Consider the following 70,390-nt stretch of genomic DNA (forward strand, 5'->3'; position numbering starts at 1 on the left):
CCTCCTCTGGGCGGGCCACCACGCTGGGACCTCGGCCCACAGCCTGGCTCCTCACACGGCTCCTGTTTTATTAACCTGCCTGTCGCTCTTCTCGCCACTGAATAGGGCCTGTGGAGGGGGCGGGCAAGGGGGGCCTCGGGTTTTGCTGGGGATCACCATGGAAACAGCAGCCTCGGCCAATCAGTGGGCCAGCAGCACCAAGTGCAGCAGGCAGCCCGGTCTCCGAAGCCTCGTGCAGCCTGCAGGCTGACTCCTGCCTGACAGGCCCTTGTGGCAGCGGCTGAGGGAGAGGAGGAAAAAAGGGGGGGCACGACCCTGGGGGAAGGAGCATAGGCCAGGGAGTGGTGGGAGTGTGAAGCCAGAGGATGCTGAGGGGATAAGAAGAAGAGAGATGGAGCGAGGGGATCGGAGCCTCCTGGATCGGGATTTGGAGGTGGGACGTCAGAAGCCTGGGGCAGAGGCTGAGTTTCTCCCCAACTGCAGTTCTTGGTCTAAGCCCAGGTTCTCGGCCTCAGCACTGTTGACATTTGGGACCAGGTACCTCTTTGTCGTGGGCACCGTCCCGTGCATTCTAAGGTATTTAGCAGCGTCCCTGGCCTCTACCCACCAGAAGTTAGTAGCATCCCCTCACCACCCAGTTCCGACAACCAAAGATGCCTCCAGACATGACCACATGTCCTGGGGGCGGGAGGTGGGCTGCGTGTGGCCGCCCTTGGTTGAGAACCACTGGTCTAAGCCTTCACAGGGCAGTGGTCACCGTTTGTGCAACTTGCTCTCTCTGAGCTGACTTCCCAGAGGGGAAGAAGGAAGGAGGAGGAAGAGGGAAAGAGTGGGAATGAGAGTGAAAGGAAGAGGACGAGGGGCAGGAGGAGGGAGCCCCGGGGTAGGGTTCCTAGTGGGTGGGAGAGCCTCGGGGAAATAGGGATATAGGCGAAAGAGATGCCTCGCCTCAGGCTGCCCATTTACATTACAGGGATTAAATAAAGTAAGAGCTCTAAATGCCTTTCCTCATTGAAGTTCCTTCTGCTGGTACACCCTCTCTGTCCTTCCCCGGCCAGAAATCCTATCCTTCCTTCAGGCTCATATTAGGTACTACATCCAGGAAGCCCTCCCTGAGGAGGGCTCTCAGCAGATTGATTTTTCTTTTCTCCAAGACTCCTTGCCACATTGCTTCTACCTCCGTGTTACCGTTCCGCATGGTTCACCCTAATAACAAGAGTTACCTTTACTGAGGGTTTCCTACGTGCCAGACGCTGCGCTAAAGGCTGAAGCGCATTTTCTCCCCACAGCTCCACGGGCTGGGTACTGTTATCACCACTTTACAGACGCAGAAACTGAGGCTCAAGTGAAGTAACGTGCCTAAGGTCACCCAATTAGTAGAAGCACAGTGAGGACTCAAACCCAGGTTTCCATGACTCCAGTGCCGGCAGTTCCCGTCGCTGGATGCTGTGCAAGCATCTGTCTCTCCTGTTACATTCGGACCCGCTTGCGGTGCCCAGCACAGGGCTGGCGAAGGGTAGGTGCTTGAGAGCTGTTTAGATTGGTTGGTGGTCTCTGGAAAGGTCTGAGTAGGCAGCTGGGCATCAAGCCTGAGGAGGCTGGGACAGAACTGGCGGCTACGGGGTGCTGGGTGCTTCCTAAAGACCCTCAGGTCTCGCTGTGGCCTGAATTTGCTGGGTCATCCCCATGAAAGGCAAATGCCCTGAGGCCATATCCCAGCCACGCTGCCTCACTGGGCCACCTGACGTCTCAGAACTGACTTGTCCTGCAGTTCCCGGGGATGCTGCACCATGGCCCCCCCTAGCGGCCGGAGGGTCATGGTGGCAGGTGATGGGAGTGAGCGTGCAGTTGGAGGGCTCACACCCAGCCCAGGCTTCTGCCTGGGCCCCATTCCTAGCCTCCAAGGCCACTCCCTCGGGGAATTGGAGCCAGAGGCCTCAGGTGACCATGTCGTTGTGGAACCTGACCCCTGACTCCAGCCTGGAGGACAAAGCATATCCCCATTCCCCTCCCCTCCCTCCCCCGCGGAGGAAGAGCCCCTCTCCCTCCTGGCCCATTTGAAGCGAAGAGGGTAGTGTTGACAGAGGACTTCCATCCGAGCCTCCCCCACAGTGCAGACTCCACCCCCGTGCCTGCCTTACACTCAGCAAGGGAGGGTTTGAGGCTGAGAGGTGTCTGCCGGGAAGCATCGCGTGATGCTGCTTCACTCCCAGGTTAGGGTTTTGATCTGGGATCCAGGAGCTGCAGTCCCAGGGGACTCACATCAGAACTGCCCCCCCACACCCCAGACTTGCATCCGCCATCCGCCTGCCTCCCCCAGGAACCTGCAACACTCGCACCTCAGCTTTGAAGCCAGGGCTCCTGACAGGCTGCTGTTCCCATGGCAACCCCATCTCAGGCTGCCCTACCCAGTGCTTCTCTCCACCCGCCTCCCTCCACCCTGAACGCACATCACCTTCATTCACAGAATGAGAATTGCTTCCCATCGGCAGAGTGGACACTGTTCTGTCTCCCCCACTCCTCTCTTTCTCCTCTCATTCAACCGAGATCCATGAACCAGGGAGCTAAATGGCTGAATGAGGTGAGGGTGGGAGTGAGGCTGGACTCATGTGGGTGGAGGGGTAGGATAGGAATGGGAAGGAGCCATGGCTCAGCGCCCCACAACCTGTGGACCCCCAAGGCTTGGGCCTGTGCTCCTCCTGTTCCCAGCTCTGTCTCAGTTCATGGACCTGTGTCTGTCTCAGCTCCGGTTCCGTGAAGATCCAGGGCCCAGACAGGCTCCCTGACGGCCCCAGAGCAACACAGGGCCAGTTCTCAGCCTCCAAGTTCAGGTTTTCTCTCCAGGACCAGCCAAACTGTCGCTCAGAGGCCAGATGCTATGGCTCAGCCCTGGAACTCAGCCCAGGAGCACCAAGGCTGCTCCTGACGGCGGCCCTGGCGCCTCCTCCTGTGTAAGACATTGCCTTGCAGAGGCTGTTGGGGGGTGGAGAGGTTCCAGCTTACAGTGGGATTATAGGAAGGACTAGAGGGGAGCCTCAGAGCCCAGCCCCGGTTAAACAACACGACTCTTTGGCTTTTGAGCTTTGGCAGGTGCTACTGGAAAGTCAGGCAAGGCCTGCTCAGAGCAGGCAGCAGTCCCACCACTGCAGGAGGCCCTGAGCACGGTCAGCAGCTCAGCTTCAGAATCAACCAGCCTGGGTTTGAATTATAATGCCGTCATTTATTCACTGTGTGACACTTGCCTCTCTGAGCCTTGATTTCCTTATCTAAAAAAGAGATAGTAATTATATACAGGCATAGTCATCCCTCAGTATCCATAGGGGATTGGTTCCCGGAACCCCTGTGGATACCAAAATCTGAGGTTGCTCAAGTTCCTTATATAAAATGGCATAGTACAACGAATACATTTGGCTCTCCGTGGGTTTTACTATCCACGGATGTGAAACCCATGGTAGGGAGGGCTGTCTGTACATGGCAAACATCTATGAGCCCTACCTCCCTTTCAGACAGGGATGCCTTAGGTGCGTTGTCTCATTTAATTCTCATAAAAGCCCAGTGATGTAGATATCGTTATTGTCATGTGTCTTCTACAGAGGGGAAACCGAGGCTCAGAGAGGTGAAGGTGAATCAGCTAGCGAGAGAGCAGAGCTTTTCATCCAGGCAGCGTGAGATAATGTATGCAATAAAAGGGATAGTCTGATTAGTGAGGGTCTGGGACTGAAACTGGGGCTGCGTCTCTTCCTTCCTTCACTCTGAGGATGCACAGCCTCCTCCAGCAAACAAGATTGTGCACTGCTGGGCGAGACTCTGGGGATCAGGGAGGGGCCTAAGCTTTATGAGGCTGGGGATGTGATGGGTATAGGAGGGGACTAGCTTTGGTCCAAGGAACATCTGAACTGGCAGAGTTGTGAGACCATCTCTAGGCCAACCCCTCAACTGTGGAAACAGCAAGCATGTGAAGTCTCAAGGAGGAAGTGACTTGTCCAAGGTCACGTAGTAAATGAACGGCTCTACCACCCAACCTTGATCCTTTGGTTAACATATTAAGGTCGAGGTTAGAAGCCTTGGAGCCTTAGAATCCCTTGGGAAGGGTGGGAAGGAGTTGGAAGGGAGCAATTTGTTCTCCTTGGGGAACTGCTCTGTAACTCAAACCCACCCAGCCAGACTTGCAGCTTCCCCACATCCCGCCCACCCCTAGCTCCTCCAGCTTCCATCCTCCCCTGAAAGGGTCCCCCATTCCTGAGCAGCCGCCCGGCCAAGAACCTCCGAAGGCCAGGGCTTAACCATCCCCCCCCAGCGCCCCACCTTGAGTGAACGTGCTGAACAAACAGCATTGTTCCCCATACAATGGATACAAAGAACTTGGGAATTCACAGAATGGTCCTGAATTTCAGCTTCCTTCCCCTCCAAGCCCCAGAGAGATCCATTGTCTGTAAACTCCACTTAAAATATGCACCGTTGCTCCAGCTGGGGAGCCACTTAAGACGTTCGGAAGAGCCTCCCCCAGCCCCAGCCCCACCCCCTTCCCCTCCAAGGCAGGGAGGAGGGGAAGAGCAGCCACCAAGAAGGGAGCTGGAAAGGACCCTGCTTCCCCACAGTACCCCTGGGCGCCGGGGGCCCCCATTTCACAGCTGAAAGGACTGACTAGCAGCGGGGTTGAGGGACCTAACCCGCTGGTAGACCCCGATCACAGTACCTTGGCTTCGAGGGAGGCTTCAGGACCCCCTCTGTCTCTTCTCCTATCTGCTTACAATAAGCCTCCGAGGACAGGGAACTCGCTAGCTTATAAGGCACCTGTTCTACTCCTGAAATTTCTCATTATGATGAGACCTTCCCTAGAAGGAGCCTCACTTACCTCCTGGTTGCAGCCCAGTCCTCCCCTTTCTGGCTCCCATGTTAATGTGGCCTTCCTCTGGTGTGTGACAGGACTCCTGGAATTTGAAGGCTGTCATTGCAGCTCCCTAAGGTCTTCCTTCTCCTGGGCTGAACAACCCACTTTTCCCCCAGGCCCCATTAGTACACGGTTTTGAGTCTCTCCCCCAACCTATTCCCGTCTGTGCTGCCCAGTGTGTCATTGAGGACTCCTGGTGGTGGGGCCCAGAGCTGAACCCAGCATCCATAAGTATTTATTCAACAAGTATTTATTAAGTGCCCTCCAGTTACCAGGCACTGCGCTAACAGCTGGGGAGACAGACAGGATCCCAGCTCTCCTGAGGTTTGTAATTCTGGTGGGGAACTCAGATACTAATATCAGATAAGCACAAGAATTAATGCATAATTACTGAGATAAGGGATCTGACTAAAGGAACTTGATAATATGAAAGCATCTAACAAAGGAACCTGATTAATTGTGGAAGGAAAAAGGGTGGACCACCCTAGGCTTCCTGACATCCAAAGGAAATAGGCTTTAACTAGAGAAAGAGGTAGGGAAGAGTGTTCAAAGTGGTGGGGACAGATTGTGCAAAGGTCCTGTGGCAAGAGGGAGCTTCTCTTATTCAAGGAACTGAATAAGCTAGTGGGATTGGAGGGTGGGGGCAGGGGCGGGGGGCGGGGTGGTGGTGGCTGTAGGCCTCAGTGAGGAGTTGGACTTGATTCTAAGAGCAGTGGAGAGACACAAATGTGTACGTGCAATGAGGGCTGACTGAAATTTGCCTCAGAAAGACACAAATACTTAGAGGGGCTGGTCCCAAAGCAGTGCTTCTGAGCTTTTGCACTTACTGTTCCCTCTGCTCGGGATGCTCTGTTCCCAGATTTTTCTGAGGTTTCAGAACTTGCCCAGCCCACCCAGCCTAAAGGAGCTCCCTCCATATGACCGGTCACGCTCTATCCCTTTAGCTTGTCTTATTTTTTTATAGCACTTTCACAATCTGAAATTGAATTCTTTCCTTTTATGTTTACTCTTGCTCTCTCCTCTCACTAGAAAGTGAGCACTGTAGGGTCAGGAATTTTGCCTGTCTTGTCACTACCACATTATAGCATCTGACAGTGCTAGCACATAGTAGGCCCTCAGGAGATAATAAGTGAACAAATAAATGAATTACTGAATGTATTCCAAGATAAAAGGACCAGTGTTTACCCACAGATACACATATATAAATGTATAGGTATTTATGGGCAAACGCATATGGGCCTGCCTGGACCGCCTCTCAAGGGGCCTCTTAGACAGTCCAGAGCCATGGCCTGAACAGTTCATTGCCCTGGTTCAGCTGATCAACACCCATCCCCTCTGGCTGGACAAGGACCTGTACAAGCACACGTGCCTCAGGGCAGCTGTTAGGTAATCAAAGATGAGGGTGGAATTTTAAGTGCCTGTGGAAGGGTCTGGAAAGAGATGGATCCATGTGGCCTGGTTGCAGTAAAGCTCCTCACAGGCTCCATCTCTTTCCACCCCCACTTCGCATTGCTCCCCACGCCCTATTCTACCGGGAGGGACTGAACCAAGCATTGCATACGTGCTAGAACAGAGGAGTTAGAAGTTAGTGGGATTTATAGGATGTAGGACTCATTGGGCAACATTTTAAACAAGCATTTATTGACTTACTGAGTACCCACTAAGGGCCAAGCATGGCTAGGGACTGCCACAAGCATAGGTAAAGCTGATACAGGGCAGATTGTGAAAAATGATTTAGGTGGACATCTTAGAATTTGAAGCTTTGGGCTCCCAGAGTACAGATGGGCTGGGGGTGGGGTTAGAGGGGCAGGCACAGTTCATTCCTGGTTGGGGAGCTCTGGGATAGCTTATTGGAGTATTATTTAAAATAATGACCACGTTGATTGAGCACTTACCACATATCAGGCTCTCTTTACCCGGATTTTCTCACTTAATCCTCACTATAAGTCCATGTCTCTGCGTGTGCGCGCGCACGTGTACGCAATTGCTATTATTATCCCAATTACAGATGGAGAGACTAAGGCTCAGGGTTTTAAGCAACTTGTCTGACTTTTTAACAGCTATTAGGTGGCAGAGTGGATTTTCAAGCTCAAGAGGAAGGTCTAGAGCTCCTGCTGTGAACCATAATGGTGGTCTTAGCTATGCCTGAAACAAAGGTAGAACATGGGTGGGCAGATAGGAGAAGTCCATTTTAGGAAGGGGACACAGCTCGAGCAAAAGCTGGTAGGCAATGCTGCCAGGTATGTCTGTTTTCTAAAACCTCTGGTGGCCTGAGATCCCAGGAGATTGAAAAAGAAATGAGCTATTCTGACTTGTTCCTCTTCCTGGCCTTTAGCATGTTAGCCCCGGAATGGATTCCTATCATAAGGTGTGCTTTTCTCTAGTCCCCAAACAATTTTGTGCAAGAGTGGACACAGAAGTTGGGGGGGATGGTGCTACTGATGAACTGATGCTCTCCTACCCTGACTGGGGATGGGGGCCCCTTGGGGACACTCTCTGGGCCAGGCTGGTCCTCTGCTCATCTGCATCCCTGCCTCCTGACTCATTTCATTCCAACCAATAGATTCGTAGCATGCAAATTTAATGAATAGGCAAAGAAATGATTGGCTCATTTTTCCCCTGATGCAATAATGCCACTATTCAAGTCACTCCTATATGCCCCACCCCCACCTCAATTCAGGGCATTTGATCATGTTTCTGGCAAGAATCCCCAACTCCTCTATTTCCCCTTTTCCCACTCTGAGTTAGCAAGTCACTTTAAAATGCCCGACTCATCTCCCAAGGGATGGGATGTGTGGAGGACCAGGAAGCCAGCACCCTTAGGCCCAAACCACCGTGGTCCTCCTGGGAGGCCCCATATGCCTCTGCTGGCTGTGAGTAGCACCGAATCCAGGATAACAGAGCCCATTTACTAAGAGATTTTGTGAGAATCCATGTCCAAAGGCTTCCTGAAACCAAACCCCAGCATATCGGCTGTTCCTTTCAGCCCCTAATTTAGTAATTCTATTGAGAAAAAGAGATTGTGGGGTTTTTTATTTTGTGTGATTTATTCTTTATCATATAAATAATAATAATTTACACAAAGCTCTTCCCCAAACAGAAGAGAATCTGTACATAAAAATAAACAAAAATTAAACTGAGCTGGGCCTGGTGCCCAGAAAACCAGCCAATTCCAAACACAACCAGGGGGAAAAACTCGTCTAGGTCCTGGGAGCTCTGGGGCTTTGGCTGGAATTCTGGATGGAGACTCTGGTCCGGGAAGTCACTGCCCTCCCTTCCCTTGATGCTGGGTAGGACTATGGCACCCCTGGCAGCCAACGCTCATGGAGAGCCAACCAGCAGGCTCTTTGGGCTGGGAGGTGGGTGGAATTTGGACCCAAAGGAATAATCAATTTTTAAAACTCCTGGGCAGTGTTGCTCGCTGCTGGCATCCAGGGGCTGTAAGAGCTACTGTGGCTGGGAAGATGGGATATTGGCCAACGCCAAAAGTGGGTGGAAACTGCTGCCTGTGCTTCCGTCTTTCCCTTGTAGCTCATTAGAGGCACGGGTTGGGCAGAATATTTTCTGATCTTCTGTTCCCTTGGAGCTCTGACACCCCGCTCCCTGGAGGCTTGTTATTTCTATAGATATTGAAAGATGACAAGCAATCTCCTTGGCCATTGATTAATTTCCCTCAACAGAAACTCTGGCTGTTTGCAACTTCTCTCCCCCACCTCTTATTTCCAGAAAAGTCTCTAAGAGGGAGACTGCTTTTCCACATTCCGGCTTTGTATCTTTAGTTGAAGGAGTATATGTGGCTGGAGGAGACTGTAAGCTCTCTCCTCTTGTCCCATCTCATCTCAAGGCAGGAGTTAGATTCACATTGGTCTATAAGGACACAGTCCTTTGCAGTTATGGATTTTTACATGGCGAAGGTGTTGCTGATGCTAATGTGATAATGTTGAAGATGATGTTGGCAAAGACGACAGGGAAGATCGAGGGAAAGGGGAGTGCGTTAGCGATGGGGAACCTGCCCTGTGTCTAGGGCGATTATCTGGCTTAGACTGAAATGAGAAATGAGAAAATGAGAACTGGGAAGGCGGCAGTAATGGCAACAATGATGGTGAAAGGAGGGAACAGGAAAAAGGGAAAGTGAGGGCAAATGTATTGATATGAAGCTCCGGGTGAGGAATGGCAGCATAGGGAAGGGGTGAGGAGCCCAGATCCCAGGGCCAGACATTCTGGTTTTAAATTCCAGCTAACACTTATAACCCTATAACTAACACTTATAGCTTAGGTTAGTTATTCAACCTCACTGAGTCTCAGCTTCCTCGTCTGTCAAATGGGAATCGTTAATAGTACCTGTCTTGGGGCTTCCCTTGTGGCGCAGTGGTTGAGAGTCCAGCTGCCGATGTAGGGGATATGGGTTCGTGCCCCGGTCCGGGAGGATCCCACATGCCGCGGAGCGGCTGGGCCCGTGAGCCGCGGCCACTGGCCCTGAGCATCCGGAGCCTGTGCTCCGCAACAGGAGAGGCCACAGCAGTGAGAGGCCCGCGTACCGCAAAAAAAAAAAAATAATAATAATACCTGTCTTGGAGGGTTGCTGGTACTACATGTAAAGTGTCAGCTCGCCGTAAACACTGTGTAAGGGTGTGCGATGTAAGGGTAGAGAGGGGTTACAGCTACACCCGCAGTCAGCGGCGCAGAGCACATCAGGCAGCCTGGGAAAGTTCCAGAGACCTTGGTGAGGCTCTACCACTTAGTCCATGTGACTCTCCCTGTCTAGGCCTTGGTTGCCTTGTGAGTGAAAGGAGAATTGCAGTGAATAATATTCAGACCTCAAAAGTCCCCTGGAGCAGTAAGACTTTCCGTGTGTGACCCACACATGGGAACATCCAGGCCCAGACAAGACCCTACAGGCTTGCAGGTCCAGGTGTAGACTCAGCAGGCATGCCTATCCTTGAGGTCAAACAGAGGCAGATGCTGGGGCAGGTTGCACCAGCCTCCTTTCAGGGGGAAGTGAAAGGTGAGAGGTCAGGTCCTGCCTTGTGGAGGGGATGGCTCCAGCTGCCCCTCGCTCTAAGGCAGCTTCGAGGCTCCAAAGTGCTGCTCTGATGGGGCCGTGCTGCAGATTTCAGTTATCCTGTGATGGACGTGAGGTTTCCCTAACAGAAGCAGCCTTTCCCAGTTCTGCCCCTGTTCATATTCTCCATCAGTCTCTCCCTCCCCCCTAGGGCTGGAGGACAGAAATGGGAAGCAAAGGTCACTCATGCACAGCGCCTAATGAAATCTTTACAGACTCCTCTTGTTGGGCCCGCCCTCAGAAGGTCAGAGCCCTCTAACGTCTCCAGAACCAACAGGTGGCTCAGAGACTGCAGGGGAGAATCAGCCGCAGGAAGTCCTCCCTCACTCCTGCCCCAGAGGGAGCCCCTACTTCCGGCTCATGGGTCCCTGACAGTCAGGTCTAGGGGAGTGGGCTTGACCTTCCATGTCCAGGAGCCTTCGCCAGTCCCTCCCTCTCCCCACCATCAGCCACTCACCGTCCTGCAGGAGGGAGAAGAGCCCTGCCATGTCCTGAGTTCCAGTCCTGGCACCGTCACTCATATCATGGTCTATGGTCCTGGCATGCGTTGCATCCAGGAGCCAGGCCTGCGTGGTGGGGACTGCCCTCCAGCCTACCCCTTGGCTCAGTGGCCTTCGGGATGTGTGCATGTCTGCATTGGGTTGGTGCTTAGCAGACAAAGTACAAATACTAATACGAATCCACCTATTGAGCTCCGACTCTGCGTCGGGCTCTACACTAGATGTTCCTCATGCATCATCTCACTGACTCCTCACTTACAGATGAGAAAGCAGACTCAGAGAGGTTAGGTCACTTGCTCAAGGTCACACAGAAAGCATCAGAGTCTAGATTCACAGGACTCCTGATGCCAAAGTGTGCTCCTACCTGTAAGCTCTGCACCACCGCCTGCACGGACATGAGGTCCCCCTCCTGACACTGACTGAGCAGGGTGCACTGAGGACAGCGTGAAGAGCTGAGGGGTGGCCGCTCTTCGGCCTCAGATCCACCTGTCCACCCGTGATCATGTTGCACCTGAGACTGTCCAGGGAGCCTCCCAGGAAAGCTGGAGCAGAGCCCAGGACTGCCCAGACAGCTCACAGAGGCCACCAAGTCTCTGCTGAATCAGCAAACCCTCCTCAATAGACCCTCACCATGAGAACTCCCCCAGTACCTCTCCCCAACCCCTGCCCATCAAGGTGGCCCTCTGACCTGTCTTGTCCCTGTTCCTCCTCCTATCTCCAGAATGTTCCCTGCACTACCCCCAGGCTCCCCTCCTCCTGTAGCCACGGCCCTGCGTCTGGTTAGACCAGTCCAGCCTGCAAATCTGCCAGTTGGGCTTCTCTTCGGGGGTCACAGCTTCTGAGGCATCTCTGCATCTTGCCTGTCCTTCTATAAATCACACGAGGACCCGCGTCCCCTCGTTGCTTCCCACCCCCCAGCTCCTCCCTGCAACTTCTCCCCACTCCCCAGCTACACAATGCAGGCAGGGGAAGGGGGTGCACTGGCAGAAACCAGCTTGTTTCTGAGGCTGGAAAACAGAACTGTAGGAAATTAACAGGCTGAGCAATGTCTGCTGGGCTCGCATTTGTTTTGCACCCTCAGTCTTTCTGCAGCTCCCTCCTCCTGCCCCTGCCACCTCGATCTGGCTCCCCCACTCCCACCACTCAGTATGGGTGCCTGGGGCTTGGGGGTTATGCACCTGAGGCCCTGCAGGAAGGTACATCTTGGTGTGGGTGTGTGTGTTCCTGCATGTGTGTTTCTGTGTGTGTGTTTAGGGATGGCAGACCTGCCCCTCCTTCTCAGGCAGCTTAGCCAGAAACGCCCGCGGCAGAGACAATTGTGCGGGTAGGAATGCTGAGCGCAGACCGGCGGAGCCCGCGGGCAGGCAGAGAAGCACCACACAAGAAATTGATTCCATTAAAAAGTAATCTTAAATTTAATAAAAGTTATGATTTGATTATAGCCACAGAACCTACAGGCGAGAGGGAAGGGGGTTTGGATTCTAGTGATGGATAAACAGAAAGAAAAAAAAAAGGAGGGGGGATGGGGAGGAGAGAGAGATGTTTAGGTTTGGATGGATGAGAGGATGGAAAGACCTGGGGGTGGGAAATGAGACGATTTTCTCTCCCTCAGACGGAAGAAAAAAGCCTATGGCTGGTTTCCAAAGAGGAAGCAGAGTGAGGAGTGAATGAAGAGATTCGAGGAGCTCTCAGGAGATGCAGTGGTTGGAGGAGGTTGGGGGCAGGGAGGCCAGGCCTGGGACAGGTGGGTATGCAAGAGGGAGGGCCCTGAGCCCTGGGAAGTAGGCGAGGCACACAGAGCACCAATTTAGCAGTCAGAAAGGCAGTTCTGGGTTTAGATCCCTTGTCAGCCTCTTCCTTGCAGCGTGACTTAACCTTCAGACCCTCAGTTTCCTCCTCTGCTAAATGGGGCCGCAGAGGTAGCACCTACCTCTCAAGGTGGTCATGAGGATGAATAAAATTTTGCAGGTGCAGTATCTAGCATCTCTGAGGTGCCCAATGAAGGATAGCTCCCTTCCCATCCCTCCCGCACTGGGGGTCCTCACCCCAGCTCTGGCCCCTCCCATTTATTGACAAGCAGTGTGGTCAACCCTATTCCTCTCTTTTACTGTTCTTGCAGTGGTGGGGACTGAGTGGGCTTCATCTCCCATCTCAATGAGGAGAGTGGGTTTTCCTGGGTGGAGTCTCATACTTTGTCCTTTGCCCATCTCTCTAGAGCACAAATAGGATATGGGCACCGAGGAAAGCTACTCACTCTAGGATCCACTTCCGCACTGCCCTAAGGGATCATCTGGAGGACACATTTCCCTGCCTACCCTCACCCCCGACCCTGCCTTTCCACCTGCCCCAATTCAGCCCAGAATCGTGCTTAGAGCCAAAACCCTCCCAACCCCTGAGAAGTGCACCTTGGGTGAGACTGCTCAGGCGCAGCCCTCAGCGACCGTAATCAGTTCTTGTTATGCACAGCACTTGGCTCTCATGCAAGCCTCCTGTTAGTTCCTTCCAACAAGCTTGGGCCCTGTCTCTGGGCCAGGCGGAGGGAGCCAGGGACCTGCAGGGTCAGCACCAGCACTGGTGAGTGGGGCCTGGGCAGAAAGCCACATCATCACCGGGAGATGCTAAGTGAGGTGAGAGCCGGAGACCTCAGCTACCCGGGAATCCAGGAATTGGGAACCAGGAAATAGACGCACGATCACAGGAGTCTCCAGGGGACACAAGAAATCATTCTGGGGATAAAGGGACCAGTTCTGCTCAGTCGTCTCCTCCCCTTCCAGGCTTTTTTTAGCAAAGTAGCTCCACTTGAATTCACTCTCACCCTTTGGCATAAAGACACCTGCTGGTCAGAGACACCGGGGGAGATAGGACTGATGGTATTAGCGTCTCCATTTTACTGATGAAGAAATTGAGGTCAGAAAGGGTGAGGTATTTCCCCCAGACCACACAGCTTGCAACAGATGGATCTGGGACTGGAAACCAAGTGCTCAGACTCCAGTTACAGAGCACTTCCTTACCAGGTCCCCACAGCCTCCCGGACCAAGCCGTCACTCATTCTGGCTACAGCTATAGAGCCGTCATCACCATGGCTGCCACCACACTGCGCAGCTCTACCTCTTTTGGCTCAGTCACCACCGTGGTCCCCACCGCAGCAGCCTCTGGGCTCACACACTCATCCTCTTCCAGGAACGGCAGCCCAGTCTTGGATTCTCATGTCCCATGTGGTCTCCAGGAGGAAGAAACCATAGCCCTGAAAGTCAGGGGAGGGTGCACAGCAACCTGTAGCTGAGGGGCCATGAGCATTGCCAGGGATCCGACTGGGCCTACAGACACAGTCTGGCCATTACCCTCAAAGAATGGCCACACCCGCCATCTTTCCAGACCCCTTCCCAGGACCACCCTGCCCCTGAACCGTGGCGGACGGCCCAGCTCCTGGGCCGGGGTCTCCAGCAGGGCAGCCTGCCGCTTTCCTCACCCACCACACGTCAGCTCTCCAAGACAGAGATCTCACCCTGCTACCCAACCTTAGTCCTGTCTGCTGCACATGTTCTTGTTTCATTCTCTGTACCGAGAGCAATCCAGCCACTCCCTGTGATAAAATCCAGCCGTCCCACTCTTTTTTTTTTTTGCGGTACGCGGGCCTCTCACTGTTGTGGCCTCTCCCGTTGCGGAGCACAGGCTCCGGACGCGCAGGCTCAGCGGCCATGGCTCACGGGCCTAGCCGCTCCGCGGCATGTGGGATCCTCCCGGACCGGGGCACGAACCCGTGTCCCCTGCGTCGGCAGGCGGACCCTCAACCACTGCGCCACCAGGGAAGCCCCCGTCCCACTCTTCTCCTTCCATGAGAACATGGAGGGCAATGGGTGGGGTGAAGGGATCATTTACTGAAAGGTTCTCCAGGGGATGGGCCCCAGGCTGTGTTCTCCAAAGCAAATCCTTACGCTTTACTTGAAATCGTCCCTAGCTCCCAGAATTGCCTGGGTGATCTTTAGAAGGAGCCACTGTGGAGTCCTCACTCTGTCCTGACACTCCTAATAAATCACCTTCCCCAGCCTCTCCCCAGAGGTGGCCTCCCACGATGAATGCAGAAGGGGGTCCAGGCAGGAAAAAGGTACTAACCTCAGCCAACAGCCTACTCTGCGCCAGCCTCATGCTAGAGGCTTGGCCTATAGGAAGCCCGCTGATCCTTGCAACAGCCTGTGAGGCAGCACTTATGGTCCCCCACTTTGCAGTTAAGGAAGCAGAAGCTCAGATAGGTTAAGTGACTTATCCAGGGTCACACAGGAAGAAGATGGGAGAGCCAGGATTTGAACCTGAACACAACTGACTTGAAAGCTCATGCTCTTTCCACCCCAGGTGGCTTTCATCTCTGGTTCAGCCCCAGGGATGGCTCCTTCACAGGAAAAAGGTCTCTGCTCCAACTTGGCAGTATCTTTCAGAATGAAAAATTCATACACACTTTGAGCCAGCAATCTCTCTTCTAGGAATGAATCCTCAAGAAACGCTCATACGTGTGCCCAAAGTTTATTAGGTGTTCACTGCACAAAATGTATTAGATGTTCTTGTTTGCAACAGTAAAAAAAAAAAAAAAAAAAAAAATCAGATACAACCTCAATGTCGATCAGTAAGGGGGTGGATAAATAAACAGAATTACCATGCTGCTGTAAGAAAGGATGGGGCGGACCTTAACTGCAAAGCATGGAAAGTTCTCTAAAACACAGAGTTAACAGGGGGAATGACAACTTCTTGAATATTGTATGTATTTTTATATATTGACTTTTATAGGTACACATCTACTACATATATGTATTTTGTTTATGTCGTTTTTTTTTTAAAGCATTGATTGTTTCCCAGTGACGGGAAGTGGGAGAGGTGGGGAAGAGTAAAGAGAGAAATAACTCCCAGGCACCAGGCACCAGACCCTCCACCCTCTGTGTCTTTCTTTAGGGCCGTGTCCTCCCTCTCACCCCTGAGAGGCAGACATCGGTGTGTCTGGGACAAGGGAAGGGAGTTTCTTATCAGCGCGCCGCATGACTTCCTTCCACCATGCCCATCCCCACCTGGTACCTCCTGCAAGCAGCACAGAGGAGGCCCGAGGTTGGTGGTTCCCAGGAGGTCATCTCACTAGGTTATAATCAATGGGGTTCCAGCACATTGTGCCGCTACAGCAAGGAAAGTTGTGATCACCTTCCCCAGGTTGCTGCATGTGTGACGTGTCGAACTGAGCAACCTGGACTGTGGAGGAGTCAAGCTTGTGACTTAGTTCCTCCTTCAGTCTCTCTTGTTTATCACTAAGTTTAGTATCCTGTAAATCAGATAAAATCTGGGGACGTCTGATAAGGAATGGATTGGGGCGGTGGGTGGGTGGGGGGCAATGCTGAGCTCACGTGATAAGCAGGAATTGGTTGAATGTTTTCATTTGTCTTTAAAGATCTGTCTTGGAATGAGGCTTGCATCATAAGAGCTATTAGTAGGGACGTCCTGTCCATTGCAACCGGCTGTTGACTGTCAAGATAAACTCCAACTGACTATGCCTTCCTCCCCACCCTCTGCTGACCCACACCTTGTGCAGGCTGGGGGCTCGGGTGGACTTCGGTCAGTACACAGATAGACAGCTTATGTAGCAGGAAAAAATCTTTCACCCCACCTCAGATTAATCCACCCGCAGAATCATCTTTGGCTGTGTGTTCCCTCCAATAAATTCTGGTATTCTTGTTTCACTGTTGAATGTCAGTTCAGTGATCCTGATGGACCAGCCCTCCCACTCCCCCACTTTCCTATCAGACCTGGTCCTCATCCCTGCAATTGTCTCTGTCTCTGGGTGGTCCTTCTCTCCTTCTGTTTCTCTAAGCTGCTTTAGAGTCTCTTGGATGCAAATCCAATGCAAACTGGCTTAAGTCTTTTTTGCTCACATAACTGAAAAGTCTAAGGTTAGTCTTCAGGTATAGCTGGATCCAGGCACTCAGACAATGTCATCTGGCATCTGTCTCTCCTTCGTGTTGGCTTTACTCTCTGGTAGCCACTCCATATGTGTTTTAAGCAGCTCCAGGCTTAAACCTACCAACGTGACAAACCCAATGGAAAAAAAGCACTCCTTTTCCAGTTGTTCCACAAAAGATCCAGTGCTGACCTTATGGGATCAACTGTTATCGAGACTTGTGATCCAGGGTTGGAAGGCACAGATGGGCCAGCTCCAGTCATATGCCACCCTGAGACCTTGGGTATGGTCAGGTTTATTCAGCACTTTCTAAACCACATGAACAGAGGTGGGGAAGGGGTGGTTCCCTAGGGAAAATATGGGAGTGCTAGCAGCAGAAGGGAGATGGAAAGTGGGACGCAAAGCAGCGTGGCACTGACTTGGGGGAGGTCTTCACTTCTCTGGGTGTTAGTTTCCTTTTGTGAAAAACTGGGTATGATGTTGGATCTGATTCTCTGCTCTTGGACTCCTTCATAGCCTGGGTTGTCTTCAGAGCCTTGGGAGGTGATCTGCATGAAAGCAGCTCCCTGATCGTTCAGTGTCACCACTATCCTCACCACTCCCTTCCCCATTTCTGCTCCTGGTGGAGACTCTGTTGTACAGAGCAGTACAGGGAAGAAAAAAAGAGAAAGGAAAAGATAGGCTGGGAAAGGAAGAGAAGGGAAAAGCAACAGAGACAGGGAGGGAGGGAAGAAGTTCAACAGCAAACCTCTGAGGCTATGCTGATGCTGGGCACCTCAGCCCACCTCCCTGCCCCTCCACGGCCCACATTCCCCAGCCTGGAAGTGGTACGTCATGGCTTAGCTGTGCCAGCACCTTGGCCAGGCTAGGCTCCAAGCCCCCACTGCTTTGTCAGGGTACCATTATCTCCATTCTGCAGCTCTTGTCACCTGGAGGTTCTCTCTTCTCCTCTGGCTCACATACCAAACCTGCACAGGTGCCTGTGTGCTTGCCTCCTAATTGCCATCTTCTCCAGGGCCCTCTCCACCGTGGCATAGTCAGTGCCTTTGCTCCTATGGGAGCCATCCTTGCCTCAAGACCATTTCCCCCTCCTTTTGCCTCCCTCTGACTGCGTTCTCTACTCTTTGTCTAGAGAGAGCCAAGGCCTCTGCTCCAGGGAGCCTCCTTGTCCTCCCTGGGTGGGAGGCCAGAGTTCAGAGGAGGTACAGCCAGGGTACTGGGCATATCTGGTCAACTGATCACCTAGTGAGAACTGAGCACTCACCCAGTGTCTGGTCTACGATGCATCCACAGTCTTCTTCACAGCTTCAAGTTGCCTGCTCCTTTACTAGTTATTCCATACTGAGGACCCTCTTTCCCTGGGTCCCTTGTCTTTGGCTAGGACGTGTGTGCAACCTTCACTTGGGTTTTAGGAGACAGCAAGGGCCCTGAGATTTCCTCCAATGTATAAACCTTGGACAAGTCTCTTCCCCTCTGGGCTTCTCAGTTGCTCCAGAAAGAAGAGGTCGAAACTAGATCAGGGATGTAAATTCTGGCCCGCATGCTACCATGTCTAATTCAGTGCCCATGGCAGACATTGCTAATCAATAACGACACTTTCTTCTCAGGACACACTCCAGGCCGCTGCTATTCATCACTCAGCATTAGCTCATGACTTGAAACTCCTTTGCCACTCCTGGACTGGTTGATCTCTAAGGGCTTTTCCCACACTGACAGTCAAAGATTCTTTTGGCCTGGTTGAATCAATATCACTTCCCTCATTTCCCATTTCTCCCTCCAGCTCATTCTTTTGATCATCCCATCCCTCTCTCTCCCGTCTTGCCTCATGCCTAAGTTCCTGCTGCTGAGTCCATGTACACCCTAGATGATGTCTGGGTCTCCAAGGTTCTGTTTACTGTCATTCAACTTCAGGCTCTTTGAAAGTTACATTTTCCAGGCAGTCACACTTACACATGTTGGGCGGTTCAGTGCCATTGGCTCGGGGGAGGGAGGCAATGATAGGGACACCATAGACAGTCAGAGGAGGAGCAGGAATGATGTGACCAGAGAAGTATAAAGAAAGAGATAATAGGGTGGGCAAACGGAGGGGCTAGAGTTAAATGCATGTCTCAAGGCCATACCGGTGGTAGGAGTGGGGAGGGGGAGTTTGCATGGAATGTATCCTGGACCCCCAAGATCACAGTAGGAGGGAGGATCAGGTAGGACCTAAAAGCGAAGGACAAACAGAACGTATAAATTAGCAGCTCAGCTGACAAACAGGAGAAGGGAAAGGGGATTCTTTGGTGGGGAGGAGCTATCAAGAATTACAATAATGAGGTGGTGTTTTAGTGGGTGCTTTATGAGCATAAAAGCATCCCCTAGTTATTGATCAGAAGAGTTTGACACAGGAAGGTGAGTGCTGGCCAGCAGCCAACTAGAGGGTTAAAGCAAAGCCTGACCCAAGTCGCAGGACATTCCCGTTAGAACTGCTTGGAGCATTTTTGGAATTTCAGGAAACGCTGCCAACGTTACCCAAGGGGCCTGTGTGCTTGTGGGACATGCATAAGGGCCAATCAGCCAGGAGCAGAGTGACTACAAGAAAGCCACTTATCTGTAGGCCTGGGTTCAAATCCCACCTCAGGCACTTACTATGAGACTTTCACCGCAGTTTTCTCATCCGTAAGATAAGGAGGAGTAGCGTGTAACTTATAGGTCGTTGCAAATATTAAATGTCTGTGAAGTGCTCAGCACAGGGTCAGGCTTGTGACTGATAATAACTGGTAGCTGGTAATGCTAGCATTATTATTACCAAGGGTGATGCATCTCAGGGGTTCCATGAGTGACCCCCTAATCTACTCACTGTACATATGCCGGGTGCTGGCCTAAGTGTTTACCTGTGTCACCTACTTTAATGGTGGGATTCTCCCAGGCACAGGCACACCATCGAGTTTCCATGTGACAGATACATTTTGTCTAAACCCAAAAGGCTGCAATTCAAAATGCCTGCTCTCGGGTGGGGATCGTGTGCTGTATAGGAAGAGCTGGACAGCTCCCTCTGGGCCTGAGAGGAGGGGCTGATTCTTTTTAGGATGCAAAAGCCAGATGTGGGGAAGAGCACCAAGGCCAGGCAACAGGCTGGGAAAGGGCCCCAAGATGCTGAGCAGAGAGGGCAGCTTCTCTAGTCAGTCTTTGTCTCTTTCACTGTTGCGCTGTGGGCGGGCCCTGCTGAGGCTGCCAGCCCCGCCCAGCCTCCCGCTGAAGGAGATGGTAAGGCCAGCGGGGCTTGTGAGGCTGCTGCAGGAGTCTGCCAGGCTGGGGTTAGCGAGGGTCAGTCGGCTGTCGGGATGCCATTTACCAGTGTGACCTGGGGCTAGGGTCAGCTCTGTGAGCAGTCCGTGCCTCAGTTTCCTCACCAATAAGTTAGGGGTGGGGAGTTCCCTTGTGGTCCGGTGGTTAAGGATCCGCGCTTCGGGGCTTCCCTGGTGGCGCAGTGGTTGGGAGTCCGCCTGCCGATGCAGGGGACACGGGTTCGTGCCCCAGTCCGGGAAGATCCCACATGCCGCGGAGCGGCTGGGCCCGTGAGCCATGGCCGCTGAGCCTGCGCGTCCGGAGCCTGTGCTCCGTGCCGGGAGAGGCCACAGCAGTGAGAGGCCCGCGTGCCGGAAAAAAAAAAAAAAAAAAAAGAATCCGCACTTCTACTGCAGTGGACATGGGTTCCATCCTTGGTCTAAGATCCCACGCACCACGTGGTGAGGCCGAAAATTTTTTAAAATTTAAAAAAATTAAAGTTGCAAAAAAATAAAAACTAAGTAAATTAGGGATGATAAAAATGGGCTCCTGAGAGGACTGAGAATGAAGCACGTGTAGTATTTGGCCCAAGTCCGATAACACAGTAAGTGCTTAAAAAAATGTTAGCTATCACTCTTCCAATTACTACTATCGTTCGTGAGGTCCCCAAATGTACCAGGATTGGGCAGTTACACAAATTCCAGCCAGAAAGTCCATCAGGCCCAGTGCGGGAGTGAATCTTATCAAAGTCCAGCACGACTTGGCCCCAGTCCTTCTGCCACCCTGTGGAAGCAGCCTGGGTCAGCCACAGAGGGTCTGGAGTGTCCCTTCCGGCCAGTGAGGAGCCCCCTTTCCCACGGCCGTCTGATCACACAGCTGGGAAAGACAAGGGGATCTTAGATGGTGCCACTCCTGAACCTCTTTGGCCTCTGTCATGGCCAGGGTCCAGGAGGAGGCAGAGGGATGGGGAACAGATGTCTCTGAACAGCACCGCCCAAAGTGGCCATCCTGCCCATTCCTGGGAAGCAGAGCAGGGGATAGGGCCCGAACCTGCTGGGATTTCCCTGGATTTCAGTCCTGACTCTGGATGCCCGGGGCTGGCCATGGGGGAAAGGAGACCCCCACCTCGCCCAGCAGTTGCTGAGGAAGTAGGAGAGGACATGACGTTCATGATGACAGACAGGGGAGGCCCCAGGGAGACCCAGACCCTCTCTGTTAGGGACCTTAGCTCAAGAGCCCCGCCCAGGAGAGCGTTCTCCCTCTTCCTGTGCCCATCCTCCACTCCTGCCTTTTTTCTCATCAGGAACAGGCTGCGTTCCTGTGTTTACCTGGGAGGGTGGAGGCCCCTCTGTCTAGGTATTTCTCTGGACACGGTCCTTTCTTGTCCCCACCCGGCGGATGCCTGGGCTGGATTGTATATTTCCGGAGTTGCCTACTTGAAACACAGGCTTTTATTTTTAGAAGATTACAGATGCAGGGGGCTGGGAAGAAAGGCCTGGGGGCCCAGAGCTGGGGTGGGGGAGAAACTCAGGGGTCTGAATATGGTGACTGTGGAACGGGAGTGGAGGGAGGCACAAAGGGGAATAAGTGAGACGGTGGGAAAAGCGAGGTGAGGAAGTAGGGGGGATCCCACTCTCCCAGCACCCTGAGCAGGGATCAGAGTCTTTACCCAGTTAGGCTGGGGAGGGCGGGAGGTTGGAGGGGGAAGGGTCAAGGGTCACCTCTCTGGCATGTAGCTGGATCCCCAGGGAGGCTGAGGAGCCTGGGAAAGAGGCTGAGCAAGCTGCTCCCCTCCCCACTCCCCGAGGCCTTGGGGACTGGGAGAGCAGCTTCCTGCACAGACAGCTCCTCAGTCCCCTGGGGCTGGGGACGTCTTAACCCTTCTGGTGCCGGTATCAGGGGAGGCAGAGAGTAGCACAGACGTGCACCCATGTTCTCCTGGGTGTGGCTCAAATGCTGTGCCCCGCACTGGTGTGTGCTTTCCTCATGCTGTCCTTCTTAATACACATCCCCATCCCCGGGTCCCAACCCCAAAGCCCCAGATGGCCTGAAGTGGCAAGAATTCAGCTGATTCCCTCCTCCCAGAGCACAGAGAGGGAAACGGGGACACTTCCCCCCAAGGGATGGTTGGCACAGCATCTGTTCCTTCCCTGGTGGGTGTGAGGGGATGTCAGACAGGACTTAGAGCTCAGAAGGTTAGGAAGTCCCCATCCTGCTAGGAATGGGAGGCCCCGGCCTGAGGGGAAACTCACGGTAGAGTCAGGAGCCCTGGTTTGCATGCCCATATCTGTGTGACCTTGGGGAGTTACTTAACTCCCTGGGCTTCAGATGCAGCCTCTGAAAAACAGGATATCAGACCAAAGATGATCTGGTGCCCTAAGGGGCAGACCCTTCTCTTGGCCCTTCATTCCTTGGAGTCCCCTGGCCAATGCGGCCCCATGTCCCCGGACACTGAACCTCAGGGCTTTCCTCTCCACCTGCTCCATGGAGGCAGGAAAACATTCGCTTTCTCCCCCTGCCCCCAATAAGCGTGCCCAGCACAGGGCCTTTCGTAATCCTTCCAGCAAGCTTGTGACCCATAAGTAAATAGATGAACCACCCACCCTTCACTTAGGGATGGGATGTCTTTTTCTCTTTCCATTGTCTCCTCAAGAGCACAAGACTAGGGGCAGAAGGTCCTGGCCTGGGTTCAAGTTCTGACTGTTACACACCAGCTGAGGCTTCAGGCAAGTCACATTGCCCCTCCAAACCTCAATTTCTTTTCTCTGCAAAGTAGGGATTAGAAATAAAACATCTACCTTATGGGCTTGTCAGGATAAATCCAAAGAGCCTTTGTAAATTCTAAAGCAAAAGTATTATATACAGAAAAGCCAAGAAGCATGACTATCAGTTACATTATTATTAATCCTAGACCGGGTTCAGGGATAGTATTGTGTGGTGGTTTTAGCCTGAGGAGTCTTGATAGTCACGTGACTTGGGGCAAGTTTCTTAACCTCTCTGAGCCTTAGTTTTCTCATCTGCAAAATGGGGATTCTAATAGTACCTACAGCAAAGGGTTGCTGTGGGTGTAAAAGAGAGGGTACACATAAATGGTCTGCACAGTGCCTGGCGCATAGCAAACTCCACAAATAGCGACGGTTATTATTTTAACACCCCTCCCCAATAATTCCTCCAGCTGCTTCACCCCCGCCCTCCCACCTGGAGGAGGTGGTGGTCTCACCTCACCCCCACCTTCCTTCCCTGAGGCAGACATCCCAGCCTCATTTGGATGAAAATGTATCCCGAGGAAGCTGCCTTCCCCGCAGCCCTCAGAGGAGGCAGGGCGAGAGCGAGTGCCGCTGAGGGGAGGTCGGAGGAGGAGGGCACTGTGAAGGGCTGTGTGGCAGTCGGGGGATGGGGATCAGAGGCTGTCCCCGCACCCCAACCAGCCGCCCGGGATTGAGGCCACTCCGCCTGCCAGGCTGGGCCTCATCGATGCTGGGAGCTGCTTATCAGGTTAGCGTGGAGCCGCTGTCTCTGCACATTACTCGACCCATCCGTCGCCGCTCTCCTGCGCGCTCTGCCTGCCCCCAGCTCTGCCTGTGCTAACTAGCTAATTGGATCTTGGCTAACCTGGTTATGGGCCAAGTCAGCCTAGCTCCTCTGCCTCCAGAAGCATGGGTGGGGGCAGGGCAGAGCGGCTGTGCATGTGTGTGAGCATGTTTGTCCTTGTGGAGGAGCCTGTCTCGAGCCCTTGTTCCAATCTTCCCAGGATCCCCTGGGCCCACGGAGACTGGATCTTGGCGCCCGAGTTCAGCCCAGAGTACCCCAATCCGCCGTGAGTCGTTGAGGGCATGAGGGCATACCCCCATTCCAAAACTCAGCTCTGCCACCAGCATCACCTAGTTGACTTCGGGGAGGCTGAGCCTCAGCTTCCTCCTTTGTAAATTGTATTATGGAATAATAAGATGTGTCACCTCGGGTGGCTGTGTAAATGGAAGACGCACTCCAGTGCCGGGCACTTAGTAGGCACTCTGGGAGTGATAACTGTGATCTGTGATCACGTCGTCGTCGTCATCATTAGGCATGCTGGGTTCCTGCCACGTCCCCCATCCTGTGGTTGGGGGTGGGAGGGATCCCAGAGTGGGGGGCAGGAGAGGCTTTCATTCACAGTTCCTTGCAGGTGTTTCCTCTGGGGCAAGACTCCAATCTCTTCAATTGTTCCTTATGCAAATATTATGCTAATGATCACGTCAGCACACTCCAGAGCTCCGGGAAGGTGAAGGGTGGGCTGATTCCCCAGGTTTCAGTTCGGCCTGGTCCATCCCCTTCCTCCCACAAAGAGAAGCAAGTGCCGGTCCCCCTGACAACACCAGTCCTCAGGGCAGAGGGAGCAAGAGAGACCCCGGTTGAGAGAGAAACAAAGAAAGGCCCCAGTCTTGGTAGGAGATGGACAGCCTCATCATTGCCATAATCACCGACATCAAAAAGGCCTTTGGAAACGTCAGATTCTTCCCCGCCCTGTGCAGGCTACTCTACAATTACAGAGGCGCAGCCCCTGGCCCTGGGGAGCTGGCGTGGGGGTGGGGAGGAGTCGGGGGAAGGGAGGGGAAGGAGGGGAGAGGGCTAGGGTTTGCTAGAAGGCAAGCGGCCGCTCTCCCAGCGTCCCAGCTCCTGGCCGAGGCTGGGCTCACCATCAAGTGGGGAGACCAAGATTAGGAAAGTGATCCTGAGAAGGCCACAGTGGGGCTTGTCCTGCTCTGCTTTCACTTTCTTTTTTTTTTTTTTTTTTGCGGTACGCGGGCCTCTCACTGTTGTGGCCTCTCCCATTGCGGAACACAGGCTCCGGACGCTGGCCACGGGCCCAGCCGCTCCGCGCCATGTGGGATCTTCCCAGACCGGGGCACGAACCCGTGTCCCCTGCATTGGCAGGCGGACTCTCAACCACTGCGCCACCAGGGAAGCCCCTGCTTTCACTTTCTGACCACCCGTGTGACCGGTCACCTCTGTCATGTTTTGTGAGCTGTTAAATGGGCATGAGAATCCCTGCTTCTTTATGTTCCTGTGAGGATTCAGTGAGATGCTGTAGGCCTCACCCAAAGATGATCATAACTGGCAAGCAGAGTGAGAGCAAAAGAAAAACAGATGCCCATTCCCGCTCCGTGGCCCACAGTAGGGCGCTCAGACAAAACTGGTACCATTTTGCACCTGGCGACATGACACGGGGTCTCCACTGAACATCTAACCTGCCCTCTGGGTTAATGTTGGACAAGATTTGCAGTTGAACCTTAGCCTTCTGGCACTGTCCTCTGTTAGAACAGAGGTGGGAGGGGAAGTGTACTTGTGTGGGCACGAGTACAGGTGAGGAGTGCTGATGAGGCCCATGTGGAACCAGCCTGTTCCCTGGGGGAACCCCCTGAACATACCGCCTTTGTGTTGCTGAGATGTCAGGCCTCTAGGCAGCTCAACCGACTGTGACCCCTCCACACTCTGTGAGAGGAGCCCCAGCCCTTGGAGCCTACTCCAGGGAGGTAGTAGGTGCTCAATAAATACAAATTGACTGGAATGGGGAGACAGCCCCGAGGACACTGCCAACTAGATAACCAATTGTGCAAGCAGCAGGCCGCTGTAATTAGACCAAGGAGAACAGTCAGTTATGAATATCAGACGCCTGGTGGGCTTAGCAGCCATTGAGGGTGGCTGTAATGATGAGAGAGGCAACTCCTGTGCCCTCAGGGCCTGCCCTCCCTGATGGCCTTCTGAAGAGGGCTGAATGGCACCGAGTGCCCTCGCTGCCTCAGGATCCCTCTGCCTTTGTCTGGGCGCCCCACCATTAGGGGCCCTGCTTCTCCCTTTCCCCTCCTCCCTCCTAGAACCCACCCCACCCCCAGACTTCTATCTGCACCTCCATTATGATGCCTGTTAGGATGCAGCCCAATTACAGTTCTTTATGCCCAAGGCTTATCGCCTCCGTGGGATTCGAAACTCCCCAGGGCAGGGTTTATCCGGTGGTGTCCACTGCTGCATCCCCAGTGGTGGAAGCCAGCCCCTGGCCTGTAAAGGATGCTTAATAAATTCATGTTGAAATGGAAAATTAGGGTGAGGAGGAGAAGGGGAGTTGGAGAGAAGGGAGAGAAAGACCTCAGAGAAGGAGAAGGGAGAGCGAGAGGAGAGGGGAGAAGGAAGGAAGACGGGGAAGAAGGAAGAGGGGACAGTGAGGCGGCCGTGTTGTTCTCTGATGGGGAACACAGCCTAGTCCTCCTTTGGTGCTTATAGTCTACTTGGAAACATAAGGTGGCCACACAAAGAGCCCTGCCCCTGTCCTTCTGCCCTGTGGCTGGCTCCTGCATCCGTGACCTGGACCTGCTCTCTCTGCCCTGGCAGTCCAGGCTCCCCTTGGCAACCTGGCTCTGAGGAAGTGCTCCTGGGTACCATCCAGGCAGTGGGGGCCGGGCAGGAACCATGCCAAGCTAGGGCGCATGGCCAGGAAGGAGTCAGCAAGGCGGATGCCGCCCCTCTCTTGCTGTCTTGATTAGAGAAATTGAGATGTTAATAATATTCCGAGATGCAAGGTGCTAATTAAAGTTAATTACTGTTTCCTTGTGAAGTAACCTCTCCTCATGTTTACCGGGAGCAAGGCTGCCAGCCGCTCCCCTGGCTCGTGCCAATCACAATGCCCGCTGCTGTGTCCCTAACCCTCACAGGTGCCCTCAGCTGCCCCAGTTCAGCCCAGGCAGACACTGCGACTTCCCGGGCCCTGCCTCTTGGCGCGGCACCAGACCAGCCCTGTTGAGGTGCATGGGGCACACGGGCGGCGGGAGGGAGTATCCCGTGGGCCTGGCGACAGGACAAGTGGCCTTAGACGTTGGCACCGCTGTCCTCTGCCTCCTCCTGCAGAGTCTTGCCCTGTCTCTTTCCAGTTCCTGGACCTGGAGCAAGTTACTTTACCTCTTAGCATCTCAGTTTTCATATCTGTAAATGGGGCTAATAATTCCTACCTTGTACAGTTGTTGTGAGGATCAAATGAGACACTGCCTGTCAAATGCTTGCCACAATCACATAGCTGGGATTTAATAAGCTCTCAATTAAGGTTAACTGTGATTGTTGTTGTCTTCGTTAATAATCGTCTCCCTCCCAAATCCCTCTCCTGTGTGGTCTGACTGCAGGCCTGGCAGTGGGTGAGCTGAGTAGGCACTTGTTCTCTACGCATACTGGGGACACCACCCCAGGCACGCTGCACACGCCCCCACACCAACACCCTGCCTTGTGGAGGGCCTCCCCATCCTGAGCCCCCCCCACCACCACACACACATACAGCCTCTTCTCATGGCCCTGTCCCTGGTCTCAGCCTCACCCGGGGAAGTAGAGAGAAGAGGGAGGAAGCTGATAGGGCTCTCTCAGGGGTACAGTTCTGCAAAGCTGCATGTGTGTGTGTGTGTGTGTGTGTGTGTGTGTGTGTGTGTGTGTGTCCACGCTTGTGTTCCAGGCTTCATAGGGCTTTGAGGGAGAGGCCACCCTCTTGGGATGCAAGTCAGGTTGCCATGACAACCACTGCAGGTGCACAGCACCTCCAATCTTTTCTGCTTCCCCCTCCACAGCCACTCTGACCAATTCTGGGGGAGACACCATCTCTCTGATGGGAGTCTCCCCAACCGCACTCCAGGCTACCACCCCTGTCCCTTGCCTGCCTTCTCAGGAAGCCCCAGGGCTCAGGAGGGGGCCAGGGACAAGGAAGAGCCCTGGGAAAGGATTCCTCTTTCAAGCCCAGGTTCCTCTAGGGGCTTAGTGCTAATGAGTTGATATTGCCTGTCACCTTTGATTTGGGCAGATGGAGGTTTCTGAAGCTTGGGTAATCAGAGAGTCAGGACCCCCTACTGGCTTTGTGTACCTCCCTCCTGCCCTGGGAAGATCCCTGGCTCCTTCTCTGAGGGTGGCACTGGTCAGCGCAGCCCGGGGCATTTCCTGTTTATGGGCTTAGAAGGGCAAGTGGAGGGGACCTCAGTCTGGGCATCTGGCCCAGATTTGGGGGTGAGGGTGAGTTGGAGGGACACTGATGGTACCAGCAGGCCCTGGGAAACTCCCATGGCTCAGCTATTCCTGGTGGGTTTCTGCATTCCACCCACTCTGGCCCCAAACCCAAATTCCAAGTGTAGACTTGCTCAGGGTAGAGCCTGTCCTTGGCTTTCTATTCCAGGCTTGACCTCCTTCTGCTCAAAGGCACCTGCCTCTAACCCCTCTGGGGGCCTGGATCCTTTCCCCCAAAGCCCACGCCTCATGGCTCCAGCTCCATCTACCTCCATCTCAGCTCCCTCCTCACATCCCCCTCTTCCCCAGTCTCCCTCTCATCCCCATCCCACCCACGCCCCTCACTTTCCACACCTCCTTCCCCCTCTCCACCACAACCCTTCCCACCTGTATCCCTACTCACCTGTGGCTGCCCTCCCTCTGCCTCCCTTTTCTTGCTCTGGCTGCAGACTCCCCAGGCAGATTTCCTCCCATTCATTCATTCAGGGATGGTAAATAAGTTGAACAAGATTCTTGCCTCCTGCAAGCTTTTATTCTAGGGGGAAGAGACAGAAATTGAACAAGTAAACAAATAAATGAAATAATGATAGACTGGCCAAGGTCAAGGAAAAGGATAAAGGGGAATCTGTGACAGAGAGCACAAGGGCACTTTCTAATCCCCCAAATAGATGTGAGGTCAGGAAAAGGACCATGGAGAGCAGCCGACAGGGGCCACCTGGAGGCAGAGATTTGGCAGAGGCCGTCCCCCAGGTCATCTGTAAGCGGTGGACACGGAAGCTACTAGACCCTGCTGCTCTCCGCCCATTCACCCCCTGCTCAGACAGATGCCTTGCTCTTCAGTCAACCATGATGGACAGAGACAGAAAATCGGAGAGACCTCCTTCCCTCCAGCCCCGCCTCTGCCCCCACCCCATCAGCTCTTGCCAACTAGTGGCTCTCCTGATAACACTGAGATGAGGGCCAAGAGTACCAGTCCCGGGGCATCTAAAGCGGGAGACTGAGTACACGGGCAAGAAAAACATGACCATGTCAAAACACAGCCTCAAACCTGAACAAACTACCACAGCTGTTAAGAAATTAAATATGCAAGTGCTGAGAGAACTTGGGAAGGCTCCTGGCCAGGAACGGGGTCACTGCAGGCAATTTTCCGGGGGTGCAGGGGGAATGAGCATGTGGAACAGCTCCAAGCCACGTGGAGTCCAGAGCGCGTTCACAGACACAGCTCGGGGACTTTGCCCTTCCCGGTGCTGCAGCCCCATGAAATATTTAGGCTTCTGGACTCTGCTCATCCCATCTTGTCCTCCTCAGCAAGTGCACTTCCCCTACATGATTTATGGCTGTCCCCTTTCGTCTTCTTCCAGGCCTGCAGAGGAGGGAAAACCCAGTCCCCAGACTGGAGAAGGGTATGTCCCGAACCCCTACCCCCGTGGGCAGGGGCAGGATCCAAGCCTAACCTCCTATTCCATACTCATCCCCCACAACGAGGACACCCACCCATAGAGGGGAGCCTTGAGAGAAAGGTCATGGGGCTGAGTCTAGGAACTGAGAGGTAATTTAGGGGCCGCAATAATGGGGAAGCAGAAGAAGGAGAAGGGAAAGATGCACACGTCCTGGTTCCCAAAGGGCCTGGGAAAGGAAAGGAGCTGGGGACTGAGGATAAAAGCTGCGTTCATCGAGCACTTATAACTTACCGTGCTAAGCAGTTCACATGCATCATCCTCTTAAATCCACACTACAAAGTTAGGATGTATTATTCCCATCTCATAGCTAGAGAAACTGCTGCTCAGAGAGGTTAAGTTACTTGTCCAAGGCAATCGAGACAGTCCAGTTCCAGAGGCCAAGCTCCACATACTCCAGAGATGTGATGACACTTGGTTAGGGGAGGGAGGTGGGAACAGAGGTGGGTGTGTGTCTGTTGGGGGGAAGTCATGCCTGGGCAGTGTCTGCCCCCTTCCCTCTTACTCCCAAAAGATGAGGCAGCTCTCAGTACAATCCGGCCCCCCTGCCTCTCCTCCACTCCAAAGTGGATCAGCCCCAGCCAGCACTCCAAAATCTTCAGCTGTTTATGAGGCAAACATTGTTGGCCAGAGATTGGGAGACCCTGAAGAAGGGGGAAAAGAAAGATGAAGAGACAGAGAAGGAGAGAAGGAGAGAGAGTAAGAGAGAGCTAGAGGAAGAGACAGACACTGAGCACAAAGCAGGTGTGTGTGACGGAACACGAGTGACAGCTGGGCGGGGGTATTAGAGTGACCCACAGCCTGGACAGTTATAGCCCAGCCCATCCACTGGATGGTGACAGAAAGGATGGAAGGTGATAGAAGGAACTCCCACTCCCCACCCCCACTCAGCTCCCTTTCCTCCCGCCCTTCCCCCTTCACACCCCAGCTTCTCCTTCCCCTCCCCCACTGTCTTCTCCAGAACAATTCTAATTAGACTAAGTGACTAAGAGCTGGTTTCGGCCTGAACAGCCAATTAGGCCAGGAAGAAGGGAAAGTAGCTCCCCTAAGTCTCGCATCCCTACCCACACACCTCCTCTGCCTTTTACCCAGACCAAGTCTTCTTAGTCCAAAACTCCAGACTCACTCAAGTTCTCCTGGTCCTGCTCCTCCCTCACTGCCCACTGGGCCCCTATGACCTGTGTCCAGACAGCCCTCAGCCCACTGCTTTGTGCCCACCTTGAGGTCCTCCATTCTTGAGGCCCTGAGTCCATTCGAGTCTTCCTGGCAGAGGGTGCAAGGAAAGAGAGGGGGCCTCCTTGGGAGGCTAGCTTTCTGAGTCTCTTTATTTCTGATGCTGCTCCTCTCTCTCTCTTTCCCTTCCTCTGGCACTTATTTCTAACATCCATGGACCAGGCCTTCTGGTTGCCATGGAGACATAATGTGCAGCTGGATGTGAGCGGGTGAGAGGAGCTGTGTGCGCTGTGCAGCACGGGTGGCTGTGTGTGAAACGTATCCACGTGTAAGGAAGCTTTCCTCAAGGTCTCCCTGAAGTGAGATCCCAGCCGAGGGGGAGACTCCAGAGGGCCCCAGTAACCCTCAACCACTGCAGGTCAGATACTAAATCATGTTCAATCCAGGCTCTTAATCAGCAGATTCTGGGCGGGGGCCCAAGCTGCCCCTCCTGTCCAAGGAGAGGATTGGGAACCCCAGGAAAGGAACAGAAGTGGGCAGAGACCTTTCCTGTATAGAACAGCTGGAGGGAAGATTAAGCTGTGCAGATGGGCAGGCTGAGAAGAGGCCAAAAGCACCCCCCTCACAACACACTCCAGGGGATGGGGGTGGGGAGGTTGACCCAGCAAGCCGGAAATTCCCCTCCATTTGTTTACTTCCCCCAGTATTTATCCAGGAGGTGGTGAGAAGTCAAGAGACCTAGGTTCCTGCCCTCAGGAAGCCTAGCATCTTAGAGGAATCATGCTAACTTCCTTATTGTCTCCCATCTCGGGGCACTGGCAGCTGCAGTTTTCTGTACCTGGAATACTCTGTTCTGAGCTCTAAATCTTCAGGTTCCCTTAGAGAAGCTGCCTGGGCCACACTGAGTAAGGCAGCCCCCTTCTCTCCCCCACCTCCAGTTATCCTCCTTTGTGTCCCACTGTTTGTTTCCTTCACAGCGCTTTAACACAACCTATAATTACCTCATTTGTTTGTTTCCATTCCAGTCTTCTCCACTGGAATGGAAGTTCTAAGAGACAGTAGGGACCATGCCTGTCTAATTCAGTGCTGTAACGCCAACAGCTGGCACAGAGCCTGCCCCACAGTAGGTGTTAAATATGTGTTAAATAAAAGAGTGGACACACGATTTCAGTGAAGCCCCACGATGATCCTCTGTGATGGTAAGCGTTATTAGCTCCATTTTACAGATGAAGAAACCAAGGCACAGTCACCTGCCCAAGCTCATACCAGTAGGAAGTACTACAGATTTCTAATGTAGGTCTCTCTAACTCCAGGTGTGATGGAAGGATGTGGGGACCGAATTTCCTAATATACACTGTACCCTGGTTCCTCTTCCTTGCTGTCTGTGGGTATATGCCTCCACCTCCAACCCAGGCTCTCCAGAGAAACTTGGGCAGAGAAGGCAAGAGGACAGTTAGAATCTGTAAAGAACATAAATCTGACCTTTTCTTTTAGAGGCTTAGAATCCCTCAGTGGCTCCCTTTCCTTCCTTAGGTTGACCAGCAGGCCCTGCTAGCTCTGGCCCCTGCCTTCCTCTTCAACTTCTCCTAGCCTCCTGAACTACCTCACCTTCTCCTTCTGTACCTCCAGGCCCTTACACACACTGCTCCATCAGCCTGGGATGCAGACCCCTTCCTCAGTGGGCTCTTCCCCATCTGCCCTTTGGAACTCAGCTCTGGGACCACCTCTTCCAGGAAGCCTGCTGGACGGTGCTGGAGGAGACACCTCCTTTGGCCCTCTAGCCTGAATTTACGGCTCAGGGCAGGGCTGAACGCGATGTGGTCATTGTTTACCTGTCTGCCTCTCCCATAGAGACCGTGAAATGTTTGTGGTATGAATGAACCAACCAGGGACAGGATTCTAGTACCCTAGTCCCTTGACCCCTGATATCATTGGCAGCGCTTGGCCTCAACAGGAGGAGCTCCTCACCCCTCACTGTCTGGCCAAGTCAGGGGTGGAGGTGACATGGGGCCCTCCTGCTGACTCAGCGCCTCCTGTGATGAGAAGGTGAGGCCTCAAGGTTAGGGGCAGGTCACCCTTGCCACAAGTAGAGGGAGGGCTGGAGATTCTGTAACTGGAGGATCGGTGGGGAGCACGGAGTTGCACACTGAGCCAGGGAGCTGACCTCACCCCTTGTGGATTCAGAGGCTGTCAGAGGGGCTTCTGCCCTTCCTTCAGGTGCCCCCCCCCCCCCCCACCGCCAGGCTCTCTGGGGCGCGACTGATCCAGGCCTGATCTGGGCAGTGTCTTCACGCTGCCCGCCCCCGCCGGCCCCCACCTCTTCCGCACAGCAGATCCAACCAACTTGTCTCCAACTGTAGCGAGGGGGCGTGGGGAGGGTCCAGGCCCTAAGAAGCCCGGAGTATGGGAATGGATAAAGGGGCCCCCACGACCCCCGCCGTACCGGCGGTCGATCGGGGTTTACACGGAGGCTCATCCAGGATTAGTCCCTGCTCTCGACTAATCCCAGCAGCTGAACCAACCCCGGGGTCCGGGAGCCAGGCCCACGCTGCGCGAGCGGGGGTACACGGCACGCGGGCTGAGCGGAAGCGCGCGCGGAGGGAGGGGCGCCCCGGGAGGCGGGGCCGGGAAACCGGCTGATCCGGTCTCTGTTCTACGACCTCTCCGGAGCCGGTGTTTACCCGGGAGCCGGACTGAGGAGGCCGGGGCCGCTCGGGCCCGGAAGCAGGGGAGGGGAGCGCAGTCGTGGACGGGGGCTGAGACCTTTTCGGGTCCCCGTACATCGACTTCCAACCCTCGTTCCTGAGCGTGAGAGGGAGCGACAGACAGACAGATGTCTCCCGTCCTTTCTCCTATCCAGTTCCACGATTCAAACTCGTTGCTAAATGAGGGGTGCATGAACGGATACATGCCCCCTGGAAGAAGGCAGCACAGCTTAACCCTCCGCAGCGCGGCGCGCCCCCCAAGCCTAACCCCTAGCCTGCATGTCAGCTCCGGTGGGAATGGGGTTGCCGGGAGAGGATCGGGCCCAGCGGATGGCACGGGGGCCACTTTGAGGCGTATGAAGTAGATGTCTGTCCTCAGTGTCCGTCCTCTTGCCCCCATCCCTGCGTGGAACCGATTAATCCCAGTATGGGTTTCGATCCCTCTTCTCCCGTCCGCGTCCCCCGGCCCCCCTCCAAGGTCTCTACCCCAGACGTAGCCTCCACTCTCCCCGGGACGCCGGCCCGAGGGCCCAAAAGAAGCCAAGTGGGGTCCGGTTTTCACACTTTTATTGTAAAGCTCGGGAATAATTACACGGGTCTTTCATTGACAGCTCAGCAAACAAACCGGAAACGAACCGAACCGGAGGGGTAGGGGAGGTGCCTGCGCATGCTCGCGGCGGGGTAGCGGGGCGGGGGTGGTCAGAGAAAGAGAAAGACAGAGACAGAAATCATTACAAATCGACGGGATTGTGCTCGCAGCGCCAGGGACGGGGGTGGAGTGGGGGCGGGACGGGAGCCCTTCCCGGGAGGAGCGAGGCGGTGGGAAGTGGCACGAACCAAGAGAAACACGACCCCAGTGTGGGCATCCGATGCGCCCAAAACCCCCCTCCCCGACCCCCGACCCCCAACACACGAGAGAGACACGGCCCCCCTCCCCACTCAGATAACCCGAGGAGACACAGTCTCCCCCTCCCCACGGGCAGACACACCGCCCGGGAACCCCATGGGCGAGACACAGTCCCCCCTCCCAGAGAAGTCCCGCGTGGAGACGCCCCCTAAGAGGCTTTCTCTTGGCCAACACAAGCCAACCAAACACCAGGAGACGGCCCCACACAGGGAAGAAATGGCTCCGGAGGCCGGGCCCTCAGGAGAGAGAGGTATCCCAGAGCCCCTGCGAGAAAAGACAGCTCAGAGCTGCCCAGTCTCATCCGAAGTGCTGCAAGTCAGAGACACCCCTGGGGAAGAGGTGCAGGGAGGGCCAGAAACATCTCTTCCCAGACATGCTTCAGAGATAGCCCCCTTCCCTGGGAAGAGAGATGGCCCAAGACTGACATGCCTTAAGTACTCCGAGAAACCCTGGGAGGACAACAGGCTCCCCAGAGAGCCTGGGTAGCGGGGGAGACATGCTCCCATGGTCCCCAGCGGGAATACATGTCCCCCCCACCCAGAGACTCCCAAGGGGAGAGATAGGGCCTAGGGAGCCCCCAGAGGTGAGGGATGCCCCAGAGACCCTCCCCCGAGGATGTGAGACGCGCTTCAGGGATCCTAGGAGAGAAGTATGTCCCCATATACCCTCCCCCTACCAAGAGACATGCTCTGAAGTAGGAGGTAGGGACAGACTAGGTCCCCTCTAGGAAGACACTGACTGGGTCAGGCTGGGTTTGAGCGGGGTCTCCTCTGGCCAAATGTCGCCTATTTGTACATAAAACTGTACGCGACACAAGGCATTGGGGAAGGGCTTCACAGACCTAGGACCAACAGGCATGGTCCCCAGTGCTGTCACCCATCCCCTGCCCACCTTTGGTTTCACCTCTCAAGTGCCCAGGTGGTGACAGACTCAGTGCCCCAACCCCAACCAGGGGGCTAGGGGCTCTGCCTTTGCCTGTGGGAAGGGCTCCTCCTCTGTGCTTCTCAGCCCTCCCAGCCACCTGGGCCACCCGCTTCCTTCTGGCTTCTCCACTGTGCAAAATGCTCCTCTGCCCTTCCACCTAGTGCGCAGGGGTCTCCGAGACCAGGCCAGGGTGCCCAGGCCACCAGGGGCTTCCAGGGGAAGTCCACGGACCCCAGGAATGCCTCCTGTCTGGACCACCCTCTCCACCAAGCAAATGGGCCTCGTACAATCCTCTTGCCAGAATCTTGACCCCCAGGACCCAGGACAGCCCTCGAGGCCACTGACCCACCAGCGGGGCACCTCACGTTACCAACTGCACCACTATTGCACCTGCCCCGTTTGTGCAGGGGGAAGGGGCTGTCTCTTTAACAAGCCCCAGCCCACTTCCTGGGCCTCCCCCAGGGAAAGGAGCCTTTGGCCAATCCCTAGACCTGGTTGCTGCCACCCCAGGCCACTCTACACCACCCCCCCTCCACCCTCCACTGAAGGGCTGTGTATGCTGGGGCCACGAGCCTAACAAGGCTCTCCTTCCCAGCACTGTTACCCCAAGCCAAGCTAGGGGCACGGAGCAGAGAACAAGGTGATTCTTCAGCCCCCTGGCTTTCAGGGGTGGAGGTGGGGTCTCTGGGGTTACAGGAGTCAAGACTCCAGCAGCACAGCTCCCAAAGGCACCAGACGACCCAGCAGCCTGTACCCACCCCTCCCACCCTCGGGCCACACCCCCAGGCTTAGACTAAGTCAAGCAAGGGCCATACCCTGAGTCTCCAGCCTCCCAGCCTGGGCCCCTGGGGAGCCGGAGAGGTATGGGCCAAGGCAGTGGGGGTTTGTGGAAGGAAGAGGGGCTGAGGCTTTGAGATGGCCACAGTGGGAGATGGGGCCTCTGCAGGATGCCCCTCACACCCTGGCCCCCTGAGGTGAAGAAAAGAATCCCACCTCATCATGGCTGACTGGGCTTCTCTGCCCCCCGATACCCCCACGCCACGGGACCCCTGACCCTGGCAAAGGGAAGCCCAACTGGAAGAAGGGGGCCTGGAGCCCAGGGTGCCCTAAGGCAGCCCTTCCCACCCCCTGAGATCAAGGCAATGGTGGTTTTACAGGCTGACGGGTCAGTCATGGCAGGGGCTTGGGGGGGGGGTGCAGAGCAGAGAGGGGGCAGGGTGCAGGTACCCCCTGTTGGGGGCAGCAACCAGCCACCCCCTGAGCAAACCTTCCTGCTCCCAACTCACCCAACCAGGCCAGAGGCACAGTCTCCCCACCCCCGGCCAGCTGCCCCCCACAGCCTCAGGGCCCCTCCGTGATGCTCGTCTGGATGTGGGGGCCAGCCTGAGCGGGGATCCCCCCCACCCCAGGGCACAGCGCAACAGTTCCAAAAAAATAGAGATTTGTATTCTTAAAAAAAATTAAATAAAAGCCCAGCTCTGCTGATAGGCGAGTGTTCCCCCATCCCCACCCCCACCCCCCTTGTTTCCCTGGCCTGCACCCCCATCCTGCCACAGCCCCAGGGGTATTTACAACATGGAACAATAGAGGCCTGGGGTGGGGGGCACTGCGGCAGGGAAGAGGGGGAGCAGGGCAGGTCTCCCCCCAGAGGGGCCCCCCCAAGACAACACAACATCAACAAGAAAAGTTGCAAATCAGGCAGAAATGGGGACGTCATTCCAAGGTCCTTATATACAGACACTGCATGACCAGTGGGAAGGGGGGGTGCCCGGATGGGACCAGGCATGGGCATGCGGCAGGCAGGTGGGCCAGCCCAGGAGCAGTATAGGAAGACAAGGCCTCCGCCCCACTCCCACCGCCATCCCACCCCACCTTTGGTAACAAAAGCCCTTCAGGGAGCCCCTGGCGGTCAAGAGTTTCCTCTGGGAGTTCCCAGGGACAGGGGCTCCCCAGTTCAGCCCTGCTGCAGGGCTGGAATGGGGGCGTCCTATGCCCGCCCTGGTTGGCCATGCGGGGCACAACGAGTTAAAAGTGTGCTGCCCACCCTTGACTCTGCCATCTGCCCAAAGTGAGGGGGTGATCCCTGGAAGTCGAGGAACCGGAGCCTAGTCATTGTAGAGGAGCCCTCTTGGGCATCAGCTGGGGGGAGCCCCATAAAGGGGAAGAGGGGGCTCCCTAGGGTTTGGGGGCTGAAGTGAGGGAAGAAGACCTGGACCCTGCATGGGGGAAGGGCCAGTGTGGTCATGAGGCCAGTAACCCCCCCACTCAGGGCCCTGGCCAGGAAGTCCACGCTGGAGGGGTCAGGAGCAGGGGCCCTGGCATGGGCCCACCTGGGAGCTGGCCGGTGGCTGGGGAAGGGATGGCCGGCCGGCCAGAAGGGGGCTCACAGGTAGATCTCGCGCTTGGCCGTCTGGGCAGATGCCGGTGTGGCTGCAGGTGGGAAGTCCGAGGTCTGGGTCAGGGGGATTTCCTCCAAGGTGGCCGAGTCCTTGCAGGAATCATGGCTACTGTGGGAGAAGGCACTGTAGGAGGGCAGGAGGCGCACGGGGGCCGTTTTGGTGTTCCGGTCTTCCGGGGGGCTGGGGCTGCCGGCGCCCGCAGGCTCCTGCCCTCCTCGGTCCTGGTAAGGCACGAAGGTGGAGAGTTTGAGGGCGCTGCTCTTGGTCCGGCGGCTGGGAGATGACTGGCCAGGCATCCAGCACGTGTCGGAGTGGCCAAACTCGCTGCACTCCCGGGTACATGTGCCCGTCATGGCGACGTCAGGCAAAGGGCGCAGGTCTGCAGGGGAGAGCCGGGAGGATGGTCCTCAGGCAGGGCAGCCTCGCAGAGCTCTGCTCCACAGCCTCCCACCAGCGCCTCCATGCCGCCTTGGAACGGGGGTGCACGCCCCTTCCTGCCCACTGAGCTCACAGGCACACACACCCTCAAATAGACACACACCCTCCCACCATCCACCGCAATAGACACACACCCTCCCACCATCCACCGCATGCGTGCTCTCTCACACACACACACAATCTGTCCTTAAATAGACACATTCTTTCCATCCTCACCCACCCTCCAGCTCTCCTCTCACACATCCACCATATCTGCCCTCAGACAGGTGCACAAACACACACCCCATCTACACACTCCGTCATCTATCTCCAGACGGGCTGAAACATGCACATTTACCCTCAGATAGGGGTGAGGAAACCCCCATCCTCATTAAAGACACAATCTCTCTCTCTCTCTACTGCTCTCTCTCTCCTCTCTCTCTCTCTCTCTCTCTCTCTCTCTCTCTCTCTCACACACACACACACACACACACTCCTACCCTCAGATAGGTGTGGACACACAAATCTACACCAGGCATCTCTATCCTCAGACAAAGGTGGGCACATGCCTCCCTTCTGAGCCCCCTCCAGCCTCACCATGCTCCCAGTTGCCCTGGGACCCCACCCCACACCAGCATAGCAAGGCCCTGCTACAAAGCCAGGGGTTTGCGTAGAAGCACACACTCACATATCCACAAGCACACTCATGCAGCCCCTCCCCGCCTCACTCCGGCCCCTACACCACCCACCACCCCCCTGGCCTTGCCCCGCTCCCTGCCCAGAACACCCATGGGAACAGAAGTTGGCTGTCTGACATCAGCAGTAGCCAGTGTGGTTGCTGGGCAGTGGGGGTCTCCATGGGAACGTCTGGGCCTTGAGTACTTCCTGTCACACTTGCCCCTGTCCCGCCCTCGCTTGGGGACAGTACCAGGCGGTGCCCCCCACCCCGTCCAGGGATGTGACTGAGCGGCACCACCCTCCCTGGCTTGGCCTCCTGCCAGTGCAAGGTGAGGAGGGGACAGCTCTGTTGTTAACCCCTCCGGGGCTCTTCAGTTCAGGGCAGAGTGGGGGGACCCAACGTGGCACGGAGCAGAGCACGGGCACTGGGTGGGCGGGGCTGGGTGCTGGGCCGAGTCCCACAGACCCCAGACCCCAGAGCAGCTCCCACATACCTGGCAGTCCACCTCAGGGCCTGCTCCGGCCAGCCGGCTCTGCGCGGGCACAAAAAGGACGAGACGGGCGTGAGATCGCACGATGATGGGCAGGGTGGGGATGGAGGGCACTCTGAGACCTGGGGCCTGGGAGGTTAGACAAGAGCCCTGGGCCGAGGGGTGAGGTGTGGAACTTTTCATCTTGTGGCGGGCTGGGGGAGTTTGGACTGAGGGAGGGGATGAGATCTGAGGAAAGCTCTAAGCTGGAGAGTCTTTCTATCCCAAGGGGAAGCTGATTTAGTCTCCCCACCACGGGCCACCAGAGGTGCCTTCACGCACACACACGCACTACACACACACATTCTGACAACACGCCCCCCATCCATTCCCATGCTGACCTCTGCTCCAGCCCAGATCCCACGTCTGCCATCACCCTCCAAGCCCCGCCCACACAAGCCTTTCCCCTCCCCGGGCCTCCCCACTCCTTCTCCTCAGCCACACCCTCTCCTGCTCCTCCCGACAGGGGATCATCACACCCTTCTCTGGGCTCCTCATAGCATCCAGGGTCCCTTCCCTTTTCTCAAGGCCCTCTGCGCTCTCATTATCTCAGGATCCCCTCAAAGTTCCCTCACCACCACCTGAGCCCTCTGGCCCCCATTCTCAGGGTCTCTGTTCCCAGGAAGCAGAATAAAGTAGTGCTGAATTCAAAGTCTTTGGAGTCAGAGGTGCCTGGGTGTGAATCCCTCCCAGCTCTGTCACTTCCTGTATATGACTTTGGGTAAGTGACTCAACCTCTCTGAGCCTCCGTTTCCCCCACTGTAAAGGGGGCACAATAAAGTTCTCAGATCAGAGAGCGGTTGCGAAGGTTAAATGAACGTATACCAGAAAGCACTCAGCACAGTGTTTACTGCTGAATACACGAGAGCTCGAGAGATGGAGGCTACCTCTAAGGTCTCGTCATCACTCACAGGCTTCTACTCATTCCTGGGGTCCCCTCACCGTTCTCGGGGTGCTCCATCTCTCCTATGCTGCCATCGGGGGTGGTGCGCTCATAGTGATCCTCAGGCAGAGCCAGGGGACCGAGTCGGGGCCCCGAGGATGACTTGCTGGACGGCGTCTCGGACTCCTCCAGGCCACTGTCGTAGTAACTGTGCTGGGACGGGTCCTGCAGCTCCTGCGCCTGGCTGGTGGCGGAGAAGGTGACTCGGCGGTGAGGTAACTGCAGGGAGAGGGAGTGTCACTGCCAGCCGGCCAGCCTGCGCCACGGGGCCACCACCGCACCGGGCTACAGCCCCAGCCAAGCCCACCCCCAGAGCTCCTAGCCCTCTAGGCCTCAACAGCAACCAGGAAGAGGCCCAGCCCCCTAGCACAGCAGAACCCCCCCAGAAAGCAGAGACCTTAATAGAGGACTGCCCCTTGATTCTAGGTCAGCTCCCCGGACAGCCAGGACCACGCACTGGAAGTCCCAACACAGCACAGGCCCCAGTGTTATGATAGCTCCCAGGCCAGCACAATAAGCTTAATCCAGTACAACCACTTGTTAGAGCACAGCTTCCCAGTACTGGCACGGCCTCTGTTTAATTCCAGACAGCCAACACCAGAACAGCACAACACCAGCCAACTCCCCTAATTCCAGCATAGCCTCTAAACACCAGCAAGCCTCCAGTTTTTACAACAGCTCCCTAAAAGCAGGACAGACTCCTAATTCCACAACAGCTCACCAATACCAGAACAGTTCCCTGATTTCCAAATAGCACCCTCCAGACTCCAGCTCCTCACCTGTCTCATTGCTCTGTTAACTTCTCATTGCCTCCAGCCAGTGGGGTGCTAACCTCTTTCTGATCTTCTGTTCCTCACCCCTGGTCTGTAATGCCACAGGCAGGACTCCCTGCTGAGTCCCCACCCACCCAGGTGCCCACCGCGTTCCCCTTCAGAGAGGCCTGGGAGTGGAAAAAGGTGGGAGGGAAGAGGGAAAGGGAGCCTGATGACAAACCAGGGCACCTTGGGGGTGGGGTAGCAGAACACTGGGAACTCCCCAGTCCTCCAGATCAGGAAACAGTATTAACTGGAGCGGGCAGGGCCCAGGAGGACCTGGGCATGGGGGGAGGGGCCCAGCAGACATCAGGGATTCGGAAGGCTGGCTTCTTCGAACGGAGACTCCTTCTAGGAAAGAGGAAGGAGCTTCCGGGAGGGGCCGCTGGCTTGGTAGAGCCAGGATTTAGGAGCTTGGCGCAGGGACTGGGGTGGAGGGAGGGCAACAGGGACAGGCTGCTCCCAGACAGCAGCCCTGCCTGCCTGCCATGGGTTGACGATCTGGCAACCTCAGCCTGGCACTCGGTACAACCAACCCATCCCCCAAACACCCACCTGGGACCACCACTGGTTCTCCTGCCAACTGGAAATTAGAAGTTGTGGAGGGCGCAGACCCGGGCCCCTGTGGGCCAGGGGTGGGAGCAGCCCGGGCCCAGGGCCCTGCTGACGAGTCTCCAGGCTCCTTCTAATCCTCTAAGACCTTGTGGTGCTTTGTCTTTAAAACTCTCAATAGGAGGTTCTCAAGATGGCCAGACGAGGGTGTCCCAGGTCTGCAGACCCACCCTCCTGATGCCCTACACAATTTCCGTGCCATCCAAGGCAGCTGGGGTAAGGGAGGTTGTCAGCACAGGGAGCTTTGGAGCCGCCTTCCCACCTTGGCTCCCACCCCACCTTCAGGCATAGGCAACCCTTCTCGAGATCCACGTTGGGATCCAAAACACTGAAAGGTCTGGGTGATGACAGACAAGATCCCCAAAACTGACCTGATACTTGGGGCTGGGAGGATGTAAAGGAGCACGTCCACCTGGTGATGGAGTGAATAGGTTCCAGGAGGGTCTGGGAGGCACAGGGCAGTCTGGCTGTTGGGTGTTTTTCTTTCCAGTTTTCTTTTAAGACATTAGCCAGCAGCCCTCCCTCCCTGCAGAACCTGTGCCTGGTAATCCAAGGCTTCAGTCCTGCCTCCTAGGCACATCACTTGGGTCTTTTTCCTATGATTCTTTTCTGTAAAATGGAGGGTTGGGTCATACTCAACGCTAAATATTCCCTATCATTCTATGACTATCAAATCTTAAAAAGCCTAGATCCAAAATCTCTCTCAGACCCTAGTCCAGAAGTTCTAGACCCTTGCTGGTTATTTCCAATCGGCCGTCCCTATGGACCCTTCAGATTCAACATGCCTGAAACCAAATTCTTTTTCTTTACTCAGCGTCTGCATGGGCAAAGATCTCATCATCCTACCACCCAGATTCAGAAGGATGATATCTATCTGGGGATCCTGGTAGCTCTCCACTCACTCCCCATCTCTATCCCATATCCAATTATCCCTTGAGTTCTGTGAGTCATTTCTCCAGAAGGTCAGCCTGATCCATCCATCCATCATGCCCTTTTCCACCATCCTTGCTCAGACCTTAGAGGTGCAGTCCTGTACCTTCACCTCTACCCACCTTAAATCCACCATACACTCCAGTAAACTCTCTAAAACTCAGTTCATCCAAAACTCATGAGCTTTCGGGGCCTCCCACTTCTTCTTAAGGAACTTTTGGCAAAGCATCTATGTCCTCTACAGCCTACAGTCTTCCAGTCTCCTGTCTCAGCTCCCTCCTATACCCTCCACTCCAGCCAGAATCCCCTTTCTGCCCTCCCCCTGCCTCCGACTTGGTCACGCTCGCTCACTCCAGCCTCACCTCAGGATTGGCTCAGCCTCCCGTCCAACTCCAGCTCCTCACTTTATGAAGAGCCAGCTCAGGGTTCTCATTCCCCTCCCAGAAGCCCACCCCCATGTCCTATGCACGTTTTCTCATACTGTGTGCCTCAAAGAAAGGGAGGGGGCACCATGGTCAAATAAAAATTTGGAAAACCCAGAGTTACACAAAGTTTAACAGGTTTTCCCTTCTTGCAGGCTTTGCAGAGCCTTTAATAGGTTAATGTGAACTTAGGCTTGGAACCCCTTTTTTATAGCGTAACGGAAAACAGCAGACTCTGGCAATCAGATTTCCTGATGATTTGTGTTTGAATTTGACTCCATCGCTAACTAGTTTTCACTTCTGTAAAATGACCTGCATCACAAAGAGTTATGAGCAGTGGATGAGCTAATTCACATAAAATGCTCAGCATGGTACGTTGCACCTGGTAAGGACTCAAAAAAATGGAAGCAAGTTGTGGCAGAAGTGGTAGAACAAGTTGGGAAGAGCTTTAATATGTGGCAGTTCTCACTGGTGAGAATCGACACCACGATTCTCAACTGCCTCATCTTGTTACTTGTATGTCTTGTAGAAATGTGACCATTTTTCCCTCAAGGCCTAATACTATGCTGAGCACACAGTAGGGATTCAGCCTATGTGTCTTAATGATGACACTGGTGTTGCGGTTTTGTTGTGTTTGAATGTTCAGTGTGGCTCCACGGATGGGTTGGACTGGAGCCGAGTAAGGGATAATCCCTCAGACCTTGAGAAAGAAAAAGAGATTAAGGAGCTAAAGGAACAGAAGAAAGAGAGAGGCGGTGGCAGCAAGGAGAGGAACAAAAGAGAAAGAATGATTGGTCAGGAGCTGCTGGAGGTAACCCTAGAGATGCTTATTTGTCCAAGGGAAACGCGATGAAACCAGATTTCACTTCCCCATGCACCACTCCTCCAAAGCCCCTAGGAGTTTTTACTTTGGGGGTACCCCGGGGCATTGGGGAGTTTGTGGACGGAATCAGAGTAGAGAGCTGGCACCCTGGACCTCCTGGGAGTGTCTCAAGCCTCTTCAGTCGCCACGGAGACAGGTTGCCTCTGGCCTCAGAGACTCCCCCTGGACCTGAGGCCCCTCACCCGGACTTTAGCCTCCTCCTCAGGCACAGCCAGAGACAGGGCAGACCCAGGAGAGCAAGAAGTGAGAGACGGAGAGAGAGAGAGTGAGTGAGAGCTAGCAGCTCAGGGTGGCCAGAGCAAGGAGCTGAAGGAAGGGAAGGGAGGGGGCCGGATAGGGCGCCTCAGCCCTGGTCAGCAGGGGGGATACAGAGCAGGTCAGTCCATAGCACTGGGGGATATCCTCCCCTCTCCCTGGGCCCTCCCTCCCGGCAGCCCAGACTGGTGACCATGGCGGGAAGTCACAGGGCAGAGCAGGCTAATTGCTGGGTGTTGAGCGGTATTGGGATGAAGAGGCTGGGAAAAGGACTTGGGACGATCTTACCTCGAGGGAAGGTGCCTGGTATAATTAAGAGGTTCTCTGCCTTCACCTGAGGCAGCCAGGCTGCACTCCACCCCCACCAGCTGCTCTGGTCTGAGCTCTGTTGGGAGATGCTCCGATGTGCACAAATGGGAAAGGTCAAGTCTCAGCCAGCAGAGAAAGGGCAGGACTTGGGTGCATCTCCATCCGCTTTCTTGGTAAAGGGTGCCATTCCCAGGGAGGTCTCACAAACGTGAGGGAAGGGGACACTGCTGGACAGCTCCATTTGAAGCCTGCTCAGAAAGCACTTCCCCCAATCATGGACATGGTCATGGTGGGGCGGCGGGGGGACCTGGTCAATTAAGATAGGGTTGGGGCAGAGGGGCAGGTCTGGGACGGGGGAAGGGACAAAGAGCAGGGATGGGGAAAGTGAGGCAGGACATCGGACAAAGGGCTGTTTCCAGTCTCTCTCGCTCCTTCTCTCAGTTCCAGGAAAATAAGAAGCCAAAACTCCAAAAATAGAGAACTTTATTATCAGGGTGAAGTGTTTGGGGCTGGGGGAGGGGAACTGGGGCCCAGCCCCAGGAGTCTGGGGTGGGGAAGAGGGTGACACACAGTACACAGAGAAGGCACAAGTGGGGAGGCCCCCTTCCCTGACAGAGCATCCACCTGGTTACCCACCAGGACCCCAGGTCTCCCCCTTTCCCCCCTAGAGAAGCACCCATGGCTGGTCTCGGACAGAGACCCACGTTTGTAGGAGACTTCTTCTCCATTTCCCTCCCCGCTTCTGCCTCCAAACCCTTCTGCTCACCTACCCATCAGTCCCCACCTGCAGGACCCAGCGGGTGGTCCAGTGTCCCAGGATGTGACAAGCCACAGGCCTCTCTCCCAGTGCGGAGCGGGGTTGGGGGGGGGACACGGAGCACACCCTCAGTTTGCATTCGGCTCGGCCCGACCCTCCAAGTCTGGGTGAGGCAGCAGGGTCATCAGTGGTCCCAGCATCCCCCGATCTTTGGCTCCACCTCCCACCACTGACTTGGGCTGGTGAGCACGGCAGGCCCGAGACACCAGCTCTGTTACTCCCACACCTCGGTCCAGATGGCCCCGTGGTAGGGGTGGGGTGGGGGCCGGGGTATGCTGAGCTTCAAGGGCTGGCCTACCTGCTTGCTGGGGTATTTGGGGGGGTTGGTGCGGTAGCTGTAGTCGGAGTACTGCTCAGAGCCCGTGGACGTCGTGTCCCCAGTGCCTACGAAAGTGTTGGCTGGTGGCAGGTCCTGCACCACCTGGTGCTTCTTGGAGGCGGAGGGTGACTGGGGCTGCAGCTGGATGGAAGGCAGTGGGGAATTAGAGCGATAGTGGCGGCCGAGGTCAGGGCTGCCTGGTGGGTAGTTGAGGGGCAGGTGGATGCGGGGGCTGTCCCCAGGGGCATCGCTCATCAGGTTGAACTTGAGGGATTTCTGCAGCCCGGCCTCATCCTCGTCTTCCACCGGCTTCACGGGCTTGGGAGACTTGCTCTTCTTGCCCTTGCTTTTGTTTCCCTTGGAAACTTTGCTGCTGGGCTTGGGGGCATACAGGTCCTTGGTCTCCTTCTTGCCAGCCTGGTAGCCACTCTTGGCCTCCCGTTGCCGGCAGTAGCGCACGAGCACGGCCAGGGCAATGAGCAAGGCCACGGCCACGACACCCGCCACCACGCCAAACAGGATGTTGCCACGCTGCTTGGAGCGCTCGTATTCCGGATCCCCAGCAATGTCGATGTCCAGCGGCGTGTCCAGGCTGTGGCCCAGCAGGGTCTCCAGCAGGGTGCGGTTGGCCAGGGTGTCATTGACATACAGGTGGACCAAGGCTGTGCCAGAGCGAGGGGGCTTGCCGCGGTCAGTGACCTTCACCACTAAGCGGTGCAGCCCATGGTGGCGCCGCTCAAGCTCCTTTTCCAGGGTGATGGCGCCGGAATGCGACCCAATCTGGAAGAGTCCGTAAGGGTTGCCGCCGGCGATGCTATAGGTCAGCTCAGCGTTGACACCAGAGTCAATGTCCTCAGCTGTCACCTGGCTGACCGTCTCGCCCAGACGGGTCTGGGGGGTCAGCAGCCGGTGGGAGGTGTTGGAAGGGGCGGTGATAAAGGGTGCGTTGTCATTCTCATCCAGCACGTTGATGGTGACGCCAACGTAAGCCGAGCGAGGTGGGACGCCGCCGTCCACCGCCTTCAGCTGGAAGGTATAGGTGCTTTGCTGCTCCCGATCGAAGCTCAGGCTGGAAAGGATGGTGCCCGTGCCGTTCTGGATAACAAAATCACCATTGTCCTGCTCCACCGTGAGCTGCACCCGGGCGTTCTCCCCCTTGTCCCCATCAATGACCGTCACCATGCCCACTGGACTCAGCGCCGGCATATTCTCCATCACTGAGAAGTTGTAGCCACTCAGCATGAACTTGGGGTCATTGTCATTGCAGTCCAGCACGTTGACAAGGACGGTGGCTGTGCCTTGGAGGCTGGGGCTGCCCCGGTCGGCTGCCACCACCTTCAACTCGTAGCTTTCCCTCTGTTCTCTATCAAGGGATGTCTTCACCCGGATCTCTCCAGTCTCAGGTGAGATGGTGAAGAGGCCCTTGGCAGCCGGCTCAGGCTCCAGCGAGTAAACCAGCTCAGCATTGGAGCCCGAGTCGGCATCGCTGGCAGTGACCTCGGCGACCACTTCACCTGGCTTGTTGTTTTCTGGGAAGGCGACCTCAGTGACACTCTGGGTGAAAACAGGTGCGTTGTCATTGACATCCACCACCTGCACCTTGAGGGAGTTGGTGCTCGAGAGTGGGGGGTTGCCAGAGTCCACGGCCACAATCTCAATGGTGTAGTCTTTGACCTTCTCATAGTCGAGCGGGGTGGTGGTCTGCAGGAAGTACTTCTTCTTGCTGTCACTTCCCGTCTCACTGGCCTGGCGGAGCTGGAAGGGCACGTCACCTGCCACCACACAGGTGACAGCTGCGTTTTCTCCCTCATCTCGGTCAGATACCTGCACCAGGGCCACAGCTGTCTCTTCTGCCACGTCCTCTGAGATGTTAGCCATCCCGTCTTGGTGAGTCACCAGCCCTATGCCCCGGATCTCAATGGTGGGGGCATTGTCGTTCACGTCCTTCACGGTCACCACCACTTGGGCTCGGGCACTCTTGGGGTTGGTGCCTCGGTCCTTGGCAAGCACCGAGAAGCGCAGGGTGCTTAGGTCCTCACGGTCCACGGGGCCCTGCACAGTGATAAGTCCCGTGTTCCTGTCCAGTCTCAGAAGACGCCTCACAACCTCGGGCACCTGGTGGAACGTGTAGTCGATCTCTGCGTTGGCACCTTGGTCAGAGTCATTGGCCTTCACCTACAGGGCAGGGGGAAGAAACAAGGAAAACGGGGCTGGGTTAGTTTGGCGATAAATTAAGCGACACATTTCTGCCTTTCCAACGAGCACGGCAGACGCAACTAATCTAACAAGGCACCCTTTCCAAAAGCAGCACATGCATGCCCTGCCCTTTTCCCAATCCTGACACTTTGGCATATATTACGGATCTCTTTCCCTGAAGAGCACAGATACAGCCCACAAATCCTCAGTGGTGCTACAAGCTACTACTAGAGATGGGACAGGGCAGAACTGAACGCTACTCATCACTCCTATACTAGCCCACCCAAATATGGGGATGAGGATCCAATTAGCAGCTAGGGCAGCCCTTCCACCCGATTAAACTGGCCTTCAAACCCTTCTGAAGAGCTGGAAAGGTGTGAGTAGTAGAGATGGTGTGTATGCGTGACATATGTGTGCAACACGCATGCATGCACACACATGTGATTACGTGAGAAGGTATGTTTATGCACGTGTCTACTGGCACACGAATGGAGACCCACGTGCCCCTCTGGAGGCCACAGGTGAGGGGATTTCTTTTTCGAAAGGAGCCAGGTAGGGATGTGGGTCAGAGGGAGCCCGCCAGGCCAGGTCACTACACTCTGTCAAAACCGGGGAAACCTGTTTCATCTCTCTTCCCCTCCCATGGCTGGCGCTGGCTAGGCATCAACTTGAGGAATCCAGCCGAGCCTGCGGCCAGGAGGGAGGGGCTGGTGCAGCCCACAGAGCCTGCTGGCAGCGGGCTGGGCTCCCAGCATCACACAATGAACTGTCTGTCCCTTTGCAGTGGGCGCATCCTTCCACGCCAAGGCCGACACACACTCGGCCCAAGTCTATACAAACATGGGTGGTAATGGGGCAACAGGAGCCAGGTGGGAACGGTCATGAGGTAGCACTGGTCAGGGAGCAACAAGAGGGATGGAGTTAGGTCACAGCCCAACAGAATGTGATGGCAGTGCGGGCGGGGGCGGGGGAGGAGGGGGTAGGGGGTAGACAGGATAGGCGCCACTTGGCAGAGTCTCTGGGGAGCAGAGCAAGAGTCCTAGGTTCAAATCCCAGCTCTGCCACTTCCCAACTATGAGGCCTTGGGTCAATTATTTAACATCCTCAAGCCTCAGTCTACAAATGTGCAAAATGGGGATAATGATAGAACCTACTTAATGGGGGTGTGGTGAGGATTAAATGGGATGATAAGTGTAAAAATGCCTAACACTGCCTGGCACATGGCAAGTGCTCCCTACATAGCATTTATCCCTCTTTTTGTCCATCCAGCTCTGAAAATCGGTGCTGACACAGTATTGGGCATTGCACCTAGCAGGCCCTCAGGCCACTGCTAGTCTCCTTTCCTTCCCATCAGGATTTTTTTGTCAGTGAAAACACTGGTGAGCTACCTGGTCTCTGCTCACCCCTCTAATGGTTTCTCCTCGCCCCTCCATCCCCCTGTTCCCCCAGTCTGTCACCAGCTTTTTCATTATGATCCCCACTGTCTCCCTGTCTCTAGACTGGTCACCCACCTCCTTGTCTGCCTCTCTTGCCACCTCACCTCTCTGTCTCTGTCTCTGAGTCTTGACTTCTGTCTCTCTTTCCCTCCCATCTTGCTCAGTTCTCCTTCTGCCTCTTTCCCACTGCTGGCTCTCTCCCATCCTCTCTTTTCTGCTCTGTCTACCCGTAGCCTCGTCTCTGCCCCATTCTCCTGCGTCATCCCGCTTCCCAGCTCTTACACCCATGGGCTCTGAAGCCAAACTGTTGGATGTGGCCAAGGTGGAATCTGAACACATCAGGTGGGGGTTACCAGGCAAGTTTCCTAATCTCTGTGGGCTCAGTTCCCCATCTGCAAAATGGGGATAATGCTTACATTGTACTGTGGAGATTAAATGATATAATACACATAATGTATTCAGAACAGTACCTGGCACCTAGGCTATGATTATTCGCCATCCCCGACTGTCTGTCTCCCTTTTCTTTCTCAGTCTCTCTTCTACAGGTTCCAGTCCACCAGCCTCTAAAAAGAGGCCCAAACTCCTCCCCGTGCCCTGCTTCAGCTTGAGGACTTGGGATGAAGGGTTTCCCAGGACGGGTAATGGTGAGCCCTCCTCAGCTTCCTCATACCAGAGACAGACAGCTTCAGCCCATGGGGAAGGAGAAAGGAGCTGGGGCTGGCAGGAGGCCAGGGCTGAGATGACAGTGGGAGATACGCCCACCTGTCTGCAGGGACGCTTTCTTTGCTCTCTCCCAGGCCCTGACCCCACCAAGCTGCCCAGCCCCTGGGGCAGTTCCCATCGAGAGGGGTGTTGAGAGCTTCAGCAGAGGCCACCGACCCCCCCTACTGTGCCCAGCACCCCACACCCATGGGTACCCTGTGCCTAGGGGAGGAGGTGGGTGTACAGACATCTGTGTACAGTTTTCTAGAATTCTGAGGACTCACCTGGCTAAAATGATCTCTTGTGACTGTCAGGGATGGGCAAAGCAAGGCTCTGTCCTCCAGCCTCAGGAAACTCGCATGTGGCTAAAGGGCCCCTGGTTGGGAAGACATTCTCATCTCTGGAGAGATTCTACTTGGACAAAAGGCGGTTCACTTGTTCCAGCTCAGCTCACTTGGCTGGGGAGAAGGATATCATTTGACTTGGGAGGGGGTTTCACTTTGCAGAGGTTTCTCCAGCTCGAGTCTGCCTCGGGGATGGGGGGATCACTGTTCATACGCTATGTCACTGTCACCTGAATAGCTTGACAGAGGAAAGTAAATCCCCTGCTGGGGTGTGGTGGACTTGTGGGAAGGTCTCACCAGGCGGGGGCTGGGGAAAAGAGATCTCACCGCAACATCTTGGCCATCTTGCCCTTAAGTGAAGGGAACTCTCACGAGGTTGGGGTAGGCTCCCATTTCTAAATGTGGGTCACCCTGACAGTTAGATGGAGGGGCCTCTCACCTGGATGACTGAGTGTCCTATGGGGCTGTTCTCAGACAGCTCAGCCTCGTAGGACGGCCGCTCGAACTTGGGGGCATTGTCATTGGTGTCGAGCACAGTGACCCGCAGCAGGGCGCTGCTGGCGCGTGGGGGGTTGCCACCATCCTGCACCTTGATAGTGAGGTCATAAGAGTCCAAGCGCTCCCGGTCCAGGTTGCCCATCACGATGAGCTGCGGCTGCTTTCCGTCCTGGTCCTCTGCCACCTGCAGCTTAAAGAGCCCCTGGGCCTCGGGCCCCACCTGCAGCTCATAGGATGCCACACCATTGGGGCCAGCATCGCGGTCCGAAGCCACTGGGATGGAGAAGAGTGAGCCATTGTTGGTGTTCTCGGGGATGGGCAGCGTGATGACTGGCGAGGCGAAGTTGGGCGTGTTGTCATTGATGTCCTGGACCTCTATCTGGCCCTCTAGCAGCCGGGGGCTTCCATTCTGCACGAGGTCCGTGATAGACACCTCAAACTCCAGGATGCAGGGCTCACCCGGGAGCTGGTTCTGGCATTCTCGGAGCCCCTCGCGGTCGATAGAGGTCTCCGTGGTAAAGATGTCGCCTGTCTTGCCATCCACCCGCAGGTACGGGGCGCCTACTTCTAGTTTGTATAGGTGGCCCACGTCTGGAAAACCGTAATCGGCTGCGAGGCTCCCAATGAGGGTGTTGGGCGGTTGCTCCTCTGGCACCTTGTACACCACCCGAGTGGCGTGGCCTGGGGACGGAGCCAGCAGCAGCAGAAGGGCCAGCAGCAAGGCAGGCGGCAGCAACCGTTGCCCCCCAGGGCCTGGGCTGTGCCCCAGGGACCCCATCCGGGCAGGCTCCAGAATCAGGAGGGCTGTATGTGAGGGAGACAAAACAGGGGGTCAGCTGGGAGGAGGGCCCAGGCCCTGGGGGCTGCCCAGAGCCAGCCGCCGACTCCCCCTCTGCCACCTACACACTGATCTCCCAGGAGAGATCTGCCCTAGTACAGAGCGCAGAACCCTGAGTCTCACCCACAGCTGGTGTAGCAGCGGTGTCTGCCCCAGCTGGAGGAGCAGGTCTAGAGCAGTTCCTGCCCAAGGAACGCCCTGACCCACCTGACACTCCCTCCCTCCCTGCTCTCTACTCTGTGCTTTGCCCAACACCTCCTTCTCAGCAGCATCCTGCCATAGTCACCCATGCTAATTACCCTGATACTGAGATAGGGAGAGACAGCAAGTGGAAGGGCGAGACCAGGAGCAACCCCCCCACCCCCCCACCCCCACATACAAGGTAGGAGAGAGACGCAGGTACCCTCACGTTCCCCAGACCCCGGATCGTCAGCTGCCCACGCTGAGGGCCACTCACGTTGGCTGCAGGGAGAAGGGATGATGTCACGTTCCTCTCCCTTCTGAGATGCCAAGTCAGTGTACGCACAGGAGGTAGGACATCTCAGATCCCTTTCTCCTGGCAGTAATCACCCTAGTGCCCAATGTCCCCACCCTCGTGAAGGGCCAGCTTGGACTGGGCACCGGTTAGGGCTGTGGAGTAGGTGTTAGCCCTCCCCGAGCCCCTTCCAAACAAACATGCCCCTGGGCACTCACACCTGTGTGTACACACACAGCTCCCGGGGCTCCTCTACCCTCCCTCTCCACCAGGGTGGGGGACGGCGGGGAGGAGAGACACGAGCAGGTATGTGGAAGAAGAGAGTAGACGTCAAGACTGGGGTCAGGACTGTGGTCAGAGCTGACTAGCCCTGGAATTGGCATTGGGAGCTGCCCCAGCCTATCCTTAGCAACTAGGAGCCCAGCAGGTCTAACTGGAACAGAGCTGCCAATAACACCAGCAGCCTTGCCCTGACCGCTCACTCCCCATACCCCTGCTCAGTCTCTCAGTGAACATCTGGCCCCTCCCCCGCTTAATCGGTCCAGTCCCATCTCATACCTGCCTCTCCCCGCCCACCCCCAAATCCTTCCAGTTAGAGCCCTGTATGCCCCAGCCAACCACAAGCTGCACTGCCATCACCACAAGAGCCTGCTTCTTCTGCCCATCTCCCCCAGCTTTGAGCTGTGCATCAGCAGACCCCAGCCAGACCCTCCAGCTAAGTCCCAGTCTTGCCTCCCTCCTCCTCTCCAGCACTACCACGACCACAGCCAGCCCTTCTATTCAAATCCAAAATCTTCAGCCCAGTATTTTCAGCAGAGGCTCAGGCTCAATCTTCCTTCCCTAGCTCCTGGAGTACGTGCCCCATACCTGGAAATCCCACCCCAGGCCCTGTCACAGGCCACACCCACCCCACTGAAGGCAGGTTCTGGTCACCCAGGAAGCCTTCCCAGGCCTCCTCAGCCCTCGGTGACCTCTCCTTCCTCCAACTCACAGCCACTTATTGTGTGTCTCAATCCCATGGCAATGAATCACTGTGCAGCCTGGGACACCGCCCGCCCCTGTTGTTCAATCCCAGTTATTGTGCACTTATTCCTGTGTTCTCTGCACTTATTCCTCTCCGAGCATCCCGAAGGAAGGGACAGGGCTCCCTACACTCATCCCCCAGCCCCCACCCATTCACCTTCACAGAGCTGGGCATACTATAGGCGCTCATTCATGCATTCAGTGAGCGTTTATTGGGCACTTACAACATTCCAGGCGCTATCCTGGGCAGTGGGACACAGCGGCGAACAAGACAGATGCAATCTGTCATCGTGGAGCTGACAGTGGTTCTAACTCAAGGACTATTTGTCACTTTTGTTGGGCTGTACCCATTTGACAGATGTAAGCAGCAGGGTGGAGAAGAGCAGGGAATGTGACATCAGACAGTCTGAGGCAAACCCCAGCTGCCCACTTTCTGACTGCGTGAGCTGGAGCAATTGACTTAGAGCCTCAGTTTCCTTATCTGTAAAATGGGGATAATACTACCTCTTTCCTAGGGAGTCTGAGATCATGTGGGCTAAATGCCTAGCACAGTGAGTATTCAACAAATGCTCCCTCAAAGCACGCACAGTTGCAGTTAGGTAGCTGTTTGGGAAATAACCTGTGAATTGTTTCTCTTTCCTATGAGACGGTGAGTGGAGACTGGGAGGGCCTCTGCTCTGTTTACATCCTCAGGGCCTTGCCCTGGACCCTGCACACCGTAGGTACTCAGTAACAGCTCATGAATGACTGTGATTACTTCACCTCTCAGGCTTAGCCTATCCTGGAACTTTCTGTATGGTCACTGCTTGTTTTCTTGCCCATTTCCCTACTCCACTGAGAACTCCCTGGGGTCTGATTTAATCCTTCTCTGTGTAGGTCCCTAGCAGACTCTCAGCAAATGGTCATTGAATGCAGATTCCTTACACAAGCACAGCCCCTCCCTGGTCACTCCTCGCACTAATAGGCTCAACGCCTGTGAGGCTGTTATCAGATTAGTGTGTGTGTTTCCTCTCAGCTGCAATCTTAATCTCTTTAAAGGAGGGAGGAATCTATCTGATGCTCTATTTGGACCCACCCTCCAGCCATTTCCCCTCTCTCTGCATGGACCTGGCACTGGGCTCATCTTACCAACAAGCCTCAACCCAAACACACCTGTCTCCAAAGAACCTCATTCCCTTCTGGGCGCCTTGTCCTGCCCTCCCTTGCACAGCACACACACAACATGGGATCACTGTGAACACCGATTCCGTGCGGAAGTCTTGGCGGGGTGGGGGTTACTTGGGAGTTACCCTAAACATGACAAAGAGGAGAAATAAAGCAGTGCCGGCCTGCCTCCACTCCCTCCCTCCAGATCAACGGTTTGTAACCTTTTTGGGTCACATTCCCCTTTACGTATTTTATGAAACCACACTGCAGATTTTTCCAAGAAAAATGAACACTTAGAAATTTTGGCTACAAATTCAGAGGTCCGTGGTCTGGCACCGTCAGGGTGACTTTCATTTGTAGCCGCTCTAAGAGCTACAGATTAAGCACTGACCTTGGGGGCTTCCTTCCCCATCTGGGGTCACAACCAGGGGCTCTAACCCCTCAGGCCTTCCAGGCAGCACAAACGTAGCATGCTTGTGACACATTCCCCCCCATCCCCCCTCCCCACGCCTGCCCCCTAACTCTCATACACATTCTCTCACTCACCCTGTCACCCTTAGGGGTCAGGAAAGGATTGTGGCATCTAACTTCTGAGTTGGGAAGAAAACCAAAAGGGAATATCCAAGGCAAGCAAGGTTGGGGGCGGGGAGGGGGCGCGGTTTCCTGGGAGGAAGGTGGAATTTGGGGGGGAAATGGGGTTGGGGGAGGGTTGCCCAGAGTAGGTTGCCCAATAAGAGCTGAAGAGAGTTTAGGCTCTTTTAAGCACCTGGAGAGTTCCTTTAAAATGAGTATTATCTGGCTCCACCCTTAGGAATTCTGATTCTGGAAGAGGGACCTGGAGAAACCCCCAGGCAGCAAGGTGGAGGCAGCAAGGGTCAGGAACCTTTTGGGAACAACTTTGAGGTACTCTAGGTCTTTGGAGTTAAGAAAGAAGCATAGATTCTATTATCGTCACCTTTATTACCATCATCACTCTCCTCACTATCACCATCGACCCAACTAACACTCCCCGAGAGATTTCACTACATTTACATCCATTTCCCATCGAATCCTCCCAACCCACTGAAATGGGTACTATTTGTTATTAATTTATGGCTCCCCATAATACAGATGATAAAACTGAGGCTCAAAAATAATAATTGCCTTAGGTCACAGAAGTAGTAAGCAGAAGAGTTGGGATTTGAGAAATAAGAATGCCTCCTCACTGAATTGGGAAAAGGCTGGATGGGGGAAGGCAAATCAGTGGTTGTTATGTACCACCCCTGTCACCCCCCCTCCCTGCCCCCGCCAACACACACACACACACACACACACACACACACACACACACACACACACAATCCCTGGGCTGCCAAACCTGCAGGGCAAGGAGTGAAAGAGAGAGAGCCTAGGGTTCAAGGTCCAAAGGAACCCAGGCCTCCCAGGATGCAGAGAGAGAGACAGAACAGCCAGGAGTGGCAGTGCGGCAGCCTTTCCTACCTCCTGCTCCCACCCACCATCCCTGAACTTTGTCCTGGTGGTTGGTTGCTGGGAGTCCTTAGTCCCAGACAGCAGCCTTTGAAACAATTAGTGCCTTATCTGCCCTTCCCTAGGCATTGGCTGCCTTCCCAGCAGGGGTGTCCCCACCTCCACCTAACGACACTGGGCACCCAGGACCCTGAGAAGCCAGAGCCTCAGTAGGGGCAGTGACTCATTCTTCTCAGGCCAGAGGAGCACAGTGAGGTGTGAGGGGGCAGAGTCCGGGGAAGGGCAAGGAAAACGCCATCTGTGTCAACATCTGGGGAGGAAGGAGAACAGTGCTGAGGGTTCACCTGGAACCTTCATTGACAGTCCACCTCGGGGACCAGGGGCCATTTCCTGCTGAATGCTGTGGCCAGAGAGGAAACATACAGGGGCAGACATCACTGTCCCAGAGGCCAGGTCAGCCCTGACCCTCACTCCTGCACTGTTACACAACAGTCACCACCACTGTGGGCACAAATCACCAAGGGACACAGCAAACATCTGGGAGAGGAGGGTAAGCAAGCTGGGCTGTGTGGGGTGGAGCTGTTCAGAGGCTTCCCACAGTGAATAAGTGCACAGCCCTCAGCTCCTCTCCCTTCTTTTTCACAACCCTCTGTTAGCCTCTGCAGGGTTTCCAGGCACCTGCATTCTTGAGTCAGACTGTCAGGGTTCAAACCCTGGTTCCACCACTTCCTAGCTGTGTGACCTTGGCCAAGTGACTTTACCTCTCTGAACATATTTCCATATTGTGAAATGGAAATAATCCTGCCTCTTGAAGTTATTTGGGAGGATTAAATGAGAGCCGATGCATTAAGGTCTATTACGTTGTAAAGGACAGATAGCTTTCCATCACCGAAGACAGCACTTGATTTCCAACATCAGGCAAACAGCAGGTGCTCATTGGTTCAATAAATAAATGAGCCAATCCCCTGCCAGTTGGGAAGACCTATGAAGGCAAGGATGGTGTCTGTCTTACTACAGTACTGCATCCTCATCACCCACCATGGGCCCTAGCAGACAGTAGGTGCTCAATACATGGTTGAAAGAATCTCTCTCTGCAGCACCAACTATCCTCTCTCACGGTAGGGGCAGACCTCACCCGTATCAGAAGGGCCTCCTCCTTTCCCATCTCCTCTCCCCCCCAGCCTTGACTCCTGCTCAGCTCCTCCCCCCACCCTTGCAGACCTTCCCCTGACCCTTCCACCCACACTCCGCGGCAGTTAGCTCACCATCTCTACCTAGCCCAGCTCCCCTGACCAAGTAGCCACAGCAGCAGCCCGTCTTCCAGGAGGACGCCTTACCAGCAAGACCCCCCCTTTCCAGCTGAAATCCCTTTTGGAATTGGGGATTGGGTGGGAGGGAAGGGAAGAAACTAAATGCAGCCAGAACTGAAACCGGACCTGCTCCCCTACCACCCCGCCCCTGGCAGTCTCTGGAGGCTCCTCTCATCCCTCTCTCCTCTATTCCACGACATCCCCTGGTCTGGTCGTAATTACACATTTCAATCCTCCCAGACCGCCACGTCAAGAAAGTAACACCCATCCACCCCACACACACCTAGACCTCTGGGCTGTCACAAACACCTTCTGCGCGCTCTCCTTCCTGGCAGCTACCAAGGGTTGGCCCAGAGCAGGTAATGGAAGGCTCTCGGCGTTTTCCGGCACGACGTCCTGGACTCTGCCGGCCGGGGCAGACCTCAGCCTACACCGCCGCGGTCAGCGGGCGCTCCCCGTACACCTCCTGCGCGCGGGGTATCTCCTCCCAGAGGACGCGGGAGAGTGTGTCGGGGGAGGTGGGACGGCGGCTGTTCTCCGCCGGCCTCCGGCTCGGCCGGCCCCACCCCACCCCCACCCTCAGCAGGGAGACGCCGGGCCTTCCCGAGCTCAGGGCGAGGCGCGGCGCGGTGAGAACGCGCCTCACCGGCGTGTCCCTGGTGCCCCCAGCCCCAGGGGCCGCCGCGGGGACTCCCTCCTCCTCCGCCTCTCGGGCCTCAGCCTAGGGACCCCCGCAAGCCGGCGTCGTCTAGAGCCGCGCAGCGGGCGCAGTGAGGGGGCGGGGAGGGAGCCAGCGCCGGAATCACAAAGCAGCGAGCCCGGCCCGGAGGAGAAATTCTCGTAAAACGGACCCTCTAGCGGAAAAAGGGGGCTTTGCCCCACTCTCAATCGTCAAAGACCTCAAAGCAGCCCCGAATATTTCCTGCTAGAAGGAATGGTCTCCGACCACTGCTGAAAAACTGAGGCCAGAAGTCTGGGCTCCCGAGGGTAGCTGGGGCGGGGGGAAGGGGTGCGAGTCCTTCTCGCCTGCCGGTTGTGCTCCTGCGCGTGCCGCGCGCGTGCCCTCCTGGTCCCAGGGCCTTGCCCGCACACACGACTCTGGCCTGCAGCCGGGACCCGGCGGAGAGGACGCCCAGGTGTGAGAAGGACACAGGTGTGTGGGCCCCAGGTGTGCTGGGGATCCAGGTGGTTTGGAGAACGAAGCTAAATGGTCCGAAGAGGGTCGCAAACACCGCCCAAGGCTTGCACCCTCTGCAAAGGGACCTAGGGCCCTGGAGCTCCGGGGAGGAGGGGTTGGCGCGGGCTGCCAGGTCCAGCTCGTTCCGGGAATTCCCGGCCGGCCGGCCCCGGGGTGGGGGTGGGGAGGCGCCAGCGGGGAAGCAGGTCCGGCCAGTCCCTAGGGTTCCCGCTGGGCCGAAATTTACACTCACTGTACGGCGCTAAGGGGAAACGGGCTCTAGGGGCTCTCCGGGTGGCCCGGCGGCTTCCCCTGACGGAATCTGGCCTCCGAGGGTGAGGGACAGAGCGTGTATGCTTGTGTGTATACGCTGCAAGGTGTAATGTGACACTGTTGGTGGAAGGTGTGTGTGACACCCAGTGTTAAGATGTGTGAAGCAGTAGATCCTGTGTTTGTGACCGTGAGGCGCTGCTGTGGGTGCCACTTGCTGTGTTAGGGCGTGTGCCGTCAAGGAGTGTGCTGAAACACTGGGTTCTGTGTTTATGGGTGCAGTCGAGGGGTGCAAGCGAGACATGTGTTGTGTACCTGTGTTCTGGCCAAGGAGTGTAACATAATTTATGTTAGGGTGTGTGCCTTAAAGGAATATGTGTGTGCGGGGCTGGGTTTTGAGTGTTCATCTGGAGAACTGTGGTCGTGACACTCGTATGTGCGGGCATGAGATTGCTTTTGTGTGTCCATGTCGCCGAATGTCACACCCGGTTGTGTTTTGTTGCTTTGTATGGCCACGGGTTGTGTGTCCGTGCTGCTGAGCGTGCAGAAGCTGAAGCAGATTCTAAGCTACTGACGGTGCCCCAGTGGGCGCTGGTGTGCGGGAGGTATGCCTGTGTGCACATATGTATGTATGTGTGTACATATGTCCGTGGTCTGGCCCTCCGGGTGCCCGCGGGGAGCTGGAAGCGCCTGAGTGATCCGAGCTGGTCGCCCAACAAGTGTGTGTGTGTGTGTGTGTGTGTGTGTGTATGTGTGTGCGCGCGCGCGCGTTGTGAACGAGGGTCCTTGCTTGCTACATCCTCGGGGACGGCCCCCCTTCCAACTGGGGGCTTTGGGCTTGCCCCAGGCCATCTCCATCCCTCGCGCGGCTGGAGCCCCCCTATCCCCGCAGCTCCAAGCGCTCCGGGGTGCAGGGCGCCCAGGCTGGAGCCCAGTCCAGCACCCGCTCTCCTCGCTCGGCTATTTGCGGCGGACCTTGGAGGCCAGGGTGCCCCAGCCGCAACCCCAACCGCCCCCACCTCAGCCCCGGCGCGCTGAGCACCGACCGGGCCCCCGTGGCCTCGCTCGGCCGAGCGCCCCTCCCTCGGCTCCTGCCGGCCATGGCCGCTCCCGGCCGGGAGCCACCACCGCCTCCACCGCCACCGATCCTTACCCGCCTGTGGGCAGCGCAGGCCGCGGGCCCTGCAGTCCATGAGCCGCCACCGGCCCCGGCCCGGGCTGCGGCTCGGCACGGCACGGCTCTGGCTGGCGCTGCGGTTCAGGCTCGGCTCCGGCTGGCTTTGGGCACAGCAGCCCCGGCGGCTTCGCGTCCGCGCCGCGCTCCCGCTCCCCGAGTGTGTGAGGCGGCGGTGGTGGCGGCAGCGGTGGCGGAGCCAACGGCGAACGGAGAGCACAGCCGGGCCCGCCCCCTCCCTCCCGCCCCCTCCCTCCCCCTCCCTCCTGGCCCGCCCGCCTGCCTCCCTCCCGCCTCCCTGCCCCCTCCCCCGCCCAACACGGCCGGGAGGTGGAGCTCGGGACCGCTCTGGTCCTGCTGGGAGGGGACCCCAGCACCGCTCCCCAAAGCCAGGACCCCTTTGGCTATCTCTCCCCTACCCGAGGCCCGTATACACAGACCGTCCCCCTCCCTGGCTCTTCAGTTTACACTTATCCCACCCGTGCCCCCATCTGGGACCCCTCCCGAATTCCTTTCCTAACCTCACTCAAACACCTGTCCCCTACCCTGCCCCCCTGGGAAGTGGAGGCACGGGAAATGTCTCCCCCGGTGCCTTCTTTTCTGGGCATCTGCTCCTCCAGATCCACCTTCTTCCCGCCCAGACCCCCAGATCACCCCGAATGGCCCTCCCTTCTCACTGCGCTCAGGGGAAGTCCACCCCTCCCCCTCTGGCCGAAGCCGCAGAGCGGTCAGCGTCGGTGGCCGCAGCAAGTCTTGGGGGTGGGGCTATGGAGGGGACCGTGCGAGGGAGAGGGTAACGGGCCCCGGGGGGCTCCTCTAGAATGAGGACTGGGGAGATGTACAAGTGTGAGGATGAGGTAACGCGCCTAAGCTCGGGCTATTAGAGGGTCCCTCAATCACCTGCCCTCTGGGCGGCATGGAGCTGTGACCCCGACACATTTACCAGTGACATACACACATTCACACAGTCACATGGGTCCCTACCCCGCGAAGCCAAGCAGTGTCACGGCCTGTGTCACACGCCCTCGCAGTGCTACACGCTCCCTGTCACAATCACACCGAGTCACACACTGTGTCACACGCAGTGTCTCACACACTCAATACTCAGTTTCTCCCACTCAGTTTTGGCTCTCTGGCGCCATCTAGAGGTGTCTGAGCAGCCTGGGAACTCCTTTTCCTTCGCTCAGGGTTTGGTACCCCAGGCTTTCAAGTGCCCCAGTCTAATACGACCTCCAGCTTTTGCCACTTATAAGCCAAAGCAGTGGGTTCCAGGCCAGAAGAGTGAGAAAGACTGTCCCTGGTAAGGCCTGGAACTGGGTGTGCAGAGGCCTAATATGGGATGACTGGGCCTCTATTTGCCATAGCCTCTGACTACCCTATCCACAGACATCTTCCCATCCCTACCACTCCTCTATCCCTTGTCTCTTTCCTCTGCTTCCTCCCCTTCTGACACCTGTATTCTCTGTGGAACACTCTTCAGGGTAAGGGTGGGCTCTCGGGCCAGCTGAGGGCTGCCCAAGATCTCTCCGAGAGCAGCCCCCCTCCAACTCCCTTTCTGGCCTGGGCCCTGCTCTAGTCTGCACTCTCAGACCTCAGCCCCGGAATCCAAGATGTGGTGCTCTGGATACGAGATGGGGTGAGCTAGTGAAAGGAGGATCTGTCCTATAGGTGGTTTCTCCCGGTCCCCTGCAAAACTCATATGCTCCGCATCACTGAGCACAACTCCAAGGGAGGAATCAGTGGCCCAGAGACAAGAAATCTTCCACAGAGGAGCTGCCCCAGCTTCCCTGCCCCCAGCCTGTGCCCGCTGCCCACTGCAGCAAACCCTCCCCAGTCTGCTTGCTGGGAGCCATTCAAAGGCTCCTCTGTTCTCCTCCCTTGCTCAGGGCTGAGCAAGAGGCAGCCGCAGAGCTGGGCAGGAAATGCTAATCTCCCAGATGTTCTCCTCCGTCCTCCCCGCTCCACCACCGTCAAACCCAAATCCTGCACCTCAAGTGATAGGAGCAGAACTGGGCCAGCGCAACACCAGGGTGTGTCTACTCTTCTCCCTACTCCCCATCCCCTCCTACCCCAGCTGCCAGGCTGGGCTCTGTGGGGGCCCTGAGCCTGGGACAAGGTAGAAATGAGGATGGGGCTGTCTTCCCCAAGCAGAAGGGCAGGCAAAGGGCTGAGACTGGGAGGTTGCATCTGAAGAGGAGAGAAGCCAGGCTCCTGGCCCCATACCAAACTGGGAGGAGGACCTGGTTGGCAAGTAGGGAATCGGGGTCTTCTAAACTGATGATGCCTGAGATTCCAGCTGAGCCTGTGGCCAGGGATTGGGGGATGCTAGGTGTGGGAGTGGTTGCGTTGCTTGTGGCCTAAGGCTCTTGCTGTGATATGTATGTGCCTGGGATGGGCCGTGGCTAATAGAGAGTTAGGATGCTGTAGAGCCTTGCACTGTAACAGAAAAAATTGTGGTCTCTGATGGCAGCTGGGACACTGTTGTGATGCTATGATGCTGGTGTGCCTAGGGTATAGCCAGAACAATCAGAGAGGCTTTTGCCAAGCTGTGTGTGTGTGTGTGTGTGTGTTCATGTGTGCATGTTGAGAGGAGGGCTGTAACTGAAATGCTGTAAGGCTTGAAGCTAAAAGTGTGAGGTTGGCATACCTGAGACTGGCTATAGCTGAGAAGCTGTTCTCTGTTAATATGACGTAGGTAGAACTGTAGCTGGATCTACTGCTTAGGTACTAGATGAGAGGCCGTTGCTAGGAGCCTGTACCTGAGAGGAAGGCTGTTACCTGGGATAAGAGCAGAGCTACTGTTGTGTATAGGACTGTAGCTGGGTTGCTATTGGTCCTGAAGCTATAGCTGTGATGACAGCATACTGGGGATTGGCTACAGCTAAGGTGCTGTTGCCCAGGCTTGTGGCTGGGCTGTTACTGTGTGCAGGACTCTAGCTGGGATGCTGTTATGCCTGCAGCCATAGCTCTGAAGCTCAAGTGGAGCTGAGAGGCCATTTCCTGGTAATATAGCGGGACCACTGTTGTGTGGGGGACAGAGGCCACACTCTGTTTCCTAGGAGATGAGAAGCTGTTCCCTGGGAAGCTGTTCTGGAAGGCAGGATGCTACCTAAGATGGGAGCTGATCTGCTGTTGGAGCTGATCTACTGTTGTACTTGGGAGGGTTCCCGAGTGGCCATTGCTGTGTCTGTGGCTGGCTGGGTGGGGGAAGGCGAGTGAGTTCTGCCTTGAGGTCTGGGAGATGCCAGGAGCCCAAGGCTGGGCGGGGGCTGCTGCTCTGGGGAGGCTTCAGCAGTTGCTCTGCTGTGGAGCTGGGAAGCCTGTTTTCATTACTGTTTTAACTCTTTTTTTAACCTTGTTTTTCTCTCGGCTGCACTTTCGCTCACTCATTAATTTTGGTATTTTTCTCACGGTGCCTCAGCCCCTGTCACGGCTGCCATGGCAACAGGAGGCAGTGTGCACAGCGCCAAAATATCTGATCAAAAAATAACCAAAATAAGCAAACACCGAAACGACTGTGCTGGGGGCTCTGGCCGAGGGAGAGCCGATGGCGCAAGCCCAGGAAACTCTAGGTTCCCAAGAGACCCCTTTTTCTTCCCCAGGGAAGCTTTGCTGAACCTTCTGATAACCTGGGAGGCCCCTTCCCAAGGGAACCCCACCACCACCACACACACACACACACACAGATCTCCCAGAACTCTGAGATTTCCAATGGTCCCCGCCTGAGAGGCCGTTTTGCCTGAGGTGGGAGCATTGGGAGGGTGTGAAGGCTGGGGTTCACTTCCCAGGAGCTGACAATCAAGCCTCTAAGAAGCTCCCTACCTGCCCTCACCATACACATCTGCATCACCCCACCCACCCCTCTCCCTACCCCTCCTTCCTCAGGCTTCTTCCACTTTCTCTGCTCCCAACCCCTACGTGGCCACCTCCACTCTCTTCTTTTCATACCCCAGCATCCTGACAGGATGGATGGCGGGGAGGAAGCTGCAGTCTCTCCCACAACTCTTCAGTGGAGGTGCTAGGAGAGATGCCACAAAAGCACCTGACACTCCTGGGCCTCTGGCCACCTCTAGCTCCAGCTGCCTACGGGAGATTCCTGAACAGCCCTGAACGCTCACACCCCCAATAGCACTTGACCCTCACTTTCCCCCCAATAGCATTCTAGTTTCCTGGGGACCTCCTTCTCTCAAGTGGGCATATCCCCAGGAGGGGCAAAACAATAGAGCCTCATATGAAATAGGAAGGGGCAAAGCTCTTGGTACTACCTGTCTCCCTTCTTTACCCACTAATTTCCCCCCTGAGGGGGCTCGTCTAGATTTCTGGAGCGCGAAGAACCGGAGGAACAAGAAGCTCTTCAACTCTGCCTCGGTCACATCACAAAATTATATCTCTGGCTCCTCTTCTCGGTGCCCCTCCAGCAGGGAAAATCTCACTCCCAACAGGTCTTCGTCCCTTTCTGGGAGCTAGGACTCACCTCCTGCCCCTTACATTCAGTTCCTATAACCCCCTCCCCACCAAGAGCAGTAGTGGCCTTGGCCTCCTGGCAGAGCCTTCCTGGGCCTGTTTCCATAGAAACCAGATAGTCTGTGCAGTGTGAGAAGGGGAGGGGAGACAGGAGCAGGGAGGAGGGACCAGACCTCAGGGGCAACCCCAGAAGCAGGGACCTGGGCAATGAGAGAAGGAGGAAGCTGCCCCATCCAAAGGGAGGGTGGGACCTTGATCTGGGGAGGGGAGAGAGGAGGTAACCAAAGCTTGGTAGGTTCTATTCACCACCCCCCTCCCCGCCCCTGCACCACAGCTTATTCTGCTGCCTCCTGAGGAGACCCAGGACTGTCTCTTCCTCTGGCGCAGAGAGGGGGGTTCCTCTCTCCCCACGCCCCTAAGATCCTTCTTTACCAGGAACTGCCTGATCTGGGGTGAATCTCTTTCCCAGGAGCCAGCAGTCTTAGTCTAAGACAGGGGCCATAGGATACCTTCCCTCCCCCAAGAGCTATGCACTCACCCCAGACCAGTGGCTCTGTGCTCTGGAGGCTGGGCCGCCCCGGGACCCAGTGACCACTGCTGACCCCGTGGCGTGCGGCTCTCAAAGGCCCCATTCATCTCCGGGGGCTGAAGGCACCATTGTCCCTGGCGGGGGGTGGTGGGGGCAGTGGGGGGGTCTCGACTCAGAAGGAAGGAATGTGTCTGGAGAAGTTGCCCGAAGGGCTCCAGTCTCCAGGTCCCCACCAGCTCTCCATCGGGACCGCTACATGACCCCAAGCCCTTTCCCCCACTAGCTCCCAGCAGCCTTCATGCTTCTCTTGAGGGTGGGGACTGCCGTGGTTTGGGGGAGAAGCCCCGCCCCAACCCTCTGGCTCTCTCGGCAGAACCCTTTCTGGGGCTGGGAGCTGTCCAGCGCCTCGGGTCCTGACGGACCAATGACGCGCCTAGGTGCCATCGGACAAGAGGGGGCTCAGGGCCAGCCTAAGCTGGCCGGGGGCTCGGGAGCTCTCCTCCACCCAGGTTAACACTGCAAACCACACCTGACCTGGGTGGGCATGGGTGCAGCTTTGGACATGGGGATCCATGGGTGCTGAGAACTGACCTGGGGAACAACTTGACCCCTGCCCTATCTGAGGAGAATTGAAGGGTCAAGTGCCACCAGGCCACTCCCCTGGAATTCAGTCTCTGACAGAGTTACAGAAAAAAACAGGAGAGGTCACGCCCTGCCTCTCCCTCCCCCACCGTCTCTGCCGTGCCTCTGTTTCTGTTTTCCTAGCTCTCTCCACCCTCCTCTTCTCTTTCCCTCCCTGCTGGGTTGGGGGCTGCTGAATTATCACTTCCCAACTCTGCTAATGTGCTCCCTGCTGCAGGGAGGGATCGTAATTCTGGGAGATGATTAAGTTTCAAATTGTTTTTCTGTGTGTTGTCGAAGATGAGGCTTTAATATGGTCCCTCCCCAGATAGGGAGCCTGGCCTGGCCCCAGCTGCTTGCCACATCCCTCCTCTGCTGGACCTCTCCTCTCTGATAGGCCAGGTCTGGGAACATGTCCCTTGGTGTCCCCTTTAAACTTATGCGGGGTGTGTGTGTGGGGGGGTGGGGGGGTGGACCCACCTTTGACTCAAGCAGGAATACACATAATGTGTGGTGAGAAACACTGGTTTTGAAGTCAGACACGTCAGAATTCAAATCCTAACTCTGCCACTTACTATCTGTGTGACCTTGGATGAGTTACTTAAACTGTCTGAGCCTCAGTTTCTTCATCTGTAAAATGGGGATAATTTAACAATGGCCTCATAGAGAGCTTTGTGGATTTAAAATGATAATGCATGTAAAGTGCTTAGCGGAGTGCCTGGCTCACGGTAAAACCTGGTCAATGTTAGTGGTTATTAGTACACACGTACCCCATCCTGTGTGATCCTGCCTCCCCCATCCTTCCTAACTTTGTTCTTCAGTTCAGTAAATATACATCTAATGCCTGCTATTTTTCCAGGCACTGTGCAGTAGAAATTAAATTATTCAGGAGTGAGGAAGTTGGTTTTCTTGCTTATCCGCCCTTAAACACTCCTTCATTTGCCTCCTTTCCTCCTTTCAATTTAAGTTCATTCCCATTTTACCCTCCCACCTACTTCCAGCTCTTCCTTCATTCTTCCTACTTCATTCTTCCTTCTTTCTCTGCAGTCTTATCACTTCACCTTGATTCTTATCCTCCCAACACACACACGTCTTTTACCTTCTACATCATTCTCCATCCCATTTGGGGTCATCATAGTGAATAAAGGGGTTGAGTTTTCAAACTAGGAGAGAGGATCCTGAGTCATGCCGTGTGTGTGTGTGTGTGTGTGTGTGTGTGTGTGTGTATCTAAGGGTCACACACATTAGTCTGAATTCAATGGTGGATCTGTAACAGACTTCTGAACTCACACAATTCAACGGTATACTTGTTTGCCTTCTATCCCCTATGTATAATAAGCCTTACAACGCTTGAAATATGTCTGTTTCTTTGCCTACCTACCTACCTACTCTGTCCCTACCTCCATCCTTGTTATACTCTACTCTAAATGGGAAAGTCTACTGGTTGTCAGTAACAGAAGCTGATTTATGATAGTGTCTTTTTGTTTCTTCTCAGCTGGCTTCCTACCCTTCACCATACTGACCAATTTTTCCAAGAAGTCATTTCACAACTCTTTGAGGGCTTGATTCAGTGCAGGAAACAGAAACTACTCTAGGTATTTTAAACTGAAGGGAATTTAATATGGGAATTGAATGCTTATAAAAATATTAAAAAGACTTGTGGAAAGGACTCCTAGAAGCTGTACCAAGAGAGCTAATACATATGCCATGATCAGAAAGATGGGGACTCAAAAGGCCACCACTGGAACTATTGAATTAAAGAACACACTGCCAAAGCTTTTCCATCTAGGAATTAGGAAGAAGAGACCAGGAAGCTGGAATAACCGTTACAGGAGAACCCCACATCTCCAGGATCCTGCTTGCCGGCAGAAAGCCCAGAATAGCAGAAAGAAGGCCTCTTCCGCTTTTCTGCCTGTCAGTCACACAAGTGCACTTAATTGTAAGGGAGTCAGAGGAACTGGACTGTAGCTTTCTAGTCTCTGTAACACGGTAGAAGAAAGTAGCAATAGAGGATGCATGCCAACTGACCATATTCAACACTAATTTGGACCTTGCCCTTTAGGAGTTCACAGACTAGAGGAGAAAACACCAGGATCAATGCAGGTTAAAAGGATGAGCCAGAAAGTATCTGTGACAGACCAAATTTCAGCCCCAGGAGGCCTGGGACCTTAGTGGTCTTAAAGTGAGTCCAGACCTAATTTGTAGCTATGGAGCTCAGGCTCTGCGAATCACTGGAGGACTAAAGCTGACGTCAGTGCACGAGGGAGAGGCGGGGAAAGAAGAGACCATGACCCAATGTCCACAATAGTTCCCACTTCCTGGAAGGGGCTATACGCAATAATCCAGGACCCCGAGTGAGGTCCCAAGAAAACAGGGCCCACACTTGGTAGCAGATCCTCCCTCACACTGACTGGTTTTGGCTTATGTGGCCCTATGTGGCTCACCTGTCACCTGCCTCAGACCAGCATTCTAGAATGAGCCCTCAGGATCACCACTGGGAGAAGAGGAGTGCCGAGGGAAGGCTAAAGTGGGCCCATCTCTCAAGCAGGAGAACCCAGGGGTGTTTTGATGGGGAATATCCAGAAACTGGCACCTTCCAGCTGTCTATCTCTGCTTCCTCCTGAAATTCCAGATGGTCTGGCATCTCTTCTCTTCTCTGACTCTAGGAATCAGGAGCTGAGTCTAGGTGCTTCTCGGACAAGGAAATAGTAGCAGCTTCCAAGATCCCAAATAAATCCCGTTTATAAATGGTGTCAGTTTATATCTGCTGAGCGAGTATGAAAGTGTAGGGATAAGAAGTGGGCTGGCATCTCCTCATGGGCTTAAAATGGAAGGTAGTGTATCCCGGTGGGTAAAATCTTGGCTTCCAGAGTCCTGTCCTGACTCAACTGCTTCCTAGTTTGGCCCTAGTGTGACCTTGGGCCAATGACATAATCTCTCTGAGCTTGTTCCCAATCCGTAAAAGGGGAATAAAACATACTTGCCTCCCAAGAAGGTTGGAGAACTAATTGAAATGATTATGGATAACCATGGACAAAGTGCTTGGTTCAGTTCTTGGCACATAGTAAGCTTTCAGTAAATGGCAGCTGTTAGTATTTTTGTTATTATTATTGATACCGTACTTTCTCAGCAGCAAACATCTTCCATCTTAACTACCTGGAAACATTTAGAAGAGGGGGTTCCTCACACAAGGCTTGCTCTGGAAGTATGCGCTCTTAGTCACAATTTGGAAAAGTGGGGAGCCAGACCAGCTCAGGATGCCCCTCAAGCCTGTTTCTTCCGGCTGAGAAGTCTCTGTCCCCTTGAATCCTAGTGCTGTCCCTGTGTGGATCCATTAGGGCATCTTAACATCACCCAGGGAAGGGGCCGTGATGTCACTCTGGCAGGTGAGGAAAGGAAAGGCTAGTGATATTCACAGGCCCAAGATCAAAAAAGTTTGGAACCATCTGCTCTGACCTTTTGTGCCCCCTTTTCTCCTTTCCTCTCCTTTCCTCAAACCCTCCAACTTCATTTAAATTTTATTGAACATCTACTATGTACCAAGCACAGGCACCATATTAGGTACACGGGGGTACAGTGAAGAACAGAGAGAAAGGCAGCCCCTAACCAACTGGAGCTCTCAGTTCACTGTGGCCACAAACTGTACAACTATAATGACAAAAAATATTCATTTAATTACAGTTATAGTGGATGCATCTAAGGAAAATGACAGAGAGTAATGAGAGTGGATAATGGAGGAACTTAACCTCCCTTGTTAGTCTGGAGGAAGAGGGAGTGGGCAGGAAAGGCCAGATCAGACCTGCAGAATGAATAAGAGTTAGCCACCCAAGGAGGGGGAAGTGCCCTGGGCAAAGTGAATTCCTGCCAAGATGTTAGATGATAACCTTATGATGTGTTGCCTTGACCAGAGGTATTTGATTCTTAACTAGGGACTCCTAAAGGGATAAATATTTAATGGCGGGATTTTTGAGAGACATGTGACCAGCTGATAGGGTCAGGAGGCCTTCTCATCAGCAGCATTCTAACCAAACCATGTGGCCAGGAGGCCTATCTCTGGGTATGCATTGTGTGTGTGTGTGTGTGTGTGTGTGTGTGTGTGTAGGAATGTAAATGCATGTTTGTGACTGTGAATGTAGGTGCTGGTGTCTATGAATAAATGCAGAGCTGTAGCTAATAACTTTGACATCTGGGCCAAGCAACAGAAACATATCTTTAAATCCAGGTATACACCAACCCATGGGGGAGTTGCAGGAGAACAGAGAAGGAAAACTGTTCACGTGCATGCACATGGGAGCCCCCAGCAGTTAGATCCCCCACCCTTGACCTTGGACATCCCAGATCATCCATCTCTGCTAAGTATCAGGGGCAAACTAGGCAGCCCTGCTAGCGAAGCATTGGTGTTGAAGGTGGGGGAGGAGAAGAGCCTTTAAAATTTGCACCATCTTCTAGAAAATCATTATTTAAAACGTTGGCATCCTCCATATTTTTGTTCCTGGGCCCCTGGTGAGTGAGTATACCTTTATTGAGAGTTTGAGTGTACGTATGCATCTATATGTGTGTGAATGCTGACTGTACGTGCTTATGTGTATATAAATAGGTGTTTGGGGACTACGGTGTCAGTTGTGATAACTAAGAGCCCCTGTGAGTTTGGGGCCAGCAGACCTGTTTGTGTGCTCCTCCCCTCCTACTACGCCTGTCTCCACTGATCTCATGAGACGCAGAGGCTGGGATTATCTGCTGGTCAGGGCTGAGTCCCTCCGTATTAACAATGGACCAAAAATGTACTGACCACAAGGCAAACAGAAATAATATGCTCACGTTCACCTCCATCCCATAAAGCAAGTGGAACCTGGGCCCGTTGCAGTGAATGAGCTTCAGTAATTCATCCCAGCTGCGGGTGTTGTATTGACACAAAGCTAATTTAACACTGTGGGAGCCAGGGGAGGTAAGGAGCAATTATGCCCTCACCTGCAGCATGGTCACTCTGCTAGCTCTCTGATGCTACGTTGGAAAGCAGAATCCCACAGTGGGAAAAAGGTTGGGGAAGTCGCTTGTCCCTTTCCATCCTTGCAGGCAGTTGACTTTCTGAGGCTGTTAAGATGATGTTCTATTTTCTTCTTGATAATATTCTTGCATAGAGACTTCCCATCCCCATCTCAGGACTTGAACTTCCCAACAGTGACGGAGATGTTTCTTAGGTCAGACCAAGGTCTCTTCTGTATCTCTTTCTGAGGAATCAAAACCACTGGCACTTTCTGTAGGGTGTGATGGGTTTGGGAGGAGTGAGGTTGAGGTTTTTGCTGGAGAGAGAGGGAATCCTTAACATGGTTAATGTCTTAAATGACATCCGACAACCCATCTGATTTTCTTCTTTCTCAAAAATAAAAGTCACTCATTCAACCTCCAAAAAATGTCTGTTGAGTTCCTATCTTTCTTCCTTTAGTCAATAAATGCTTAATAAGCACCTACACGTACTAGGTGAACCAAAGAGTCTGGATCCTTGCTTTCGTGGGTCAATAGGATAGCAGGAGAGAGAAGCCTTAAACACATGAATAAGTATGTAAGTGCAAAT

General features: G+C 55.0%; 1 protein-coding gene across 1 annotated transcript; it reads right to left on the minus strand.

Moving 5' to 3' along the window:
* Positions 1-35,715: 35,715 nt before the first annotated feature.
* Positions 35,716-59,361, minus strand: PCDH1 (protocadherin 1). Its single transcript, XM_079918044.1, has 5 exons — positions 59,184-59,361; positions 50,266-51,128; positions 45,128-47,323; positions 39,789-40,008; positions 35,716-37,600 (listed from the first exon to the last, which is right to left on the minus strand). The coding sequence occupies exons 1-5, from the start codon at positions 59,221-59,223 to the stop codon at positions 37,206-37,208; spliced, it is 3,714 nt and encodes a 1,237-aa protein (XP_079774170.1). The 5' UTR covers positions 59,224-59,361; the 3' UTR covers positions 35,716-37,205.
* Positions 59,362-70,390: the final 11,029 nt, after the last annotated feature.

Source organism: Stenella coeruleoalba (genome assembly GCF_951394435.1).
Source record: "Stenella coeruleoalba genome assembly, chromosome: 3".
Lineage (NCBI taxonomy): Eukaryota > Metazoa > Chordata > Mammalia > Artiodactyla > Delphinidae > Stenella > Stenella coeruleoalba.

Excerpts from the sequence above, each read along its gene's own strand:
- PCDH1 (XM_079918044.1), bottom strand. The coding sequence starts at position 59,223 with ATGGACTGCAGGGCCCGCGGCCTGCGCTGCCCACAGGCGG. Across the intron at positions 47,324-50,265 it reads TAGGACACTCAGTCATCCAG|GTGAAGGCCAATGACTCTGA; the intron begins GTGAGAGGCCCC and ends CCTGCCCTGTAG. Across the intron at positions 37,601-39,788 it reads GATGGAGCACCCCGAGAACG|ACCTGCGCCCTTTGCCTGAC; the intron begins GTGAGGGGACCC and ends TCTCCCCTGCAG.